At 43.7% G+C, this 72,089-nt stretch overlaps 6 protein-coding genes and 1 pseudogene across 7 annotated transcripts; 3 read left to right on the top strand and 4 right to left on the bottom strand.

Moving 5' to 3' along the window:
* Positions 1–14,740: 14,740 nt before the first annotated feature.
* On the bottom strand, positions 14,741–16,075 carry LOC308328328 (tubulin beta chain-like; the record flags this gene model as incomplete). The annotated part of the gene is made up of 1 exon (XM_080782099.1): positions 14,741–16,075. The coding sequence occupies one exon, from the start codon at positions 16,073–16,075 to the stop codon at positions 14,741–14,743; it is 1,335 nt and encodes a 444-aa protein (XP_080638225.1).
* A 494-nt stretch (positions 16,076–16,569) lies between these two features.
* Positions 16,570–17,904, top strand: LOC308328327 (tubulin beta chain-like; the record flags this gene model as incomplete). The annotated part of the gene is made up of 1 exon (XM_080782098.1): positions 16,570–17,904. The coding sequence occupies one exon, from the start codon at positions 16,570–16,572 to the stop codon at positions 17,902–17,904; it is 1,335 nt and encodes a 444-aa protein (XP_080638224.1).
* Positions 17,905–20,614: 2,710 nt separating this feature from the next.
* LOC308328326 (tubulin beta chain-like) lies at positions 20,615–21,949 on the top strand (the record flags this gene model as incomplete). Its single annotated transcript, XM_080782097.1, has 1 exon — positions 20,615–21,949. The coding sequence occupies one exon, from the start codon at positions 20,615–20,617 to the stop codon at positions 21,947–21,949; it is 1,335 nt and encodes a 444-aa protein (XP_080638223.1).
* Positions 21,950–26,372: 4,423 nt separating this feature from the next.
* LOC308328167 (putative lipid scramblase CLPTM1) lies at positions 26,373–28,203 on the bottom strand (annotated as a pseudogene). The gene has a single exon. The product of its transcript is annotated as a putative lipid scramblase CLPTM1 (transcript).
* Positions 28,204–31,580: 3,377 nt separating this feature from the next.
* On the bottom strand, positions 31,581–32,912 carry LOC308328559 (tubulin beta chain-like; the record flags this gene model as incomplete). Its single annotated transcript, XM_080782471.1, has 1 exon — positions 31,581–32,912. One exon carries the CDS (start codon positions 32,910–32,912, stop codon positions 31,581–31,583), a length of 1,332 nt encoding a protein of 443 aa, XP_080638597.1.
* Positions 32,913–35,728: 2,816 nt separating this feature from the next.
* aifm2 (AIF family member 2) lies at positions 35,729–52,506 on the top strand. The gene is made up of 8 exons (XM_080782775.1): positions 35,729–35,846; positions 39,544–39,786; positions 40,501–40,616; positions 43,176–43,295; positions 44,464–44,665; positions 46,108–46,260; positions 47,286–47,489; positions 49,934–52,506. The coding sequence occupies exons 2-8, from the start codon at positions 39,585–39,587 to the stop codon at positions 50,083–50,085; spliced, it is 1,149 nt and encodes a 382-aa protein (XP_080638901.1). The 5' UTR covers positions 35,729–35,846; positions 39,544–39,584; the 3' UTR covers positions 50,086–52,506.
* A 1,120-nt stretch (positions 52,507–53,626) lies between these two features.
* LOC308327924 (very long chain fatty acid elongase 6-like) lies at positions 53,627–64,031 on the bottom strand. Its single transcript, XM_080781566.1, has 4 exons — positions 63,763–64,031; positions 60,484–60,615; positions 57,506–57,657; positions 53,627–56,081 (listed from the first exon to the last, which is right to left on the bottom strand). The coding sequence occupies exons 1-4, from the start codon at positions 63,861–63,863 to the stop codon at positions 55,585–55,587; spliced, it is 882 nt and encodes a 293-aa protein (XP_080637692.1). The 5' UTR covers positions 63,864–64,031; the 3' UTR covers positions 53,627–55,584.
* Positions 64,032–72,089: the final 8,058 nt, after the last annotated feature.

Here is a 72,089-nt window from a genome sequence, read left to right as displayed (position 1 = left end):
ATGTAAGTCGCTCTGGATCAAGACTGTAAATTGTAAATTGTAGTAGCGTAGTGTTAGTAAACTAGCGTAGTGTAAGCTAACTAGCGTAGTGTGATTTAACTAGCGTAGCGTGTCCTACCCTGGCGTAGTGCCGCGGTCCCAGCAGCGTGTCCAGCAGGAGGGGCAGGTGAGCGTCCAGGTGCAGTTTCTGACAGAGCGCCGTCAGCTCCTCCTTGTCCAGGAAGCCCGTGGCCGTCGTGTCGCAGCTGTCGAACTCCGCCTTCAGCTGCGCCACGTAGCGGCTCTGCTCCTCCTCCGCTTCCTCCGCCTCCTCCATGGCGCCACCCAGGCTCCGCCCCCCAGTACCTGAAAGTATCACCAACAATAACTTGATTATTATAGGTTCCTGTTGTAGGTGACACACGTCTCTTTTTTTTGTGCCATCAACGTGAACCTGTCAGTGGATTCCTCGTGACTCGTGATGGCTAATTATTAGGGCCTAAGTGGGGCCGTGGCCCAGGGGCCCTTGGCTCTCTCAGGGGCCCCTTCAGGGACATTGGACCGCTCTTTGTACTGGGTTTGAAAAGGCCCTGAAAAGGTCTCCTGGGGACCTTAATTGGCCATTGATTTTGTTAAATTTAGGTAAAAGATTTGATAAAAAAAACACGACAATTCTGCACACACGCACGTTATGTGGGCCCGCAGAAAATGTACCGGCCCTGCAGGGGCCCTCGTGGGGATTAATCCGTCCCTGAATAAGTTTTTTCCCAGCAAACATAATTTTAGGGCCCAATATTGTAGAATTTCCAGAGTATCACAGCAAGCTACAGTAGCTAGAGAGAGAGAGAGGAGAGAGAGAGAGACAGAGAGAGAGAGAGTGAGTGAGTGAGTGAGAGAGAAAGTGAGAGTGAGAGTGAGAGAGAGAGAGGAGAGAGAGGAGAGAGAGAGAGAGAGAGAGAGAGAGAGAGAGAGAGAGAGAGAGAGAGAGAGAGAGAGAGAGAGAGAGAGAGAGAGAGAGAGAGAGAGAGTGGACAAAATCAACAAACGGTCATTCATGGTCGAGTGACCATCACTTTGTATTGAGAAGAGAGAGAGGCTGTCACACAACAGTGAGTTGGACTAGTTGTAAATTGTAAATCGTTCCACACGCTCACACGCTCACACGCACACGCACACGCAACACATAAACACACACACACACTCACACACACACACACACACACGCGCGCGCGCGCGCACACACGCACACGCAACACATAAACACACACACACACACGCTGACCTATACTCAGAGCTCGGGTGCCGTGCCCAGTGCCCATGAGGAAAGGCGAGATACATCATCTGGTGTTGTCTTTGTTAAGTAGTGCAGTGGCTGCAGGTAGACTTTGTATGTTTATCCGCCTCAGGGCCAGAAACCAGCTGACCAGAGAGAGGAGGAGGAGGAGGAGTTGAAATACAACGTGTGAAGGATCCAACAGTCCAGAAACCAGCTGACCAGAGAGAGGAGGAGGAGTTGAAATACAACGTGTGAAGGATCCAACACATTGACCCCCCCCCCCCCCCCAGAAGATTTGAGTTAAAAACGTTTGCTGTGAAAGAATATATATTCAAAGATTTGCGCCAAAGTTTCACGATAAAAAAGAGCAGATCTACAAGCTCGTATGAGCCCTATGAGCTTGTAGATCTGCTATTTTTCAATAGCTAAAGCATAAAATAACGCTTAAAACACAAAGGGGGTTCCCGTTTTGAATGGGTTAATGCTGACCCTGGGAGCTGTGCTCCGAAATGTACACAAGTTTGTGCAAATGGCAATAAAGTCTATTCTATTCTATTCTATTTAGCCTCTCAGACCCAAGACTTTAGAAGAATATTTTGTTGTCCTTGGATAAGATGTTGTCCACAATTCCATGCTGTATTGATGTTGGTACCATTTAGGAGAGATAACAGGCAAACATTCATCAAAATAACAATTCTTCTACATTCTCTAATTGTGTAGACTTCTTGTATATTAAAGGTATATTCAGTGATTTCACTTAAAAAACCTTAGGTTTCGTTTTTGGCTGTGGGACCTAAGCATTTCATCCAGGGGTTAACTGGGGACAAGGAGGAACTCCTTATATGGTCAGCACACACTCTATAGCAGAGAGGATTATCACAACAAAACAAAAAAATAAGTGATATTTGAATTAAGTGAAATCACTGAATATACCTTTAACTAATGCAGAAGTTTAACAAAAAGAACTCCCCGGACGACTGGTAGAGACCCCAGAGACAGAGACAGTATAGAGCTGTGAGGAGAATGGAACTGACACATTGAGTTGAGACTCACCCACCCATTAGCTTACTGGCCCACTTCACAGTACTGTACTGTCTCTAACCAGCTCAGTGGCCTTGTGGTTAGAGACAGTGTCCGCCCTGAGTGGCCTTGTGGTTAGAGTGTCCGCCCTGAAACTGGGGTTCGATCCCCTGTAAAAATGGGACCCAGTTCCTCCCTGCTTGACACTCAGCATCAAAGGGTTGGACTGGGGGGTCAAATCTACTAATCAAATGATTCCCGAGCGCGGCACGGCTGCAGCTCACCGCTCCTTGGCTGCGGCTCACCGCTCCAAGAGATGGGTCAAATGCGGAGAACAAAATTTCACTGCGGTGACAAATCGTAAGTCTCTGTGCATAACTGCATAAAAACAACCAACCAACCAAATAAAGAAATAAATAAAACCCATAAAATAAAATAAAAGGGTCAATTATTTCCAATGGGAGAAGTGAACGTGAACATGAGTTCTGAACAATCGTTCTTTATTTATTTTTAATACCCTATATCGCCACAAGCCAGAATAATCATATTTGACAAGCACTTGGAATTGTGGGATTTTTGAGGCATTATATTTAGTTTGACTCGGTTCCACAGATATGAATAATATTGTCAAAATGAATTGCCTCTTTCTTATATTATTCGACAATTTGGCCAATGTTTTGACGCAGTAATAGTATTTCTGTGGCGTCTTTTTGAGGAGGAATGTTATAGGAATGTTATACTTCAGCTATTGAAAAATAGCAGATCTACAAGCTCATACGACCTACGAGCTTGTAGGTCTGCTACAACATATTTTCAGATGGGGGTCGGTGGCCAATTACATATCATTTTCGGGGTCTTTGACATGAAATATTGAGCACCACTGATACAGAAACATGAGGTTTTTCAGTAAATTGTCACCATTTAGAACTTGACATTTTTTAAATTTCGACGTCAGGCCTAAATGGGTTAAATTGTTTGGACCCCCCCCCCACCAAAAAAAGAATCATGTGTTGGACAGAGGACCATAGGAACATAGAACCTGGGGAACATAGAACCTGGAGAACATAGAACCTGTGGAACATAGAACCTGGAGAACATAGAACCTGGGGAACATAGAACCTGGAGAACATAGAACCTGTGGAACATAGAACCTGGAGAACATAGAACCTGGAGAACATAGAACCTGTGGAACATAGAACCTGGAGAACATAGAACCTGGGGAACATAGAACCTGGAGAACATAGAACCTGGGGAACATAGAACCTGGAGAACATAGAACCTGTGGAACATAGAACCTGGAGAACATAGAACCTGGGGAACATAGAACCTGGGGAACATAGAACCTGTGGAACATAGAACCTGGAGAACATAGAACCTGGGGAACATAGAACCTGGGGAACATAGAACCTGGGGAACATAGAACCTGGAGAACATAGAACCTGTGGAACATAGAACCTGGAGAACATAGAACCTGGAGAACATAGAACCTGGAGAACATAGAACCTGGGGAACATAGAACCAGGGGAACATAGGTATACGCTCCCGTTGAAAACCACTGGCCTACAGCAGCAGATTGGAGTCGCTGTGTTTTTTTAATCACATTCCTTAGCCTCGCTCAGGCTGCATAAAAGCAGTGGATAGGAAATGAGATTGTTTTGGGCTGAACTGCACTGAAGAAACTATGCTATTAGTAGTATTCTTCTCCTGCCCGCTGACTGACGTGGTACAGTGTGGCTACTTTAATGTCGTTCAACCCATGTTGACCTGAGATCAGATTCTAAAAAATGTCTGTTTGAAAATGACAGTTTTCTGAAAAAGCTATGTTTCTATGTCAGTCGTTCTTTGATTTTTTTTAAATAGCAGACCTACAAGCTCGTAGCGCGCCACTTGGTGGCGCGCTATGAGCTTGTAGATCTGCTATTTTCCAATAGCTAAAGCATAAAATGCCCCAAAAAATGTGTTAATGTTGCTAATACAGCCCAAAAGGTGGAAAATAAACCCAACGGGTGTTGAACTGTTCGTTGCTGTTGTGGCACCTGAGAGAGAAAGTCTGGGCACAGCAATGTGGAACTGGTAATAAAATAAATGTAGGCGTATGTACAGTATGCTTTGTGAAAGCATTTCGCTGCAATGGGAAAGCATTGACTACAGTTGAATGAAGTGTACTCGGGGTACGGATCGCTGTAATGTGAAAGCATTGACTACAGTTGAATGAAGTGTACTCGGGGTACGGATCGCTGTAATGTGAAAGCATTGACTACAGTTGAATGAAGTGTACTCGGGATACGGATCGCTGTAATGTGAAAGCATTGAATACAGTTGAATGAAGTGTACTCGGGGTACGGATCGCTGTAATGTGAAAGCATTGAATAACAGTTGAATGAAGTGTACTCGGGGTACGGATCGCTGTAATGTGAAAGCATTGACTACAGTTGAATGAAGTGTAATCGGATACGGATCGCTGTAATGTGAAAGCACTGAATACAGTAGAATGAAGGTTGTGGAAGAATCTCGGCCAATGTGTGAATCACGGCCAGCGGGGAACCAGGCAATCGTATTCGGGAAGTTTGAATCAAGTTTGAATGAAACGGACTCAGTGGACTCAGTGTGAATCTGTGTTTTGTTCCATTAGTTACTTTAGTATAGCTCAGCACAACTTGCACAAGTGCTCATTTTCAACAACGTCCTGCACATAGAAACACACAGACAGACACAGTACAGTACAACTACAACCACTGTCTTACAGTATACCGTTGGCCACTAAGCAGCTCCACTGGAGCAGTTGGGGGTTCAGTGCCTTGCTCAAGGGCACTTCAGCGGTGTTGGGTGAGTGATGACCAATCACTTCCCGACCCAGATTTTTTCCTGCCCGCTTGGGGAGTCGAACCGGCAAACTTTCGGCAACAAGAGTGCTCCTCTAACCCTTAGACCACCGCTAGTTTGTTGTGACGTTTACAGAGACCCCCTATATTTAATTGGGGCCGATGTTGCACTAGGGCTAGGCCTACGAATGAATACAAACTGAACATGCGTTATTAACGATGTTGCACTAGGGCTAGGCCAGGGGTGCCCACACTTTTTTGATTTGAGAACTACCTTCAAAATGACCGGGTCAAAAAGATCTAACGACGAACATAAGTATTATCCCTTTGCTGGAAATGGTTACATAAGACATACTTGGAAGAGGAGATAGAGAGGAGAAATGGAATTGGTAGGTTTTCTTGTGTAACTTTGTGATGCTACTGACTGTTTGTTTGCAACACTCTTGAAAACAATGTATTGCATTGTGGGTTTGAGCTGACAGGCCCTTTTTATGTCAATCAATAGAATCACCTTAATTCAAGTGATAGATTATATATATTTTAGGGCCATATGTCATGTGTTCTACCTGCACAGCCTTTGTGATCTACTGGTAGATCACTATCTACCTTTTGGGCACCCCTGGGCTAGGCCTACGAATGAATACAAACTGAACAGGCGTTATTAACGTTTGACATTCAAGGCCAATTTCAACAATTGCTACAAATTACAACTTAGCCAGTCGAAAAGGCGCCTACACAAGAAGGAGAAGGCTACATTTTGGTCTGATATAAATGATGTAGCGTGCGTGTCCAAATCAGTCTCCTACACTCAAATTATGTCACACCATCTTCCAATAAATCATACTTTTATTCTTTACTTTTTCACATTTTGGGAAGAAAAAGTACATTTCACATCATGGAGGTACCCAGTCTGTCTGCCCACTCAGTAGTGGTTCTCAACCAGTGGTCCGGGGACCACCAGTGGTCCTTGAGGGGGGGTTCCAGGTGGTCCCCATGCTAAAGGATGGAGAGCTGGTAACCAAATGGACCCTTATATATAATACACATTGAACTCTTGAGAGCGTAAAATGAAACCTGGTCCGCAATTTGTTTCATTTTATACGTCCTCAAGAGTTACATTATTGCTAAACATCTGCATTACGTCTTAATTTACACAATTAGACAATGTAGAAGAATTGATCAAGCCTGTTTGCCTGTTATCTCTCCGAATGGTACCGCATCAATGAAAAATAGCCTACGGCTAGCTCTGGTCCATAGCCATATAATGCTTCTATGATTCTGCCCTAGAGACGCATTAGGGCTATGGACCAGAGCTAGCCCACCCTACACCTACACTCCTACAGCATGGAATTGTGTGCAAAATCTTATCCAACGACAACAATGAATTCCATTTTCACTACGCCAGCGTCTTCACTTCCCACATTCACACACCAACGGTGGTGAGCTCACACCGACCAACTCATTGGAGGTAATGTAGGCTTCAGTGTCTTGCCCAAGGACACTTTGACATGTGGACATGAGGAGGAGGAGGAGCTGGGATTCTAACCGCCGACCCATAGGGATCACTGGGCGACCTGCTCTACCTCCTGAGCCACAGCCGCCCTGGGGACAAAATATGCTAAATCTTGGATCAGAGTTAGACTAAATGTCATGGTGGTCCGTGGCTTAAATGCAGAATAAATAACCTTGATATGAAAATAATTGAAAACCAACTGGTGTATCTCTAACAGACAACAAAGTGTGCTTGTCGTGCACATATAAAGTAACTGTGCAGTGATCAAACAGTGAATGCACTCTAGTATACATAATACTACCTGAATTATAGCGTATAGGCCTATGCTGCAAGTAATTATTGTTGTCCACGATTTGGTAAATAATATTTTACTACTAGACAACATTTATAAGACAGTCACAGTAGCCAAACCAGACCAATCGTTGTAGGTGTCTAGTCTAACACAACACAATGCCATGGCATAAACATACTATCTGCCAACAAAAACACTCATCTTATATAGTTAAATGTTATTATAGCTGCTACCCTTCCATCCATCCATTTATTTAAAGCATGCTGCTACTGCTGAATAAGCAACACACACACACACACACACACACACACACACACACTTGCTGCTGGTATGTAAAGCAAGACACACACGCTCGCAGCCTCGCACGCACGCGCTCGCACACACACACACACACACACACACACACACACGGAATGACTTGCTGGTGTAGCTTCACCATGGGAACGGCGAGGCGCCACAGAGAGAGAGAGAGAGAGAGAGAGCAGCCGAAACAAAAGACTGTGAGACGGAGGTCGGAGGGTAAAAAACAACAGGGCTAAATAAAACAAACCGTAACAAAAGTCACTAAAGTCAGTAGGAAGTAAAACACAATGTATCTGTTCTGCACTGAAACGCCGTAGAGAGAGAGACAGACAGACAGACACACACAACTTATTATTATTATGTGCGTACGTGTGTGCGTGCGTCTCTCTCTCTCTCTCTCTCTAGCTCAATCAAATGAAAAGCAGACAGAATGAAATACGATATGATGTGTTTTAATGTCTCACCGGGTCGCCTCGCCGCGCCGCGTTGCGGGGAAGTGAAGCCTTCTTCTGGACGGAGGTCCCCTATCCTGTAACGGTTGACGGCAGAGTCACGGTTCCTCCATGGATGGTGTTAGAATGTGTTTCCACCTCCGTCCTTCTTTCCTCTCCTCTCTCTCTCGGAAAGAAACGCGGCCGGGGACGACTCAGTCGGCTCTCTGCTCCCCCTCTCGTCTCCTCTCACAGTCTCTGCTGCTCTTTCTGTCCGTCCGCAGAGCAGAGCCTGGCTGGAACCGAACCGGCTGCATGCATGGAGGAGGAGGAGGAGGTGGTAACATTAACAAACCCCCAAATGAAATGGACTCAATGTTACATGTCAACCACGAGGTGGCGCCGGCGGACAGCGTGTGGTGGATGAGCTGAGCTGAGATGACCAACCATTCGTTTCTTGGTCAACGGGGCACTGACTGGCTGCATTCCACACATTTTAGGCATTTAGCAGACACTCCTAATTAATCCACAGCGATTTACAGTAAGTGTAGCAGGGTGACTCAGAGCCTCTGCCTGCATGATGGACTCAATATCTCCCCTGGTGCGATAGGGATATCCCTTTGATCTATATTGGACTTTCAATTGCGAGGGAGACCGAATCCCAGAATAAGCAGGGTTCGAATCCCGGAATAAGCAGGAACAAAACATGGTAATAATACATGATGAAATACATAAAAAATAGTCATCATGAATCATACAGTGAGCCAAGAACCTAACAGTGGCCATATCTATATAATGATGAAAGAGTATTATGTCTACAGTCTACATAAATATCTAATTTACATAAGTTGAGCCTTTGTTTGCATACACCTGTAGGCTATGTAATACAAGGGCTAATGCAGCAGTGTCCATCCACTGTGCCCTGTTGGCCAGGTGTAGCTAATCAGTGCTGATGACTACACCTCAGATGAGAACAATTTACAATTCAGGCATTTAGCAGACACTCTTGATCCAGAGCGACTTACATTAAGCAAAAACAAAAAGCATGGCACATAAGAAGAACGTAACAGTGGAGTATCTATGTCAACTATACATACTATACTATATTATATATTATACAATATACATGTGAACAAAACAAAAGCATTTGCCACATGCATGCACTGCATTGCTATTATTTTTTGAGGGGTGTGCTAGCCCCGCCCCTGGCCTCCTATATATGCCCAGCTTTGTGTGTTTGTGTGTAGGCTACCCCATGATGATGATTTGATTGGCCATGAGCACCCCGTAGCGATGATTCGATTGGCTGAGCAAAGTAGGCCTACGTATAAAAAGTGAGGATAGAAAAGTGAAGATGGAAAAGTGAGGACGCAAATTGTGATTGGCCGGAAAGAGATGATGTATGATGATAAGAACAAAAGACGATTTATTGGAGTGTTTAAAAAATAATCATTTAAAAACACTTTTAAACACTAAATTGTCTTTTGTTCAAATGACTAAGTGTCTAAGTGTAACCTGCTGTGAAAAGGTCTCCCTGAAAAGAATAAAAACTAAAAAAATATATAAAATATGATCGATGTCATAGAGATGACATCAGGTTCTTTATTTTACACTGATTGGCTGAAGGGGTTGGTTGTCACCGAGTGGAATAGTAAGAGAGTGTTGACAGACTTTGATCTCCCTGCAAAGCCGGGTGCCTTTGGTCTATATAGTTCCAAACATTATTGAAACTATCCCATTGAGATAGAATGCACTTCCGCATTCCACTGTTACAATGGGAGTCAACGCTATAGTGTCGACGTGTCGTCACTCTCATACTATTCCACTCGGGTCTGTCAATGCTGAACTACTCCCACTACTAGCCAATCATGCATTAGCAGCTATAGGGCCAGACTCAGCACACATGAATGGAAATGCCATTTCAAGGGGGAGTGGAACGCCCTACCAACAGTCATTAAGACATGAATCCCTTGACTCCTTCAAAACCGCTCTCAAAGGGCACCTACGGATGGCTGCAATTCGAAACTGGCCCCCGTAAAATCTGAATCCCCCACCCCCCTTTTTCCCCTCACTGTATATTTTTCTTTTCCCTTTTTGCTTCCTTTATGATGAATTCCTATGTTCTGTTCTTTAACTATATAAAAGTGTCTATTTGTACATCTCTAAATGTTTTGATGAATTGAACATGGTGGACCCTGTTGTAAACAAGTGTAATGCTTAATTGGGTCGTCCACTCACAGTTAACAGTCTTTGTATTGAATTTGTGCTTGAAATGTACTGTAATTCTGCAAACTGTTAATCAACATTTCAATCAATCAATCAAAAGTGGTTAAGCCAGGCTACGAAATTCCTTGACGTCGCTTTTTAAACGTCGTCAAGATCGAGCAAACCATATAACCATATAATTGACTCATTGGGAGAACTTAAAGGTCAGAGGTCAATTGACGAATGAACGACTGTGAGCTTCAGTTCTCGAGCGTACCTTCGACAGGCAGCCTCTGTAGACATTTTTAAAGCACAGCTCAAGACCCACTTCTACACCCTTGCTTTTAATTGATCTTTTACATTTTTGTTATTCATGTCCTCACTGTATTGCATTACTGCTTGTTTTTTAATGTTCATGCCTTGCTTTTCTTCTTTTTTTTCTCCATTGCTCTGTAAAGCACTTTTTAGCTGCATTTCATGTGATGAAAATATTTATCTTTTTTATGGATTCCTGTAGTTTTTGGGACTTATTTATACTCAGAGTATCGTCTTGCACTGATATATTTATTATTGTATGAGCCTGTGTTGTCTTTTTAACTAGGAGGAACGTAATTTCGTTTTTTTCTGCTGCTACAGTTGGAAATAATGACAAAATAAAGCAATCTTGAATCAATCTTGAATGAAAGTTGCTATACAAATAAAGTTTTATTATTATTATTATTATTATTTGTCGCTGCCCCTCAGCTGGCATAAAGGGCAGTACAGTAAGTACAGTAGGTAGTATTTGTATAAATGGGGTTATGCCTTGTTGTTGCACACGTAATCCAGACGCTAAGCTGCTCCAGGTGCTACAGTATGATGCCATTAGCCTGATGGATGTCCCGTACGGGTCAAAAGTACCATTGTTCTGAACTCTGACCCTAACTTTAACCGGAACTGTTGGGAAATCGGGACTATTTCTTGCTGCTATAGTAATCCCTCACAGGGCTTTTATTATCTTTATTATTGTTATTTTGTTGTTTGTTTGATTGATTTATTGATTGAAATATTGATTAACAGTTTGCAGAATTACAGTACATTTTAAGCACAAACTCAATACAAAGACTGTTAACTGTGAGTGGACGACCCAATTAAGCATTACACTTGTTTACAAGAGGGTCCACCATGTTCAATTCATCAAAACATTTAGAGACGTACAAATAGACACTTCCATATAGTCAAAGAACAGAACAGGATTTCATCATAAAGGAGGTAAAAAGGGAAGGTTGCTATTACTGCTATGAGTTTTTTTTGTAGCATTATTAAAGGAGAACACCACACCAAAACACACTGGCCATGCATCTACCTTCATCCCTGTGCCATCATCCATAGTGCCCTTGATCTTTGTCATAGATGCCCCCTCCTCTACATTGTTGTTGGCCTTTCACGAATGAAACAAAGAAAAACTAGAATTAGGCATTCAAATAGAAATGCATATGTAGGCCTTATATTGACCATTTGCAGCCATCTTTCCATCAGTGTTTGGAAGCACTCGTTTTCAGTAAAGCAACGTCCTGCTGCCTCCTGCATTAATGTACAAATTCAAAACAGGTGTTACGCAGGACAGTTGAGTGATATCTAACGAGCACTTCCAAACTGCAACACTTAAGGCTCATACATAGTCTGGATTTACGGTGGTGGGGTGACCTCCGAACTACAACATGACGTCACGAGCCGCGGTGAAGAGAAAACCACCGCCACCGCTCCAGCCCTTCTCTCTGTTTTTACTCACCACCGCTCAACGTTATTTCAGCTCCGGTGGTCACCTCACCACCGGAGCGGTGGTCAGCTCACCACCGAAGCGGTGGTCACCTCACCACCGGAGCGGTGGTCACCTCACCACCGGAGCGGTGGTCACCTCACCACCGGAGCGGTGGTCACCTCACCACCGGAGCGGTGGTCACCTCACCACCGAAAATCCAGACTATGAATAGGCCTTTAGAAAAAAAATCACCTGCAAGGACACAAAGTATAGCTCATAACATGTCCACGGTGGACTTTCATGAAACAAACACTTTAGAGGATAGAAAGAGGATAATTCAAGCTTTTCCGTACAGCTGCAATGTCGGTGATGGATCGTTTGACGTTGTGTAATACAATCAGATAGGATAGGACCTTTCTGTTTGGATGAAATACATAGAATTCTTGAGCATATATCTCCCTAAATCAGTTAAATGTGTATAAGAGACAGGTGAAATGATGCTACAACAAAAAAAGTTTAAACAAAAGTTTAAACAAACATGTTATGATAGCTAAAATTGAAAAGTATCTATAATACTACATATAAAATACCTTGAAGTCATACAACTCTGACACTTACGAGTCGAGCCCTGTTTAATTAATACATAACAGGGACTGTTTGTGGCCGAGTGGACGGGCGAGCTCTGGAAGGGGTCTCAAAGCCTGCGACTCAAAGAGTGACGCCTTCCTTCATTGATCCCACCGGAGGAAGTCCAGTGACCGGAGCCAGCACAGCAGTTATACTACAGATACAGGGGGAAAGTAAAGTACTGTATGGGTTCAGCTATAGGCGTATAGCGACCCGACAAACTTCAAAGATCAACAATGAAGAACAATATCAGACAACAGAAACAGAATACTCCAAAAGCAGCGTCCTGGACTGTGAACAAAATGAGTACTATGCAGTCATAGTACAGTCAACATCGGCGTGTCATTACAGAGAAACCGCAAAGTCGATTGATCAGTTATGTACAGTTTTGTCACCAAGAGATCCTTTCTGGTCACCGTTTCAGCTGCAAACAAGGACACGGAAGATAGGAAAAGAGAGGAAATTAACTAAAATATAAATAAATAAAACTAAATAAAAACAGTACTGTAGTTTATTTACAGATCACTAATCCACCCCTCTCTCTCCTCGCTATAGTAATGAATCACTCATCGTGGCTGTATTATTGTTATTGTTGATATGTAAACGTTGTCCTCTCGTGAAAAATGTAATAATAAAAACTAAAATAAATATCCTAATGAAAATGAATAAAGGTGAAACCGTGATAAGTGAAGGTGAACTACAGATGCACCTTGTACTGAAACAGAATGCCCAGCAAGACGCTGCCCATTTAAGACATGGCATTGAGTGAAGTAAAAAACACACAAATAATGTAAAAGCTTGTTTTAAAAGCAACGGCTGTCGGGGATTTCATAGTCAACACTATTTCATCAAATCTAAACCAAATGCCTCCAAGTCTGTAACAATGTAAAAAATCTAGAATCTACTGACCATAATGTGTAAATTCCTAAAAAAAATCTTTAAATGTCTATATTATGATGCCCCCAAACAAAACGGTCTCCAAGGCTAGTTTAACAGCACAAGATAAATAAAAATAGGCTAGAGGGAAAAAGTACACCCTACAATAAAGATAAAAATACATAAAAAGGAGTACAGTACGTACTATAACCTACTTCACATTTTGTCAATAGAGACGATAGATTCAAAAGAAATATTATCGCAGAAATATTATTGTGAGTGTAGAGTACGTATACTGCGTATACGCTCCAAAGGCGTCCATTATCATTGTGTCTTGTAGCTATTTAGTGCATTTATTTACCCCATCGCATATCATTTACCGAGTTTTGTGTCCACCGATGATGAAGGTGGAAGACGTCTTTAGGCCCTCTTGGCGTTGTTGGGGGGATCCACTGTCGCTGACAAACAAAACACACAAGAGGAGAAATAAGCAGGTCTTAAGGCTCATACAGTACATAGTCTGGATGTTCGGTGGTGAGGTGACCACCGAACTACAACATGACGTCACGAGCCGCGGTGAAGCGCAAACCACCGCCACCGCTCCAGCCCTTCTCTCTGTTTTTACTCACCACCGCTCAGCGTTATTTCAGCTCCGGTGGTCAGCTCACCACTGGAGCGGTGGTCACCAAATCCAGACTATGAATAGGCCTTTAGTACGCAGTCACCTCTAGGTGATGTGTTGTGTCTGTGTTTCTGTATTCTCCTGTGTGGTCTGAGGCCTTCAGGTATTCTGGTCCAGAAGTTGCGGAGTCAGTAGCTTCATCTGTTTCAGGTTTAGTGGAGCATATCCTATCCGGTTAGATGTTGTGTCGGCCCTCCGTCTTCTCTCTGACCTTAATCATCTCCTCATCCTGCGGCGGCTGGTGCAACGGAAACTGCCCATAGATCCGAAGTCCCGTTATAGTCCGAACATGCATTAAGGTTGGCGAACAGGCACTGCTCCCGTGCTTGCGGTTATGTTTAGGTTAGAGATAGGGATAGAAATGTCGGAACAATGAACCTTCTGACTAATGACGCGGCACCGGTGCAACACCTCCTCTTGGTGTTGACCTGTTCTTGCTCCCAAGTGGCCTTTAATTGTCTTCGTCTCAAGTGTTGTTCAGTCAGTGTCTGTAAAGCCGGTGGTAAGATGTTCCACGGGGCGTTCATCGGGTCTTACTTTGGTGGCCATCTTCAACGAGACATGTTCCCCGTGCTGATCTTCTAAAAAAGATGTCACGTTCTGTGTAAGCCTGTAGTCGTCGTCTTTCTGTATGCGTCATTCTGGAGATCACTCCTTTATTCACCTTTACTTTCTTCGTGCTGATATTATTATTATTATTGTATTATATTATATTTTATTTATTATTTTTATTATTGTCATTATCATTATTATTCTATTCGTGTTATTCATAATTTCAATTGAATTTCACCCACGGAATCAATAACGACCGTACAACCCATATAATGTAATATATAATATTAGATTGTTTTATATTATGGTCAATGAATTCATAAAGCAAGGGTTTTCGAACCATTGCATCAATTGCACCAATCAACCGGAACATTGCAAGACATTTGCTTCGCTTTGTTGCTCAAACTAAACGCAGGGATTTTCAGTCAAACTCTTCTTCCTCTTCGCCACCCTCTCCTTCCTCCTCAGGGGAAGCGTCTTGGTATTGTTGGAACTCGGACACCAGGTCGTTCATGTTGCTCTCGGCCTCCGTGAACTCCATCTCGTCCATGCCCTCGCCCGTGTACCAGTGGAGGTAGGCCTTGCGGCGGAACATGGCCGTGAACTGGTCCGAGAGGCGTTTGAACACCTCCTGGATGGCCGTGCTGTTGCCGATGAAGGTGGAGGACATCTTGATTCCGCGGGGCGGGATGTCGCAGACGGCCGTCTTGACGTTGCTGGGGATCCACTCCACAAAGTAGCTGCTGTTCTTGTTCTGCACTTTGGTAATTTCGGACTCGACCTCCTTCATGGACATGCGTCCTCGGAACATGGTGGCGACGGTCAGGTATTTTCCGTGGCGCGGATCACAGGCGGCCATCATGTTCTTGGCATCAAACATCTGCTGGATCAGCTGTGGCACGGTGAGCTGCACGTACTGCTGGCTGCCTCGGCTGGTGAGCGGAGCGAATCCAAGTAGGAAGAAATGCAGCCTGGGGAAAGGAATCATGTTTACAGCCAGCTTCCTTAGGTCGGCGTTGAGCTGCCCGGGGAAGCGCAGACAGGTGGTCACTCCGCTCATGGTGGCAGAGACCAGGTGGTTGAGGTCTCCGTAGGTGGGCGTGGTGAGCTTCAGGGTGCGGAAGCAGATGTCGTACAGCGCCTCGTTGTCGATGCAGAACGTCTCGTCTGTGTTCTCGACCAGCTGGTGGACGGACAGCGTGGCGTTGTAAGGCTCCACCACCACGTCCGACACCTTAGGAGAAGGAACAGTGCTGAAAGTGTTCATGATCCTGTCCGGGTATTCCTCTCGGATCTTGCTGATCAGCAGAGTACCCATTCCTGACCCGGTTCCACCTCCCAGAGAGTGGGTCATCTGGAAACCCTGGAGGCAGTCACAGTTCTCTGCCTCCTTCCTCAAGATATCCAGGACAGAGTCCACCAGCTCTGCTCCCTCAGTGTAGTGGCCCTTAGCCCAGTTGTTACCAGCGCCGGTCTGGCCAAAGACAAAGTTATCTGGTCTGAAGATCTGACCAAAAGGACTAGACCTCACGGTGTCCATGGTCCCTGGTTCCAAGTCCAACAGGACGGACCGAGGAACATACTTTCCACTTGTCGCGTGGGTGTAGTAGACGTTGATTCTTTCCAGCTGTAGATCGCTGTCCCCGTTGTATGTCCCGGTGGGGTCGACCCCGTGCTCGTCACTTATGACCTCCCAAAACTTAGCGCCTATTTGATTGCCGCACTGGCCCGCCTGCATGCTCACGATTTCCCTCATTTTCCTTGAAGTCCAAAACCTCTAACTATATTGTATTTAACTATGTTAAAGTCTAAACTAAACAGTGCACAAGAATAATTATGAATGAATTCTCACACTACAACCACTTACATACCGTACCAGGTCTGACGTCACACACAAAATAAACACAAGATATAGAAGAAAAAAGCTGTACGCAATATGCACAAGAAGGCCCTGTTAAGCAGGAAGATGATGTTCACCTGCTACTGCAAACCCAGGCGGGTCTGAGTAGTCCCTAAGCCGTGGGTTCAGGTGAGCCAGAACCAATCGCTCAAAGAGCGAGAGCAACTGACGTCACACATTAATGTTTATTTTGTGAGTGTGACGTCAGACTCAGAAACGTGGTCAGTGATATAAGGTGTTGAAGCGCCAACATGGCATTATATTTCTTTAACCTTAGTTTTGAGTAGTCAAGTGATCTAGGTATCTAAACATAACAGTGAGAGACTGAGAGAGACATACCTATAGACAGAATGAGGGAAATCGTGAGCATGCAGGCGGGCCAATGCGGCAATCAAATTGGCGCTAAGTTTTGGGAGGTCATAAGTGACGAACATGGGGTCGACCCCACCGGGACATACAACGGGGACAGCGATCTGCAGCTGGAAAGAATCAACGTCTACTACAACCACGCGACAAGTGGAAAGTATGTTCCTCGGGCCGTCCTGTTGGACTTGGAACCAGGGACCATGGACACCGTGAGGTCTAGTCCTTTTGGTCAGATCTTCAGACCAGATAACTTTGTCTTTGGCCAGACCGGCGCTGGTAACAACTGGGCTAAGGGCCACTACACTGAGGGAGCAGAGCTGGTGGACTCTGTCCTGGATGTCTTGAGGAAGGAGGCAGAGAACTGTGACTGCCTCCAGGGTTTCCAGATGACCCACTCCCTGGGAGGTGGAACCGGGTCAGGAATGGGTACTCTGCTGATCAGCAAGATCCGAGAGGAATACCCGGACAGGATCATGAACACTTTCAGCGTTGTGCCTTCTCCTAAGGTGTCGGACGTGGTGGTGGAGCCTTACAACGCCACGCTGTCCGTCCACCAGCTGGTCGAGAACACAGACGAGACGTTCTGCATCGACAACGAGGCGCTGTACGACATCTGCTTCCGCACCCTGAAGCTCACCACGCCCACCTACGGAGACCTCAACCACCTGGTCTCTGCCACCATGAGCGGAGTGACCACCTGTCTGCGCTTCCCCGGGCAGCTCAACGCCGACCTGAGGAAGCTGGCTGTAAACATGATTCCTTTCCCCAGGCTGCATTTCTTCCTCCTTGGATTCGCTCCGCTCACCAGCCGAGGCAGCCAGCAGTACGTGCAGCTCACCGTGCCACAGCTGATCCAGCAGATGTTTGATGCCAAGAACATGATGGCCGCCTGTGATCCGCGCCACGGAAAATACCTGACCGTCGCCACCATGTTCCGAGGACGCATGTCCATGAAGGAGGTCGAGTCCGAAATTACCAAAGTGCAGAACAAGAACAGCAGCTACTTCGTGGAGTGGATCCCAAACAACGCCAAGACGGCCGTCTGCGACATCCCGCCCCGCGGCCTCAAGATGTCCTCCACCTTCATCGGCAACAGCACGGCCATCCAGGAGTTGTTCAAACGCCTCTCGGACCAGTTCACGGCCATGTTCCGCCGCAAGGCCTACCTCCACTGGTACACGGGCGAGGGCATGGACGAGATGGAGTTCACGGAGGCCGAGAGCAACATGAACGACCTGGTGTCCGAGTTCCAACAATACCAAGACGCCTCCCCTGAGGACGAGGGAGAGGGTGGCGAAGAGGAAGAAGACTTTGACTGAAAATCCCTGCGTTTAGTTTGAGCAACAAAGCGAAGCAAATGTCTTGCAATGTTCCGGTTGATTGGTGCAATTGATGCAATGTTTCCAAAATCCTGCACCCTTGTTGCTGCACCTTTTGGTTTTATAAATTAGTGCACCATAAAATTAAATACATAATAGGCTACACAATAAGGTATGCAACACATAATAGTAACGATGTTAATGATTAAATGTTAAATGTTAATGAAAGTCATGATAATATAACAATAAAAGTAGTGTTCATCATCATGAAGAAGGAAAAGGCGACACGTGAGATCTTCGGAAGATCTTCGGACATCTTCGGACTGAGACGATATCACCCACGACAGAAAGATGAAAGACAGCTACAGACAGACTTACATCTCATCCAGGCTTACCCAGGAACATCTTACCCAGGCTTTACGGACAATGAAGACGGAGGGCTGACACAACATCTAAACAGATGCTCCACTAACCTGAAAGCAACCCTCAAACCACACGAGAGACAACAGGAAACACACACACACACACACACACACCGACTCGATCAGTTGTTCAGAACGAAACGTTTTACGCGAAAACCAACGAACCTGAAGGAACCAGGCTCGTTCCTGGACTAACCAGGCAAGGTGCGCGTGGGTCGAATGGAGGAGGACGGTGAGTGAAGGACGTCTTCGTTACCTGGAGCATCTGGACCAGTTAGATGTTGGAGAGTTAGGTCCAAGATGGGGAGAAGCTATGTCCAACGTTATGGCCCAATAACGTGATTCATGGGCCATAAAAGGCGTGACCATGAGTAGAACCTAATATTTTGCACTATATGTATTTTCATTTCAATGTTTCAAGTATTGTTAACAACTATTGACTATTATTATTATGTATTTTCATTTCAATGTTTCAAGTATTGTTAACAACTATTTACTAATATTATCACTATATATATTACTATTATTATTTTATTATTATTATTATTACTACTAGTATTATTATATTTATTATTATATTTTTGCACGAGAGGACAACATGACAATAATATAGCCAAGATAATAATGAGAAGAAACCCCGCGATGAAGAACTACGACAATAATAATAAGATGAGAGGCATCGAGGGATTAGCACAGCAGCAATAGGGAGGGCTTATATTAGTGTCTGATTATAGAAGGCTGTGAGGCATAACCTTTTGTCATTATTGTATATATTTGTACAGGAATGACTATAGAACCAGACCTGCCGAAACACCTTTTAGTTTTTATTTAGTTTGTTTTTGTATTTTATTGTCCATGTCCTTGTGTATGGCGCGCAAAGCCGCTGGAAATAAGCTCTTGATGAAAAATACTGTACCGACACTGACTGACATTCTTAGATATCGTTTTTATTGTTATCGTCGTATTCTGTTCTCCATGGATACTGTATTGTTTTACTGTTATTATCATCATATTCCATGCTTCTGAGATACTGTATTGTTTTACTGCTAGGATTGTAGTCTTATTCTTTGCGGATAATTTTTATTGTTACCAGCGTAGTAGGCTAGCCATGTTGATGATTTTAATACATATAGGACCACAATGGAAACGAGTCTCCAGGACTATTTTTTTGCGTTATCTTTTTAGCCTTAATGTCCAACTGTACCATGTGCCGTTTACATTTCTGACTAATAATAGTTAAGAAGAAAAAAAAGCTATACGCAATATGCACAATAAGCCATAGAAACACAGATGACCAAACTTGAGAGGAAGTAGAGACTGGAGATGACGTCAGCTTTTTTGTTACTGACTGATTGACTGAAGGCGTTGTCTGTCAACGCTGTACTCCCGCAGCATTAGCATGTATTAGCATGCATTAGCAGGTCCAGAGTCTTCTGCACAAATGAATGGAAAAGCGATTTCAAGGGTGAGTCGTTAACCTATACGATAATCCCAGGTGTGAATAGTGGATCGAAGCTAGGCAGGCTTCTATAGTATAATCGCTCAGTGCATTCGCAATAATTGGGAGATCTAAAGGTCAGAGGTCCTTTGACCAATGACTGTGAGCTTCAGTCCTTGACCGTTTCCCATGACCCTCTAACGTATTGCCCAATTTTCGTGGAAGAAGAAAAAACGGTAAAAAAACAATATAGGAGCCAATCACCCCTTCAGGCTTGGCCCCTGAAATGTGTGAATGAATAAACAAATTAATAATATAATAATAATATTGAAATGAATGAATGAATGAATGAATGAATCCATCCATCCACCTTCAACTGCATGGCAGGGGCGTCCTCCTCCCTGAGCCAAGGCTAGGCTTGACCGCATACCTCATGTATATGGCCTACTGCGACGCAGTGAGCTTCTCAGCTAACCGTTGCGGCTGGATGGTGTTCAAGGAGCTGGAAACGTTGAACTACATGATTCTTCCGTTGTTGCCCTCGGTGTCAAGGTCAGTGAAGGCCCTGTTAAGCAGGAAGATGATGTTCACCTGCTACTGCAAACCCAGGCGGGTCTGAGTAGTCCCTAAGCCGTGGGTTCAGGTGAGCCAGAACCAATCGCTCAAAGAGCGAGAGCAACTGACGTAGTAATGTTTATTTTGTGTGTGTGACGTCAGACTGGTCAGTGATATAAGGTGTAGCAGCGCCAAAATGGCATTATATTTCTTTAACCTTAGTTTTCAATAGTCAAGTCATCTAGGTATCTAAACATAACAGTGAGAGACTGAGAGAGACATACCTATAGACAGAATGAGGGAAATCGTGAGCATGCAGGCTGGCCAATGCGGCAATCAAATTGGCGCTAAGTTTTGGGAGGTCATAAGTGACGAGCATGGGGTCGACCCCACCGGGACATACAACGGGGACAGCGATCTACAGCTGGAAAGAATCAACGTCTACTACAACCACGCGACAAGTGGAAAGTATGTTCCTCGGGCCGTCCTGTTGGACTTGGAACCAGGGACCATGGACACCGTGAGGTCTAGTCCTTTTGGTCAGATCTTCAGACCAGATAACTTTGTCTTTGGCCAGACCGGCGCTGGTAACAACTGGGCTAAGGGCCACTACACTGAGGGAGCAGAGCTGGTGGACTCTGTCCTGGATGTCTTGAGGAAGGAGGCAGAGAACTGTGACTGCCTCCAGGGTTTCCAGATGACCCACTCCCTGGGAGGTGGAACCGGGTCAGGAATGGGTACTCTGCTGATCAGCAAGATCCGAGAGGAATACCCGGACAGGATCATGAACACTTTCAGCGTTGTGCCTTCTCCTAAGGTGTCGGACGTGGTGGTGGAGCCTTACAACGCCACGCTGTCCGTCCACCAGCTGGTCGAGAACACAGACGAGACGTTCTGCATCGACAACGAGGCCCTGTACGACATCTGCTTCCGCACCCTCAAGCTCACCACGCCCACCTACGGAGACCTCAACCACCTGGTCTCTGCCACCATGAGCGGAGTGACCACCTGTCTGCGCTTCCCCGGGCAGCTCAACGCCGACCTGAGGAAGCTGGCTGTAAACATGATTCCTTTCCCCAGGCTGCATTTCTTCCTACTTGGATTCGCTCCGCTCACCAGCCGAGGCAGCCAGCAGTACGTGCAGCTCACCGTGCCACAGCTGATCCAGCAGATGTTTGATGCCAAGAACATGATGGCCGCCTGTGATCCGCGCCACGGAAAATACCTGACCGTCGCCACCATGTTCCGAGGACGCATGTCCATGAAGGAGGTCGAGTCCGAAATTACTAAAGTGCAGAACAAGAACAGCAGCTACTTCGTGGAGTGGATCCCAAACAACGCCAAGACGGCCGTCTGCGACATCCCGCCCCGCGGCCTCAAGATGGCCTCCACCTTCATCGGCAACAGCACGGCCATCCAGGAGGTGTTCAAACGCCTCTCGGACCAGTTCACGGCCATGTTCCGCCGCAAGGCCTACCTCCACTGGTACACCGGCGAGGGCATGGACGAGATGGAGTTCACGGAGGCGGAGAGCAACATGAACGACCTGGTGTCCGAGTTCCAACAATACCAAGACGCTTCCCCTGAGGACGAGGGAGAGGGTGGCGAAGAGGAAGAAGACTTTGACTGAAAATCCCTGCGTTTAGTTTGAGCAACAAAGCGAAGCAAATGTCTTGCAATGTTCCGGTTGATTGGTGCAATTGATGCAATGTTTCCAAAATCCTGCACCCATGTTTGCTGCACTTTTGGTTTTATAAATTAGTGCACCATAAAATTAAATACATAATAGGCTACACAATAAGGTATGCAACACATAATAGTAACGATGTTAATGATTAAATGTTAAATGTTAATGAAAGTCATGATAATATAACAATAAAAGTAGTGTTCATCATCATGAAGAAGGAAAAGGCGACACATGAGATCTTCGGAGATCTTCGGACATCTTCGGACGGAGACGACATCACCCACGACAGAAAGATGAAAGACGGTACACGGAATATGAATAATTACAAAATCATCTGGGAACATGGAACATCTTACCCAGGCTTTACGGACAATGAAGACGGAGGGCTAACCAGATGCTCCACTAACCTGAAAGCAACCCTCAAACCACACGAGAGGCAACAGGAAACACACACACACACACACATCGACTCGATCAGTTGTTCAGAATGAAACGTTTTACGCGAAAACCAACGAACCTGAAGGAACCAGGCTCGTTCCTGGACTAACCAGGCAAGGTGCGCGTGGGTCGAATGGAGGAGGACGGACCAGTTAGATGTTGGAGAGTTAGATCCAAGATGGGGAGAAGCTATGTCCAACGTTATGGCCCAATAACGTGATTCATGGGCCATAAAAGGCGCGACCATGAGTAGGACCTAATATTTTGCACTATATGTATTTTCATTTCAATGTTTCAAGTATTGTTAACAACTATTTACTATTATTATCACTATATATATTACTATTATTAATATTATAACCACGACGACAAAGCTAAGATAATAAGATGAGAGGCATGGAGGGATTACTACAGCAGCAATAGGGAGGCCTTATATTGGTGTCTGATTATAGAAGGCTATGAGGCGATTAATATTGTATATATTTGGTTTGAGCAATCTGTACAGCAATGACTACAGAACCAGACCTGCCGAAACACCATTAGTTTTATTTCGTTTGTTTATGTATTTTAGTCTTTTGCTTTCTTCTCCCGTTGTCCATGTGTATGGCGCGTAAAGCCGCTGGAAATAAGCTCTTGATGGAAAATACTGTACTGACACTGACTGACATTCTTAGATATCGTTTTTATTGTTATCGTCGTATTCTGTTCTCCATGGATACTGTATTGTTTTACTGTTATTATCATCATATTCCATGCTTCTGAGATACTGTATTGTTTTACTGCTAGGATTGTAGTCTTATTCTTTGCGGATAATTTTTATTGTTACCAGCGTAGTAGGCTAGCCATGTTGATGAATTTAATACATATAGGACCACAATGGAAACGAGTCCCCAGGACTATTTTTGCGTTATCTTTTTAGCCTTAATGTCCGACTGTACCACGTGCCGTTTACATTTCTGACTAATGATAGTTTTATTGTAATCGTTGTATTCTATTTTTCGTAGATACTGTATTGTTCTATTGTTATCATTGAATTCCATTCTTCATAGATGCTGTATTGTTTTATTGGCGTCAACTGTGACCGTTCTCCTTTGTGCATAGCGCAGTGCAGGATGCTCCCTCTGGTGTACGCTGTCGCATACCATGCTCCCTCTGGTGTACGCTGTCGTACGATCGAGCTCTTCGAGAGTCTCTTCATCGTCGATATACAGTCGTCTGCTCCTGATAGTGATTTGATCTGATAGTCTCTTCATCGTCGTCTGCTCCCGATAGTGATTTTCTGATATTGTTCTTCATTGTTGATCTTTAGTTATCGGGTCGCTACTCCTAGCTGTAGCCTACAGTACTTTACTCCCCCCCCCCCCCCCCCCCCACTTTATCTGTATCTGTACTAACAAACTGCCGTGCTGCCTCTGGTGACTGGATTTCCTCCCTGTGGGATCAATACAGGTCTATTGGTCTGTCTATCGTTGAGCTTTGAGTCGCAGGCTTCGAGACAGGAAATCTCCACCAGCCGTTGCTACTGAAACAAGCTTGTGAATTAATTGTGTTTTGACCCGATTCAGTGCTTGATCTTGTTACTTACTTACTGATCATTGTTTCAGTAAGCAACTGTAGTTCACCTTCTTTTTTATATTCTGTATAGGCATATGCATTTTTTTATTTCATTTTATTTTTATTTGAACGTTTGTGTTTGTATGTATTTTTTATTTGTTTATTTTTTTCATTTTTTTTATTGCTATCATTTTCATGAGAGAACATCACAATACTATAACTACTGATGAAGCCGAGTTAATAGGACAGAAAAAGCCCCATGAACGGTTGCAATTATAGCAACATCGATGTGACAATAATAATCATAACGCTAAGATAATAACAAGAAACATAATTATACCCTGTGAGTGATTTATACTATTGGCCTAGCCGCAATAGGGAGAGGGTCTACGTTATTGAATATTAAAAAAAAAGGCATAACCAAATACCTTGTGCAATATTGGTTTGAGGAATAAATATATTATATACAAATAACTCTGTAAATACTAGTGCCAATACACCTTTTTTTTGTTTGCTATTTAGTTTTATTATATTTATTACACATGGTCACAAACCACGTGACCATTAAGCCCAGACAATGGTGTTTCCCGGGGTGGTGCTTGGCTCTGGTCATGACATAGCACTATAATAGCATTTTATGTAAACAGCACTAAAGTATGTATGCATAGTTAGTTTCATTATATTCCACTGTTACGTTCTTAGCTTACGTATGATTCATGAGAACTACTTTTTTCGATGTATTGCCATGTTATTTTTTTGTTCTTGCTTAATGTAAATCGCTATGGATTAAGAGCATCTGCTAAATGCCTAAATTGTGTAAATTGTAAATATCCAGCAGGGAGTGGAGGGGCTCACTGTGATCCTCCATAGAAGTGACTTTGAAATATATTTCAGAGCTTCTTTTTTTTTTGGTTTTTACATTTATTTTAATTGTACTCTTGCTGTTGCCTGTATTTGTATGACGCCTTACATTAAGATCTATGCTGCGAAATGAATGCTTAACTTAACATTGAAGACAAAAAGTGAGGACGCAAATTGTGATTGGATGGAATGAGATGATGTGCGATGATAAGAGCGCCCCTCACTTCACAAGGGTGTGATTTTTTTTGTTCAAAGGAGTTTCATGCGGTAGATTTTATACCCTGTTAGTTGGTCAATTATATACCGTAATCAATTATGTTGTTGCAAAAACCAGCTTGTAAATTAATGTGTTTTTATGTGATCAATGTTGTATAATGGGCACTCACCTTCACTTATCACTGTATCTATGCATCTTCAATAGAATGTTACCGGTTATGTTATATGTTAGTTAATGTTAGAATAAAATCTCCATGAATAATTACTAGGCCTATAGCTGCAATAGCAACATCAGCATATGACAACAATAATAAAGCCAAAATAATGTGATTATTACAAAAAGAAAAAGCCCCATCGAGCAGTTAGCAGTTAGACTAATATCATTTGCACCGTCGGACCAATGCTAGGCGACCAATGGTGCATTAAGGCATATATCCTTACATTGTGCAATATCGGTTTGAATACGAAAATGTGTCGATAGGCCTACACCTTTTTATTTTTATTTATTTTCAAGCAAAGCTAGTAACACTACAGAGCTCCAGATCCTGATGTCCCCGAGTTTGTTTTGGCTAAATAGTCCGCACTCTCACATGGCTATCAGTATTGTCTGTTTGTTTGTTTGTTTGGAAGAAGAAGGTGAAGAAGGTGAAGAAGAACCTAGGGATGTCAAACTCAAATACACAGTGGGCCAAAATAAAGAAATTGGTACAAGTCGAGGGCCTGTGTGTTTCAACACACAGGCCAAACTTGACAAAACGTACTTCCATACAGAAAATAATGAACTGCAAAGATTAAGGTTACAATACATACCAACGATGCTACAACTGGGAGAACATTAGAGCAGATGTTTGCAGATACAATATACATGTGTCATGAATAGTTTGCAATGAAAATCTAATGCACTTCCTGAAAGGTCACATGATGTGTGTCACATGACAAAACTGAAAGCCTACTTCCTGTATTTCTTAAAGAGACACTACTTGCCATAGGAAACAATGAATTAGCTTATTTTCTAAATAAAACCCAAAACATGAAATAAACAACCGTAACAGAACAAGAAGTTAGTTTCGTCCAAATACATGGCAGAGGGCAGAGGCATTGTATGGACATTGCTAAGGAGCGGGGCATGAATATCCAGGAGATACTCATGATGTGCTCTCAGCATCTCCAATGCATCTCCAACCTATCCAAAGTCTACTGTAGCCACTCATGTTGTGGTAGACTTTAGAAAATTACTATTAGTCAGTTCAATGGGTAAAATACATTGATTAAACAAAAAAGATACAAGATACATGTGTTAATCATTCTTCTTCTCCTCCTCTGCTTTGTCTGTGATGGCGAGTGGAGGAGGAGGAGGAGTGGTGGTCTCTGCCTGCTCTGTGGTGTCCTTGGAAGGGTCTGCTCCGCTAGTGTCAAACTCGTTCATCCGGTTGGGATCCACCCGATAGATCCAGCGCTGGTACAGGTAGACCAAGAACACCACATCATCTCTGAGGCATCCTATCCTGCACATCTTGGGCATCTCGATGAGAAAGGGTCATCAATGAGAGTGCAGAGTGCCTTGTAGGTGAGCATCCTCCATGGGAGGTGAGCCACCGACTTCATCTCGTAGTTGATGAACAACTGTGGCGTCATTGTTATGAAACCAAATGTTAACGAGAAGCCATAGAGCATACCGAGTACCCATGAGTACCATCCTTTGTGCTCCACATAAAGTAAACTGTAGATGGCATAGCAGCCAAACAGAGGATACAGCAGCCATGACAGGTACCTGAAGGCCATGTCATCATGGATTTTAGTCGAGGACTGAACATATGTGGACTTGTCTTTGAATACCAGTCGTGGGATTAGCCCAAAGATTTTGTTCTCTCTGTCCAACGTGACATCCATAACCTTGGTAATGTTCCAGAAGAAGTCCATTAGGAGGCCGACGAAGACGCTGACCTGGACAACAACGTTGGTCACGTTGTCAAGTATGTAGAGCAACACTACCAGGGACTGGAAAACACTGAAGACGACGGAGCGCACCGACAGCTGGCCTTCCAGAGATTGACGGCTATTCCAGAACTGGATATCATTTTTGAAGGCCAGGAACTCAAAGATACCGTGTCCAATGGAGACAACAAGTGTCACTCCCCAGAGGTAAGGGGCCACCTTGAAGGTGTCTTCAGGTAAGAAATTCCACGGCGAGCAGCTGGCATTCTGGTCCGCATACAGCAACCAGCGCCACAGGGACAGCGGGCAGTAGGAGAGGCGCAGTGGCACTGTCTTCAGGGTGTCGTTGACAGGATAGTAGTCCTTCTGGAGGTTCCAGTAATCATTGAAGAACACAATGGGGTAGTAGTCCCCGCTCGCAGCCTCAAACTTAACATGTTGGTCAAGTGGTGGACCAAGCCCTTCACCCAGGCTGTGTGGTCATCCACCATGTTGATGGTGAGGTTGGGGTGCCAGTGAGAGATGATCTCTACAGGACCATGGCTCTCTGACCGCCTGATCACTTCGGGATCTGCTTCCGTCTCTCCTGTGAGTAGATTCTTGGTCTTCGTGAACTTTCTACGCTTGTATTTATTCAGCATTCTTGTCGAATGGACAGTCGCCGGTCTACGATACAGCGCCTTGCATTTCGGGTCTGGGTGGAATCCACTTTTAGTGAAGTAGACGTGTATGTAAAGGGAACCATTGTGCTGCACAGGCTCTGGGATCGCCATCTCCTTGTACTGCTCATAGCAGCCATCGCCATCCTCCCCTGTGGCCCAGTCTCCATAGACCAGGTCTCTGTGGAACCAGAACAGGGCTTCGGTGTTGTTGAAGTCAGAAAAGACCTCATCCTGGGAGATATAGACATACAGGTCCATGAGGGTATCTTTGGGGAAGAGGTTCCGGCTGGGTAATCTTGGGACCCCTGCCGGGGTGCTGGGGTCAGGAGTGGATGGCCCTCCACGGAACCAGATACTGATCGCCCAGATGATGAAGACGCCACCTCTGATGAACTGCCATGCATTAGGTGGATCCTGTGCGTTCTCAGCTGTCTGCACAGCGTGGCCATCTGCCGCTGCAGCAGTTCCATTTAAGCTCACCTCGCCGTTGCCCACGGGGGCTTCAGTTGCTTCGCTCTCCTGCGTCGCCATCTTCCCTCTCTCTTGGTCGATTGTTGTACAATGTTATACAACCCTAGACTAATTTAGAATACACTCTGTAATTGAAAGACAGCTGACTGAACATAATATTGGCCAATATGTCAAATATGTAAATATTACATAATGGTATGGCGTGTATTACAATTAAACCACTTTTCAAGTCCTTCTTTGGCGTTGCTTACAGACCAGAACGAACGTACATTGTGTCTCTAAACACGACGCAAACTAATGAACATAAGTATGAAGACATCCATGTGGATTCTTACTCACCAACATCAAAGAAAAAATGCCAATAATTCCCAGTAGGATGAAGGTAAACAATTGAAACTTCCTGGGCAAGTATAGAGTACGTTTCTGCACACATACGGATGCAATGACGTCATGATGGCGTTGACCAATCAAGAGATAACGTGCATGTTACAACCATGACACGTTACAACCATGGCGGCTCTCCCATACCCGTTACAATTTGCTGGACCCCTGGGAGATGGAGTCTGTCCCTGTTAAAATGCACTAGAGACCCCTGGGAGATGGAGTCTGTCCCCGTTACAATGCACTAGAGACCCCTGGGAGATGTAGTCTGTCCCTGTTACAATGCACTAGAGACCCCTGGGAGATGGAGTCTGTCCCCGTTACAATGCACTAGAGACCCCTGGGAGATGTAGTCTGTCCCCGTTACAATGCACTAGAGACCCCTGGGAGATGGAGTCTGTCCCTGTTACAATGCACTAGAGACCCCTGGGAGATGGAGTCTGTCCCTGTTACAATGCACTAGAGACCCCTGGGAGATGGAGTCTGTCCCTGTTACAATGCCCTAGAGACCCCTGGGAGATACTGCTTACTATAGTATATAATGTTGCTACTTATTATCGTTATTTTTGGTATGTAGTCCTGTGGAAAAGATAATATAAAGAAAATACAAAGATTCAATTCAAATAGAATATTCAAATAGGTCATATTTAAGCAGCAGTATGGGGGCCATTGCTGAAATGACATTAATTTATAAATAAAAATAAATACGTACGTAATGAGTAAATAAAAACTACGAGTAAATGAACCTAAATTAAATTGTGTAAAGGGGAAGCCGTGGAAAGTGAACGTGAACTACAGATGCACATTCAAACAGAGTACCCCGCTGGAGAGGCTGCCCATTCCAACAAGAAATAGAAGTTCAAGCATTGAGTTCAAGTAAAAACAGTTGATTTTACATGTTGGTTTCAAAAGCAGCGACTGGCGGAGATCTGTGCTCCGTGGAGCACACCTTCGTAGTTAGCGGTAATAATGAAAGGCCTCGACCTGGGTCTTATCAAAATAAAATAACAAGATCTACTGACCTTGTGACTGAAATTTCTAAAATAAGGCGATACAATCTACGACCCTCCGAGTGAACATTGGTAAAGTAAAACAATAACAAAATCTACGGCCCCTTGAATGGAAATGTCTAAAGTAAAGCAATAACATCTACGGCCCCTTGAATGGAAACGAATAAAGTAAAGCAATAAAATCTATACGGTCCCTTGAATGGAAACGTCTAAAGTAAAGCAATAAAATCTATACGGTCCCTTGAGTGGAAATGTCTAAAATAAAGCAATAACATCTATACTGTCCCTTGAGTGAAAATTCTAAAATAAAGCAATAAAATCTACGACCCCCAAGTGAACATTGTAAAGTAAAAGCAATAAAATCTACGAAGTGAACATTGTAAAGTAAAGTAAAGCAATAAAATCTATACAGTTCTAAAATAAAGCAACAACAATCTACGCTCCCCATGAGGGGATTATTCATTATTATTATAAGGTCTTGTGTTCCTAAATTTGTAAAAGATGAATCGGCCAAACTCTAACACCTGGTTATAAAAACACAATAACGTTGACATCTACTATTAGCATCGTACGTACGGTTGATGCTCCATCGTCTACCAGCGTGTATCATCCCTGATCATGTCCCCACGTCTCTCACATGCATGGCTTCCGTGTTTATTTTAAGGGGTCCGGCTACATTACCAATAGCCGGAAACCTAAAATACTAATACTCGGCTGCAATCCAAGACCTAAATATCCTTCATATAGTCATAGTTATGGTCAAACCTAAATGATCCATGGATTTGAACAAGCCCGTTTCAGTCTGGGCATATACTTCCTTTCAGCCGTGGCTAGCTAACCTTCCTCGATGCAGGTCGTTCCTCTCCATTTCCCGTAACGTGAGAGATCAGGGCAGCAGTCGTCGTGCCATTTCGGCGGCAGGGGAGTGTTCTATAATGCGTTATCGTCACAGCGGGGTGCCGGCTGTTTAGAACAGGACATGTTCAGGAGTTTTGGAAAGACGGGAAAAAGGGGTTCCTGACGTGATCTGAGGGATCGGTGTCGTGAGTGGTGGGGTTAACTCTAGCTGACTCGAAGGCAGACGGGATGCCGTAGACTCTACGGCATAGAGGATGGTGGCAAAAAACTGGCAATGAATGGGAGTAGATTGGGGGGCAACGTCCTGGAAGATCTGGGAAGGGGATGGGGCAATGGCCTGGAACATCTATAGGAAAGGGATGGAGCAACGGCCGGGAACATCTAGGAAAGGGATGGGGCTTAGAGGACAGGCGGGTAGAAGCTCGTCTGGAGAGGAGAGAAGGAAGATGGAGTATAGTCTTCGGGTGAGTTAGACAAAATGTATTAATTATATTATTAGTATTTAATTGGAAGATGGGAGAAGTTGGGAGAACTTTGTTCATCAACTCTCTCATCAAGATCTCTTAATGTGTCCATTCTTGACAATCCAAACATCCACGGTTTCCTCAATATCTGTGAGGACTTTGTTGGCCGAGTCCATGGTCTCTCTCTCTGGTGTTCATCGCCTCATCCGGTAGCTCTTCTGGCTTTGCCTCGGTGTTTTCACACATATCTGTAAAGCCCGTGGCAAGATATTCCATAGGGTCATACTTTGGCCACTTTGTTAGTCCTTCAACGAGACATGTCCCCAGATGGTTGTCTGTCTGTCTCTCTCTCTCCGAAGGTCTCTGAAGCAATTTTGCTTTCCTTTTCATATGATGATTCATATTATTAGGATTATTATTTATTATATTATACAGTATTATATTATTAGTTTTAGTATTATTTTATATTTTACATTATTATTTTATTTTAATATTTGAAGGTTTGAAGGTTTAATTTTAACTTTGACTCAATTTCAACTTTATTGTCACATCACAGGTTTACGGGTTTACACCCGTTAAAATGTTGTTTACATAAAAGCTCCTGTCATTTATGTATATATTATATGTATGGTGAACCTTATAAATTAAAGTTAACCTAAAACATTGCAAGACCGAACGTCACGAGACATTTTGTTTCGCGGTTCAACTGAATGCAGGATTTGGTTTAGTCATATTCCTCCTCTTCCTCACCTTCTCCTTCCTCCTCAGGGGAAGCGTCTTGGTATTGTTGGAACTCGGACACCAGGTCGTTCATGTTGCTCTCGGCCTCCGTGAACTCCATCTCGTCCATGCCCTCGCCCGTGTACCAGTGGAGGTAGGCCTTGCGGCGGAACATGGCCGTGAACTGCTCCGAGATGCGTTTAAAGAGCTCCTGGATGGCCGTGCTGTTGCCGATGAAGGTGCCGGCCATCTTGAGGCCGCGAGGCGGGATGTCGCAGACGGCCGTCTTGGCGTTGTTGGGGATCCACTCCACGAAGTAGCTGCTGTTCTTGTTCTGCACTTTGGTCATCTCGGACTCGACCTCCTTCATGGACATGCGTCCTCGGAACATGGTGGCGACGGTCAGATAGCGCCCGTGGCGCGGATCACAGGCGGCCATCATGTTCTTGGCATCAAACATCTGCTGGATCAGCTGTGGCACGGTGAGCTGCACGTACTGCTGGCTGCCTCGGCTGGTGAGCGGAGCGAATCCAAGTAGGAAGAAATGCAGCCTGGGGAAAGGAATCATGTTTACAGCCAGCTTCCTTAGATCGGAGTTGAGCTGCCCGGGGAAGCGCAGACAGGTGGTCACTCCGCTCATGGTGGCAGAGACCAGGTGGTTGAGGTCTCCGTAGGTGGGCGTGGTGAGCTTCAGGGTGCGGAAGCAGATGTCGTACAGGGCCTCGTTGTCGATGCAGAACGTCTCGTCTGTGTTCTCGACCAGCTGGTGGACGGACAGCGTGGCGTTGTAAGGCTCAATCACTACGTCCGACACCTTAGGAGAAGGCACAACGCTGAAAGTGTTCATGATCCTGTCCGGGTATTCCTCTCGGATCTTGCTGATTACCAGGGTACCCATCCCTGACCCGGTTCCACCTCCCAGGGAGTGGGTGAGCTGGAAACCCTGGAGGCAGTCACAGTTCTCTGCCTCCTTCCTCAAGACATCCAGGACAGAGTCCACCAGCTCTGCTCCCTCAGTGTAGTGGCCCTTAGCCCAGTTGTTACCAGCGCCGGTCTGGCCAAAGACAAAGTTATCTGGTCTGAAGATCTGACCAAAAGGACTAGACCTCACGGTGTCCATGGTCCCTGGTTCCAAGTCCAACAGGACGGCCCGAGGAACATACTTTCCACTTGTCGCGTGGGTGTAGTAGACGTTGATTCTTTCCAGCTGTAGATCGCTGTCCCCGTTGTATGTCCCGGTGGGGTCGACCCCATGCTCGTCACTTATGACCTCCCAGAACTTGGCTCCGATTTGATTGCCACATTGGCCAGCTTGCATACTTACAATTTCCCGCATTGTCTCGAAGTCCAAAACAGACCGATCAAATATCGCAAGTACTAACTACTTTTATGTGTATGAGACTCCCAATGTTTGTCCCTCGCTCCTAAATCTAAAAGGTTCTAGTGAATGTTTTGAAGGCAAGCACATTATATAGCTGACCAAGCACTGGTCTGACGTCACACACAGGACAAACCTAAAGCTGGGATCGCTTGACTAAGGGCCGATTCATACTCCTATTTTACCGCTGTTTCGGCGCTGTAGTGCCCAAATGATTTCGGCTCGTCAGAGATTTTCAGTATCACCGAAGAGACGACTTTAGGACTTCAAGGTACTGTAGGTATAGGTCTAAAGGATTTATTACAGCAGTTGTAATAGACATTAGTTAGTAGCAGTACTTGCGCGCTCTGCTTGCGCACAAGTATGGCCTATACCTGTGTGCAAGGCGCAAGTTTGCACCTCGACAGAGTGCAGTTCTAGTTAAATCTAGGTTGAGGACTGTAGGCCGATTAGATAGGATGTTCACCGCCACAGAACGGAAAGCACTGCAGAGAGTGGTGCGAACAGCACGGCGCATCGTGGGAGGGGAGCTTCCCCCGCTCCAGGAAATACACGAGATACGTCAGGGAAATCCATCACCCCAGACAGCCGTAGCCTGTTCAAGCCACAGCCGCGCCCACGGCCGGGCAAACGTTACATGAGCATCAAGAGCAGCACCACCAGACTCTTGAAAAGTTTTCAGACAATTAGACTGCTGAACAAGATCTACTGTAGGTCTGGTGACACTGCACAGACTGAACTGAACTTGTCTTTCGTTCTAATAGAGACTCCTTTATATTATACACGTAGTAGTTGCAACCACTATATTAATGCAAAGTACTTCATACAGCTTAAGTTAAGACACATGTGTGGCCGGTTAAGACTCACCCGTGGTTACGGTTTGCGGTAGTGTGTCGGACTAATGCCTGTCAGTTAGTTAGTACGCTGGTGCCTTTCCCTTTATCCATAAACTTTTTACTATTTTGAAAAACATTTTTAAATTGTTCAAATAGCCGATCTACAAGCCCACAACGTGTCGGTGAGGAACACACAGCATGGGAGAGGCTTGTTTCAGAAGGCTATGTTAAAACACATTGAAGCAAAGAGTTAGTGAACATGGAATATTGATCAAATAACCCTGTCATACATAATACAATAACTATCCTTGTCTGCGGAACAATGGTGCCGCCTTGTGGTTGAAAGCTACCACTGAGTCACTGCACACCATCCCAGTTCCATTATAACTGTAGTAGGCTACTACCATTAGACCTATATGCTACAGTCCATAGGTCCATAAATATAATAATTAATACCAAAAGTTTAATATTGCAATGAAATAAATAAATAATGCAATTAAATAAATAATATAATTAAATAAATAAATATTACTTTATTATTATTATTTTTGGACTTGGGACTTCCATAGCAGACAATGGAGTTTGGGGCCATTCAGATTAACGTGAAAACATACTGTAACGTCATAATAGTACTACACTTACACCTCAGAAACAGTTGAACAGTGACGTCCAATTGTAAAATAAGTTATGCTAACATGAACACACCTAAACAGAGTGTAATGTTGATGCATGTGGGCAGTGGGCTGTGAGGATGCATTTTGATCAATTCAAATGAGCTTTATTGGCATGAGAAAACATGCTTTGCCAAAGCAAGTGTCAAATAAAAACAGAAAATGAGTACAGAAAAAAATAGAACAAAGCCATTTCACATTGCCTCGTTATATACATGTTATATAGGTTATAAAGCTTTTTTGAAACAAATAGCATTATAGCAATATTTGTAGACTGTTTCCGAGGCTACTTTGGGACAAATAGCAGGACTTTCTCCTCAAGACTAAAGAAACACAATAAAAAGCATCAGATTTAAGATATAAATTACTATATTACTAGATATAAATTTATTTATTAGGAACAATCCCTTGAGTTGAGATGAACCATCTCGTTTTCAAGGGGGCAATTCACTTCACAACATTTCACATAACATGGATGTGTTATGTGTCCGCCCATGCGGCGGCGCCCAGTGTCTACAAAATGAATGACCCGTCCCACAATTTTTCATTTAACAGTAAGCTAGAAAACCACTCTGACAACGTTCCCTTCCTCAATGCTCCACGAGGGAAGCAAAGAACGGTCATCAATGACGGCGGACGTATGAACTGAATCATTATCCACCGCCCGCTTCGCGCTCAAAAGGGAACGTCACGACTCATCATCGTGGCTAGCGAGACCAAACATTTTAGAAACTCATTTCTCAAGTTGAAAACTATAGAAATGATCCCTGAAAGTATAGTCTTGCCGTTAGAACGGGCGCGGGGGAGAGGTGATTCGTGTGAACGTCACTCTCAGCAACGGTTGGTGTTACAAATACCGGTACACCAAAATGTCACTTGGACGGTCTATGGTTTAAAAACGGCCATTATTTTACACAACACACATTGAATGTGAGCACATCGACAGAGAAAGCCGTTTAAAGTCAATACTTTGATGTTAAAATGTAAAATATGTAACAATTACCCATAATTCACTGCGGGCGAGCGACGAATGACGCATGAATCACATGAATCATACTTATCTAAGACCCCGCCCTCTTTTGGGACCACGGAGAGCTCTTATTGGTGGACACAACTGCGCGTTTACGTAAATGCGAGGGGGCGGAGGCTAGTGCTGCGAAAACATTGCAGATCTACAAGCTCACCACGCGACGCGCCACGACGCGTTGTGAGCTTGAAGATCAGCTATTTTGTTGTTTTGTTTTTGCAATCGAGTACATGTTGAACTTAAAGCTCCAGTGAGAGGCAGAGGAGCAACACACTGCAATCTGTATTAACCAGATTTCAAAGTAACGGACTGGTTGATTTATTCTAGTGGACCCATTCTATCTGGAATCTACTCAGCGGTGAGTTTTATTATCTTACTGATTCATGTATTTTGTCTCATTTGTCATAATGGGAGCTTGATTATGTTTAAGAAATCGTTTTCCCAATATCATGTTATGGTTTCGCAAGATATTGACTTTACTATAGTTTAGGCTAGTTTATTGACTTTCTATGAAAGCATATAGTGACTTATTTCAAATCTTTAAATATCTGCACATGTTGTTGACTTGTGTTATATGTTTAACTTATACAAACAATGATTATGATTACAATGTACTAATGTAGGCATTTATCAGAAGTTACTACAGTAAGCACTGAAGCAGGGTAGAATGCAGAGACTCTGAGAGTAAACTAGGATCACAGGTAAACCAAGGACCTACCGGTATGTATAGAATCAGTCTATTAAATTCCCGTTCTGCTCTTTGGCTTTATAGAAGTGTATATTTGTATGTCTCTAAATGTTTTGATGAATTGAACATGGTGGACGCTCTTGTAAACAACTGTAATGAGAGATGAGATATACTTTATTAATCCCAGAGGGGGGGATTACTCACAGTTAACAGTCTTTGTATTGGGTTTTGCTTGAATTGTACTGTAATTCTGCAAACTGTTAATAAATATTTCAATCAATCAATCTACTCTAAACCAGACAACCAGTGACTTTTCAACAACTTTCATATCAACATCCATTTGATGATGACGTTTAGCCCATCAGACTCAGACCCAAAACTAAGAATATTCTGTTATCGTTGGATAAGAGTGTGTCCAGTACAATTCCATGATGTTAATGTGCCATAATAGGAGAGATAACAGGCAGACGTAGATCAAAATATCAGTTATTCTACATTCTCCAATTGTTTTAGACGTAAATTAAGTAGCTAAATGCAGATGTTTAACAATAGTTTAGCTATAGAGAGCGTAAATGATGGCTTTCCAGGGGGTCCCCAGTTAAATGATGGAGAGTTGGTAACCAAATGGACAGATCTCAATGATCTCTAACGCTGGAGTGCGTAAAATGAAACTAAATTAATGGTTTTATTGTATGCTCCCAGGAGTTAAATTATTGTTAAACATCTGCATTACTCAACTTACAAGAAGTCTACACAATTCGACATTGTAGAATAATTGTTATTTTTGATCAACCTTTGCCCGTTATCTCTTGTATGGTACCAACATCAATACAGCATGGAATTGTGGACAAAAAGTGTATTCAACAACAACAGAATATTCTTAGCTTTGGGTCTGAGAGGCTAGAATCTCAACTGAATCAAATGGTGGTCCCGTGGCTCAAATGTAGAATAAATAATGGACCTTGATATCTGAAAACTAAAAGGGTTGAACTTGATAAGTAGTAGTAAGTAGCCTTGCCAAGCCATGGGGCCGGAGCCTATCTCCTGTTTCTGTAGCCATGAGGCCCATAGGGGCAGGAGCCTATCTCCTGTTTCTGTAGCCATGAGGCCCATAGGGGCAGGAGCCTATCTCCTGTTTCTGTAGCCATGAGGCCCATAGGGGCAGGAGCCTATCTCCTGTTTCTGTAGCCATGAGGCCCATAGGGGCAGGAGCCTATCTCCTGTTTCTGTAGCCATGAGGCCCATAGGGGCAGGAGCCTATCTCCTGTTTCTGTAGCCATGAGGCCCATAGGGGCAGGAGCCTATCTCCTGTTTCTGTAGCCATGAGGCCCATAGGGGCAGGAGCCTATCTCCTGTTTCTGTAGCCATGAGGCCCATAGGGGCAGGAGCCTATCTCCTGTTTCTGTAGCCATGAGGCCCATAGGGGCAGGAGCCTATCTCCTGTTTCTGTAGCCATGAGGCCCATAGGGGCAGGAGCCTATCTCCTGTTTCTGTAGCCATGTGGCCCATAGGGGCAGGAGCCTATCTCCTGTTTCTGTAGCCATGAGGCCCATAGGGGCAGGAGCCTATCTCCTGTTTCTGTAGCCATGAGGCCCATAGGGGCAGGAGCCTATGTCCTGTTTCTGTAGCCATGAGGCCCATAGGGGCAGGAGCCTATCTCCTGTTTCTGTAGCCATGAGGCCCATAGGGGCAGGAGCCTATCTCCTGTTTCTGTAGCCATGAGGCCCATAGGGGCAGGAGCCTATCTCCTGTTTCTGTAGCCATGAGGCCCATAGGGGCAGGAGCCTATCTCCTGTTTCTGTAGCCATGAGGCCCATAGGGGCAGGAGCCTATCTCCTGTTTCTGTAGCCATGAGGCCCATAGGGCAGGAGCCTATCTCCTGTTTCTGTAGCGTGAGGCAGCTTGATGTACAAGTACACCCCCTGGACATGACACTAGTATGTCGCAGGGACTTAAGGCTCATACCTCATACATAGTCTGGATTTTCGGTGGTTAGGTGACCACCGAACTACAACATGACGTCACGAGCCGCGGTGAAGAGCAAACCTCCAGCCACTGAGCTGAACTTGATAACCACTAGAATAAAGAACAGTAACAAGTAACAAAACATAATGACCAGAGTCGATCAGTCCGCACACAGTGCTCAGTCAACAATGATAACAACAAGGTGCTGTAGGGTTATCGGGGTGAAAATAATTGACCGTTGTCCCCTTGGTAACCTTTTTCTTGTAAAAAATACCTGTGATCTGTCCTGTTATCTGGTCTAGTGCATCAAAGCAAGAACTTAGTAAACTCCAGCTTGCTCAGAACAGGACGGCAAGACTAGCACTTCATTGCTCCGTCGGGACTATAGTGTGGAATGGATGCTCTGCATGCCAGGCTGTCATGGATGAGGGGGAATGAAAGACTGGCATACAGCCTTATTCTGGTTTCTAAAGAATGTGCATTCCTCACAGAAACCCTTCAGTTTGTTTCTACAGTTATTACCCGCAGGCTGCAAATGAAAGACATGATTGCAATACTATAGCCAACACTCACAATAGCAGCACCCTGACTCCGTCTGACCAGAATGGAACAGAGCCTTCATTAGTGTCATCAGCAACACCTGAAGGAAGTAGGGAAGGGGCCCGGAAGCAGGAAGAGTTACTCTGTGTGCACAGAGAGCTATTTGAGCTATTTCTGATTGCAACCCAATGCCAAGACAAATGCCTCAAAATGTATCATGTATGTAGCATCTGACACTGATGTTGTTGGACTAGTATTATTTATTACACAACTGTCAACTACAGTAGAAGTATAGGCTAATAAGGAGTGCGTTCTTCGGAAACTCACACTGAGCGCACCGGTGTGCCCTCTTTGTCGTTCGTATATTCGTTGCACTTGGTGCGTTGTGTGCAGGGCGCACTGGGGCAGTGCGCTGCGGGGCAGTGGCACTCAGCACACCCGGGGCGGGTGGGTATGCTGAGTGTATTTTCGGTGGTGAGGTGACCACCGCTCCGGTGGTGGGGTGACCACCGCTCCGGTGGTGGGGTGACCACCGCTCCGGTGGTGAGCTGACCACCGCTCCGGTGGTGAGGTGACCACCGGAGCTGAAATAACGTTGAGCGGTGGCGAGTAAAAAACAGAGAGAAGGGCTGGAGCGGTGGCGGTGGTTTGCTCTTCACCGTCATGTTGTAGTTCGGTGGTCACCTAACCACTGCAAAATCCAGACTATGTATGAGCCTTAAGAAGAAGAAAATGTAATTTTGACAAAAAGGTCCACCCCGAGCCAGCATGGAGATGACCCCTGACCCTGACAGACGCTATATTCCATATATCTCACGCGTGTGTCATTAAAGTGTAACTCCTTCTGTCGTTCTCGGAGCAGGTGTGTGGACAGACGCGAGGAGAGACAGACGGACGGACGGGATGGGTGCCCAGGCCTCCGCGGTGGACCGGGGGGACGGCGTCGGGGGGGGCCAGCGGGTCCACGTGGTGGTGGTGGGCGGCGGCTTCGGAGGGATCGCCGCCGCCCAGCAGCTGAAGTCCCGCCGCGTCCCGTTCACGCTGGTGGACCAGCGCGACGCCTTCCACCACAACGTGGCGGCGCTGCGCGCCTCCGTGCAGCCCGGTGCGTACGGACGGACGCCTCCATGACATTCTGTTAGGTTTCATGACCTCAATTCAGTGGATTGTCTGTGTGTTCTGAAGCCTTTTGAGCTTGCAATGAAAACAGTGCTGGCAAATTGTTATGTGATATAATGGTATTTGTGGACCGTTACATCACAGTCCACAGGAAAATCATGAGCAATTGTTTGAGCCAGAAAACCCCAGATCACAGAATATCTACTGAATGTTAAAAGGTCATGTTCAATTGAGCTCAGAAAACCTAAAAAAAATAAAAAATTACTAAAACAATGAGCAGACTGAATAGGGGTTGGAACACTGATAAATGAAATCTGTTTAACGGTATGACAAGGGAGTGTACAAAGAACCACTAGGACACATGGACCTGTATATTTAGAGAGAACCACTAGGACACATGGACCTGTATATTTAGAGAGAACCACTAGGACACATGGACCTGTATATTTAGAGAGAACCACTAGGACCTGTGTAGATTTAGCTCTAACTCTAGCTCTAAGCCTATAGTAATGACCTGACCTGTAACCTTTAAAAAAAAAACAGTAGCTGCTACTGTTTGCCTTTGCACTGTACAGTATGTTTGTCATGCTCTCACGGTGTGTGGAATTCACTGTCATCACTGCTCCCCCCCCCACACACACCACACACTCACACACACACACACACACACACACACACACACACACACACACACACGCAGGGTTCGCCCAGAAGACCTTCATTCCGTATGCAGAGACCTTCGGGGACAGTTTTGTTCAGGGCAAAGTGGAGCGAGTGGACACCGAGAGGCAGATCGTCGTGCTGGGAGGAGGGCAGGTAAGCTCTGGGACAGAGGCAGTGTTGTTTAACTAAGACGAAAAATGTTCGTCGACTACCTTTTTTCACTGACGATTGGAAACTAAATGAAAACTAAGCTATGGTCACTAAAACTAAGACTAAATATGCTGACAATTTCTTCAACAAATAAAAACTAGACTAAAATGTTAGGAAGTGGACAAGAGATCCAGTATAAGTCATTTTACACTTGGTTGCAAGTGTAAAATCAGTCATTACGACGGCATCAAGGCCTGCCAAAATACATTTTAGTCGACTAAATCAAGTCAACTGTAGATTTAGTCGACTAAAATCTTATGATATTTAGTCGACTAAAACTAGACTTAACACTAAAACATTCCATGTGATTAAAATGTGACTGAAACTAAATGAAAACTATTGAAGAGACTAATGACTAAAACTAAAACTCTGCTGCCAAAAACACTGGACAGAGGGCAGTGCTCGGGTGGCGCAGTCAGTGGTAAAGTAGGGGAGAACAGGGTAACACCCAGGGAGGGACGTGAACACATAGACATCAAATGGGGGGCCGGGCTTCAGCCCCTGCCCGTTTACCCGTCTGTAAAACAACTGCCCTCTCCAGACCACGAGACCACGAGCCCTTTCCATGCCATGCCGGAAGTCTCCTGAACTTCACAGTATTTTGCGTTGAACAAATTTGTTTAGAAGAAATCCGTGTCGTTACACACCTGCATCTCCACTAGCTAAAGAGAGCTGGGTTGCGCCCCGAGAATATCTGATCTACAATATCTGATCTACAAGCTCTCAACGCGTCACGCTGCGACGCGTTGTGAGCTTGTAGATCTGCTATTTTTGTCCAAATTGCCCTCTTGGATTTCAGCCAGTGCTTCAACACTCTCTGCACGTCCCTGGTGGTAACACAACAAGTGGTCATGTGGCTCAAATTGCCCCAGTTGACCCACATGCTATTTTACTGTTTCAAGTTTAATTAACCCATTCTGACCTGAGATCAGATTCATACGAGGTTTCCACTGGACACACACTGGTCTGATTAACCCATTCTGACCTGAGATCAGATTCATACGAGGTTTCCACTGGACACACACTGGTCTGATTAACCCATTCTGACCTGAGATCAGATTCTGAAAATGTCAGTCGTTCTTCGATTTTTCTAAAATAGCAGACCTACAAGCAAGTAGCACGCCACTCGTCACCAGGTCATTCAGCAAAGCTAGGACAAAATAAATTAATTAATAGTGGTGGTCTTAAAAAAACAGATTATGAAAGACACTTGTCCCCGGTCACTGTTTGAACTGTATCAGGCAGACGGTACAGAGTGATCAAGTCAGGGACCAGCAGATTCAATAACAATAACAGCTTCTATCCCACAGCGGTAGTTGTTGCACACAATGCTGCTAAGAAATGATCTGTTGTTGCGATACATGTTTTGTTCTTTTCTTCTGCTGTCTTAAGTGCAATAAGGGTTTTTGTGCAATAACAGCTGCAATTACATGTTTTTGTGCAATATAATATGCCTAGTAGTGCTACAGGGGTTGTGCAATAACAGGAAGTGTTTTGTTGTGTCATAGTTTTAGCTTTATGTTGTGATTGTGATATGATTGGTTGGCACTTTTAATTTCGTTGTACATGTTACAATGACCATAAAGATCTATCTATGTATTCTAGTTTTCATTCTACAAAAACAAAAAACAAAACCAGCATAGACTAAAATCTCACTGAGGGATACGATTTGATTAATATGTTTCATATACAGTAGCTAAAACAGCATCTATGTGTACTTAATACTGAGTTCAAAGCATTACAAACAAATCTATAACTATAAATGACGTGTAGTTACTTCAGCGAATGAGACAGTGAGGGGCGAACGGGTTAAGTTTAGCGAGACAGGTATAAAATGAAACGATGTCCACGTCTCGCATCCTTGGTGATTTAATGTTTGTTTTATGCACACCTTTCCGGTTCATGTTCTCCACACAGATTTAAAACAACACATCGCTCGACAAATAAGACACTGAAACACACACACACTGCGGAACACAGTGTGGCTTCATTTCCCCTTTGGCACAGCGACACACCAGGCTCTACTACACAACACACAACACACCAGGCTCTACTACACAACACACAACACACCAGGCTCTACTACACGGCAGCCAGACTGGGTGAAATTCGTTTTTTTATGCACGATGGGAACTATGCACAAAAACGAATTTGACCCACTTTACTTTACTAAAACTGTGCTGCTACAATAAAGATGATTCTGGAAAGAAAGTATAGGCCTCTTCCTAACTTCCCTCACATGTCTGTAGTTTCACTAGTAAAGGCTCATACATAGTCTGGATTTACGGTGAACCTACTTGAACACAACTACATGCATGGGATTGCAGAGCATTTGCCTGTCTCCACCAGGAGAGGGAGACAACACACACAAAACATTTGGACAGAGTATTTCTATATTGCAGTATTGATACTTTTACTTATAATAAAAGAATGTGAGTACTTATATCCACCACTGGAATTTAACTGAATTCTGTGTTTTGTTTTGCCTTTCCTTCCCAACAGGAGATCCAGTTCTCTCATCTGGTTCTGTGTACTGGGACCGACGGGCCTTTCCCTGGGAAGTACAACAGCCTGGCCTCCTACCACACTGCCATCAACAAGTACCAGGAGTTTGTCAACGAGGTACAGTACAGTACAGTACAGTACAGTACAGTACAGTACAGTACAGTACAGTACAGTACAGTACAGTACAGTACAGTACAGTACAGTACAGTACAGTACAGTAACAAAAACCACATGAGCACTTCATATATTATCGGCTATTTGAAAATAGACAATCTACAAGCCCACAACGTGGCGTGATGTGACACTTTGTGAGCTTGTAGATCGGCTATTTTAAAACGATAATCGAAAAATTCAATTGGGAAGCGAGCCCAAATAAGCAACTAAACTTTAGAAACGAGCCAAAATGAAGAATAAGACAAAAAAAGAAAAAAAACAGCAACACGCAACTATACCATCATTTTAGCAACTTTTACAGAAAAACAAGCCACACGTCCACATACACTGTATAAAAACAACACAGCAGTATGGCTCCGTACTCCTTCTGGGGTTCTGTCTACCCTCAACAACAATGCCTCGTCCTCCACTGAAGAAGAAAATGGTAAATTTATATAGTGCTTTTATCCAAAGCGCTTTACATAGATTGTGTATGGCATTCACACACACCGATGGCGGCGGAAACCATGCAAGGCACCAACCTGCCCATTGGGAGCAATCAGGGGGTTCACACCTGGAAAATAGAACAGTGGCGTATCGGAGGGTCAGGCGAGGCGTGAACACGCATCGGACGCCGCCGGTGTGGGATAGGTTAATTGGAAATAACGGAGGCGGCTGTTTTGACGCGCGGCGTTCGCAGACGGTGTGTGTCGGGCCTAAGCTACCTCCCCCTGCCGAAAAAATTCATCATTCAAAGCAAACAGTGGATGCCCAGCTAGCTATGCAAGCTGCCACTCCCTGCACCGCACACTGCCTGAAGTATAGTACTATTATATATTAATATTAATCACACATTAAGTTCATTTTAAGAAGATATTTTCTAAAGCTGCATGGTTCTCGTCATGAGTTTGACTCACTGTCAGCTGTTTGTTCTGTGCACATGCGAGACAATTGAATTTATAGTTTAACGATAAATACATACATGTCGTGTTGTGGTGGGTGGGTCCAGATCCAGATCTGATATACTGTATACATACATGATGTGTTGTGTTGGGTGGGTCCAGATCATAGATATAGATATTCATATACTGTATACATACATGATGTGTTGTGGTGGGTTCGGTGGGTCCAGATCCAGGCAGCAGACACGGTGCTGGTGGTCGGAGGAGGCTCCACCGGCGTGGAGATGGCTGCAGAGGTCAAGACGGAACACCCAGGAAAGAAGGTGATTCTGGTCCATTCCCGCGTGGGTCTGGCCGACCCGGAGCTTCTCCCCAGCGTGAGACGACAGGCCAAAGAAATCCTGCTGGAGAAAGGAGTCAAACTCATTCTGGGTAAATACACAACACGGCCATGTCCTATAGGACGAGCCAATAGGGAGTGGGGATCAACGTCATGTGATTATTTGTTTGGCCCTCAGATCTTGTGTCTCAAAGAACAACATTTTTGGCAAAATGAATCACAGAAGGTTCTGGTGGTTGTTGCAATCACCTGCACTTCAATACTGTAGGCTACTTCACCACTATGTTGCACTATGACAAAATAAACCCATGAAATGTAACAACATTTCCAGTTCCAATGGTGAACTGTGTTGCATGTTTTCACCCCATGTAGTTAGATAAAGTTACCTTAAGTTGTGGCAAATGCTTACCACTAGTTTTCTTCACAGATGTGTTAATAAAGGTGTCTACTATCACAGAAAAATGTGTCTGTGAAGAAAGCTAGTGGTAAGCATTTTTCCCCAGATTTGCCACAACTTAATGTATAACTTTACCTATAACTAATGAAGCAATGGAGGATTCAAACAAGCCTCGAAAGACCCGTAAATAACCTGCATGCATGTCTCAAAGAATACACTAACGTGTAGATCAAAGAATAAAAATAACACAACTGTAGATCAGGGTCAGCAGCCTTTTTGACACAACGTGCCCAAGTTCTTATTTTCTTGATAGTCAGTGAGTCATATCAACATTACGTTTAATTACCAATGATTAATTGACTACTAGTGCTTTGTTTTACCTGGGTCAGTAAAGCTGTTACAATTTACAATTTAGGCATTTAGCAGACGCTCTTGATCCAGAGGGACTTACATTTAAGCAAAAACAAAAGCATGGAATACATCTATATAAAAAAAAGTTATCATGAATCATGTATAAACTAAGAACGTATCTATGTCAACTATACATACTATACTATATTATATATTATACAAGTAACAATATACGTATGTGTACTATAAAGTGCTATGACTACATAAAATGCAATTCTAGTGCTCTCTATGTAAAAAGCTATAAGTCTGTATAAAATACTATTCAAGTCTGGGCCAGTAGTAATGTTATTGTCATGGTCTCGTCATGTCAGGTCAGAAGGTGTGGGCCAGTAGTAATGTTTTTTTAATGTAAAATTTTATCCCACGATTTTGTAACCCATTTTCACCCCTGTGTCAATGATCTAATGTGATCCTGGCCTCTACACACCCTCCACCAACCTGGTCCCCATATATGGGGGACAAGGGGAGAGCAACGGACTTGAACTCATGCTTCCTTCATGCCTGAGTGTCCAAGTTGCTTCTTTTACACCTGACAGGGGGGAGTTTCCCTGGTTGGACGTATAGCGCGTGGCAGGAACACGTTATTCCAACCAGTTCCTTTCCCCTCCATCAGGCGCCCCGGCTGGCCAGGGGGAGGCAGTTTATAGAGACCAGGATTACTGCATGTTTTTTGTGAGGGTACCTACCCTAGGTAATAATGTTATTGTCATGGTCTCGTCATGTCAGGTCAGAAGGTGACCAACCTGGGCGACCTGGAGCTCAACGTCACCCAGAAGGACCGGTCGGTGACCACGGACACGGGGTCAGAGCTGAAGGCTGACCTGGTGATCTGCTGCACGGGTCAGAGGATCAACGCCACCGCCTACGCCTCCAGCCTGCGTAAGAAAACACTCAAATTATACATGTATATTATATACATTGCATATATTAGAGTAGCTCTGGTCCATATAGCCTTCTACTGCTTCAGCATAAGGCTATGGGACTTTCGGTTTTAAATCTCAAATCGAAATCAGACCAGTCCTCTCCTCTTTAGCGTAAAGAGAAAAAAAAAACCTTTTTGCTACTCGCCAAAACAAAGGCGGGTTGTGTCATTAGAAAGCCTACTTTCCTTAATGGACGCACTCTGAAATGCAGCTAAATGATGAAGAGTTGGTAACCAAATGGACCAATAATATAGATTTTTAACACTTGTAACACGTGTAAAATGAAACCATATACCGGTAGACCCTTACGGGTCCTTTTGGTTTCATTTTACGCTCAATTAAACACACAATTAGAGAATGTAGAAGAATTGTTATTTTGACCATTGTTTTCCCTGTTATCTCTCCTAATGGTACCAACATCAATACAGCATGGAATGTGTGGACAGAATCTTATCCAACGAAGACGATATGTTTGGGTGTGAGAGGCTAAATCTAATCAAATGGTGGTTCTGTGGCTCAAATGCCGAATAAATAACGGACCTTGACATGAAAAAGGTTGAAAACCACTGTGCAAAAATAATGAAAACATAATCTCAAACAGTTAACCAGTTGATCCAAGTTAACATGACACCAAGCCTATTAGGGTTAACTCACCGAAGAGTAACCAAGGATTGTCACAGTATAGTGAACAGGAACCTGCTGCTGCTGCCATGCCAAACATTTCGGCCATCTTGCATGAGGTGGAAGTGGGGGAGGGGGGGGGGGGGGGGGGGGGGGAGGGAGTGTAGGAACTGATGTCACCTTACTGCCTTGATTGACAGTTGACATGGGTTGCCATTTTCGGGTTGCCATGTTGGCTGGGTTACATCATCATTACGATGAAACGTTCTTAGAGGTGGTTGTTTTGATGACTGTGTGTGTGTGTGTGTGTGTGTGTGTGTGTGTGTGTGTGTGTGTGTGTGTGTGTGTGTGTGGTGGCAGCGCCCCGGTGCCTGGCGGAGAGCGGAGCGCTGAAGGTGAACCAGCACCTCCTGGTGGACGGCTTCAGCAACGTGTACGCCGTGGGCGACTGCGCCCAGCTCCACGAGCCCAAGCTGGCCTACCACGCCGGGCTGCACGCTGCCGTGGCCGTCGCCAACATCGCCAACAGCCTGGCGGGCAAGGCCCTGACCACATACCGCACAGGTAGAATAACCCATAGTCTGGAGGGCAAGGCCCTGACCACATACCGCACAGGTAGAATAACCCATAGTCTGGAGGGCAAGGCCCTGACCACATACCGCACAGGTAGAATAACCCATAGTCTGGAGGGCAAGGCCCTGACCACATACCGCACAGGTATAATAACCCATAGTCTGGAGGGCAAGGCCCTGACGACATACCGCACAGGTATAATAACCCATAGTCTGGAGGGCAAGGCCCTGACGACATACCGCACAGGTATAATAACCCATAGTCTGGAGGGCAAGGCCCTGACCACATACCGCACAGGTAGAATAACCCATAGTCTGGAGGGCAAGGCCCTGACGACATACCGCACAGGTAGAATAACCCATAGTCTGGAGGGCAAGGCCCTGACGACATACCGCACAGGTAGAATAACCCATAGTCTGGAGGGCAAGGCCCTGACCACATACCGCACAGGTATAATAACCCATAGTCTGGAGGGCAAGGCCCTGACCACATACCGCACAGGTAGAATAACCCATAGTCTGGAGGGCAAGGCCCTGACCACATACCGCACAGGTAGAATAACCCATAGTCTGGAGGGCAAGGCCCTGACGACATACCGCACAGGTAGAATAACCCATAGTCTGGAGGGCAAGGCCCTGACCACATACCGCACAGGTAGAATAACCCATAGTCTGGAGGGCAAGGCCCTGACCACATACCGCACAGGTAGAATAACCCATAGTCTGGAGGGCAAGGCCCTGACCACATACGGCACAGGTAGAATAACCCATAGTCTGGAGGGCAAGGCCCTGACCACATACCGCACAGGTAGAATAACCCATAGTCTGGAGGGCAAGGCCCTGACGACATACCGCACAGGTATAATAACACATAGTCTGGAGGGCAAGGCCCTGACCACATACCGCACAGGTAGAATAACCCATAGTCTGGAGGGCAAGGCCCTGACCACATACCGCACAGGTATAATAACACATAGTCTGGAGGGCAAGGCCCTGACCACATACCGCACAGGTATAATAACCCATAGTCTGGAGGGCAAGGCCCTGACGACATACCGCACAGGTATAATAATAATAATAATGAATTGCATTTTTACAGCGCTCAAAGCGCTTTATTTAATTATTTATTTACCCAGGGAAGTAGCTGAGCACAGGTGCTCATTTTCAGCAACGCCCTGCACATAGACACACACAAGACACATTCATCAAATAAAAAATGTGATCTGCTATTTTTGAGAACCACTTTTTTTTCCTGACTAACCTCTGCTGCAATATACGGTATATGTAGCGAAAATCTAAAATGTCCAGGTTTTAATGGTTTAATGGTTTTAATTTAACATGCCTGTTAGTTTGACTGACAGGCAGACAGACAGACAGACAGACAGACAGACAGACAGACAGGATGCAGTCCATGTGGACATGACAGAATGTACATAAATATGTAGGTCAGATGTACATGTGAGGCATCGTCTGTCATACTAGTTCTTAGAAGTGTTGCAAGGGGTGTGTGTGTGTGTGTGTGTGTGTGTGTGTGTGTGTGTGTGTGTGTGTGTGTGTGTGTGTGTGTGTGTGTGTGTGCGTGCATGTGTTCTCAGTTCTCACGCTGCAAAGTTGTGACAGACACAAAGAATCATAACTCATTAGTCACACTGCCATAACGCCTGTGGACAGAAACTGGTTGGATTGAGGTGTGTGTGTGTGTGTGTGTGTGTGTGTGTGTGTGTGTGAGAGAGAGAGAGAGTGTGTGTGTGTGTCCTCCACACATACCAAGAAAATAGACATCCCGTGATGCGTCCGTCCGCAACGAACCAGAGGCTCCCCGCGTTCACACGTACAGTACATACATGACATTCTTGAAGATTTCTTCCAGCTCTGTAACGACAATAGAAAAACACTTACTGTGCACACAGTAAGCGTTAGTTTAGATAGACACTTGTACACATGCAGTGCAGTGTGCAGCCGTGCACATATACTGTATATACACACACACACACACACACATGGATAGTCGCACGAACAAGACACTCCACGGGCTGCAATCACAGTGCGTCACTTCGAGCTTCTGCACATCTGCTATTTGAGAGAAAGTCTTTGAGAAAACCAGCTCAGTGGCCTTGTGGTTAGAGTGACCGCCCTGAGACTGGGAGGTCGGGGTTCAATCCCCGGCCGGGTCATACCAAAGACTGTAAAAATGGGACCCAGTGCCTCCCTGCTTGACACTCAGCATCAAAGGGTTGGATTGGGGGTATAAGTCCCTGTGACATACTAGCGTCATGTCCAGGGGGTGTACTTGTACATCAAGCTGCCTCACGCTACACAAACAGGAGATAGGCTCCTGGCCTATGGGCCTATGGGCCTCAAGGCTTACTTACTTTGAGAAAATATTAAAACTGTTTGATAACCACGGGTCTCTCTCTGATGATGTCATCCTTCCAGGCAGCGTGACCATGCTGCTGGCCATGGGACGGGACGACGGCGTGGGACAGTTCGCTGGCGTCCGCCTGCCGCGCTGTGCCGTGACGCGGGGAAAGAGCAGAGACCTGATGGTCTGGAAGAGCTGGAGGGACATGGGGCAGAAGTCACCCTGAATGAAGTAGAGCTGTCCCCGACTAAGGATTTGTATAGTCGAAATTATTATGAATAAATTAGCTGTTAGTCGAGTCGACTGAACATGGACTGAGAGGCTTGTCATTAGCCAGATTGAGCACAGCAGGTGAGATTGAGATTCTGGAGTCTATCAGGCCAGCGATTCACAGGCAGTGGCAGATTGCCACACAGGCAGACACACTCCACATGCACATTGGAGATTGATTCAAAACAGTCAGAAAGCATGTTCAAATGTGTTTATGTCCCCCACAGACCTAGTGGAATAATACAAAAGATTTGTGAAAAAAAAGAACATCGACTGAGAGGTGGTCAGTCGACTGAGACCCGTTCCGACCGATTAGTCGACTATTCGACTAACCGAGGTCAGCCCTAGAATGAAGACAGACTGGGGGGACATGGGGCTTGTAAATTAAGTAACTTTTGAGTGTGTAAATGGACCCGGAAGGGTTTCATTTTACTCTCTCAAGAGTTAAAGACCTATAATATAAGGGGTCCATTTGGTTTCCAACTCTCCATCATTTAGCTGGGGAACATCCCCTCAAGGACCACTGGTTGAAAACTACTGGTGTAGATAGATTTGTTCATTTGTTTTACCTGGAATCCTATAGTTTATAATATAGTTTATCCTTTTTATATGTTGCTTAGACTGATGCTAGATTCTTGGTTTCCCTGTTTATCCTAGTTTACTGAGGCACTACACTGTCTCTCTGCATTCCAAGTATGCGTTTACCTTGCGTTCTGTAAGTCTCTCTGGATAAAGAGCATTGATTAATCTACATGGCAGTAAACCGAGTGCACTCGGCTCTCTCTCTAGCAAGATAAATCCATGGCAGTGGTACGATGACATTTTATGGTACAATCTTTTCTTCGCATATATAAAGGCATCTTGGATCACGTCATTCTGTGTTCTCTGAAGATAAACTAATCTGACCTGTGATTCTGTCAGGTTCTGACTCTGTCTGTTACATCTGATCTCTGTCTGGAGGGAAAAATAATTCGTAACCTTTGGATAAATCAGTACTTTTTCCACCACCGGTCGATGCTTCATGAGTTAAAATCGCAGGGCTGATCGGTGTATTTTTGTAACACAGTTCTTATATGACGTGATCTAAGATTTCCCTAATGTGATTTCCAATAGAACTGTGACTCAAAGTGGGTGCCACCGTGCCACCCTAAGGTCCCTTGACGCAGGTCCAGGGGGTGCCTCAGAATACTGTGGTAATATTTGGAATTTATCAATGTCACTTATTGCACTTTACTTGATATGTTCTTTTTGATTCTACAGTACACCTGGGGACATATCTTGCCGTAAACATCTTAAGTAAACAGTCTTTTTTTTTTACAATTTATTTTTAAATATTTCAAATAGCTGATCTACAAGCTCACAACGTGTCAAAGTAGATCAGCTAGTTGAACCATTACTAGTTTTTGAATATTTAGCTAGTTGAACTACCGGTATTTAATATTTTTCACAATAGTAAAAAATGGCAAATACGTTTAGGGATAAGGGCCACATTTTCATCCATGCTAAACCCCTTATCCCTAAACCTTTCCTTTTACTATTTTGAAAATCATCAAATAGCCAATCTACAAGCTCGATGTAGATCGGTTAGCTGAACTATTCAAAAGTGTTAGAGTAAAAAAAAGGCACTTTAGCACTCACGAAAATAGGGCCCCAAGTCTCTTCACCAAATCTAGCAAATCTACAAGCTCACAACGCAACACGTTGCGAGCTTGTAATAGATAGTCTATTTTTGGTGAATGTTTGGTTTAATATAAGTGGTAAAACGGCAAGTATTTACAATCCATCCTAGAAATGGACACTGATGATCACCTCTCCAGTTCCTCTTAGGGGGAATGAGTTACATATGTGCGTACAGTACCGTTCATGACAATGTGCTATTTAACCCATTGACGCCTGGTGTAACGTATACGTTGTTCTACCCTTGATGCCGGCCGTGCTCTCTGTGTCTCATCAGCTATTGCTATACATGTAGCAACATAACTATTTAAAAAAAAAATCATCAGAATTTGAAGGTTTTCAGAAACCTTAGGTCAGGCCCTAGAAGGCGTTCCCAGATTTGGCCTCAGGCATCAATGGGTTAAGTAATAAATAATAATGTACGTCAGGGTTGATGAAAAGATTAGTTACAGGAGGTGACCTGAGCCGAAAATATTTTAGAACCTCTGCTCCATTAACCCGACTCCACCAGCTGGGGGCGGTATTGAGTTCCATTAGTACAACACTCCATCTTTTAACATTTTAAATGGTTTCCTCAAAGTGCCTTATATTTGAATGAGTTATTATTTTTGCCAGCTCACCATATTATTCCTCTGTAATGATAAACATTAAAGCACCGTTTACCAAAACAGTGGCTTGGGACCCATTTGTGGGTCGTGGACACGTTTGTATGAGTCCTTATTTTTGGTTTCCTATACATATTGTTTTTAATTTCAAAACAGTTTTTCATGAATACAAATAATAATTTATGAAATAAAACTTTGTCCAAACATCTACTTTTACTCCTCTACATTAATTAGAAAACTTTAGTTTGTAGATCCATTACAAAACACAGTACATTAACCACATCAGTACTATATATATATATATATATATATTCCAGCCATTTGAAAATAGTCAATGTGAGCTTGTACAGTAGATGGGCTATTTTCTAAATATTGTTTATACATTTTGAACTCATGGAATGACATTCTGCACAATTAAAATGTTGTACATTTACTCAGTAAACTTTTTAATTCCAGACTTTTACTTGATACTTTAAGTAAAATGTTAAAGTAAAAAGAGAAATAGTGCTTTTTCCACTATAACTCATAATATACTATATAATATTATGGTCCCATTTCTACCCGTCTGAGATAATCGATGGGGAATCCAAGCTAATCCTAGGAAGACACGAGACCAGATTCTAAGTTTTCTGATTAAAAACAGTTTCTATATCAGAGCTTCTCAAACTATTTCATAACAAGGGACCTCAAATTATGTATGTAAATGGCTACCGACCCCCCATCTCAAAACATCTTGTACCAGGGACCCCCAGAAGCAATTCACTATGAAATTATATTTAAAAACAATGTGCACGGTCACGTTTCTTTCAAAATGAGCAGATCTACAAGCTCATAGCTTGTCGACAGCACAGCTTGTTTCTCAACAGCTAAAGTTTTAAATAATGGTTAAAAGCTCTAAGGTGAAACAGAGGGATCCTCAGGTCAAAGTGGTCTAAAAGAAACCGCAGGCTTTCTATTAATAATGGAAGCCATTGTTCTAACGTTAATACAAGACAAAAACTAAACATATTTAAATCTTGTTATGGAAGAAAATAAATAAATAAACTACCCAATTATGATGTCACTGGTAGGCGTTTTCTTAAGTGTCCACAGCCCTCCTATGAGAGACAGACCAGTAAAGAAAAAAAGAAAACCATTTGAGCATTAGTGAAGTCAACCTTTGAGAGATCGGAGTACAAGATTTTCTTGGGGGTGAAAAAAAAAGTTCAAGCTAAATCATTTTTAAAAGATACAACTTTAATAATATACAATATATTACACATTTAAAAAAAACATTTCATACAGTTTGTGTTGTCATTCATAACAATTAAGTTACACTCAAGCACAGCGACCACACAGAGGGCCCACTGCAGTTTCCTGCAGGGTCTCATCTGCAGCGCGAAGTGTGAAATCAAGCAAGTCTTCATCATCTTGCAAATACAAAAACGCAGCTTTTACATTCTATACTGCACATTCGATTCGACAAAATTCTGACAAGCGTGACTTGACACAAATTAATGCCCTTTAGTTTCTGATCATCGTGGCTCGTAAAGGAAGCCTGGGGTTTTGAAACGGTGCTTTAAAAAGCCTTCAATGTAACAAACAGCAGCACCATGGAGGTGGAAGCCATTCTTACTGAGAAACGTCAACATTAAAGCAAGCAAAGAGTTACATTCAGGTCATTTTGTCAACATACAGTAAGTAAGATGTAAAAGAAAAAAAGACTTAACACCTGCTTCAGAAAGATTTAAAAACATCCTTTACAATGAGGTAGAGAGAAACGGACAACCGGAATATTGTCATCAAGAGACTGAAGCAAACACTTTTAAATAGGCCGTAAAGTAAAAAGCCAAACAGAAGAGGGCGCCAGATCCTCAAGACTCAATAGTGGAACACTAAAGCCACACAAAGAGTTACTTATTACAAATCAATAAATAATGTAAAAAAAAAAACAAAAAAAAACACTAATGTAAAAATGAGAAACTAAATAATTTTTCCGGCTACTTTCCCAGTTGCCATCATCACATCATTGACAGAATAAATATGGACTGCAGGCGACACTAAGAGCTTACAGTACAGTACACAAGCTGCATTAACACCAGAGTGACTTTAAGACATAAAAGATGTCACTTCTTCTCACAGAATGTTTTAAAGACTAATCTAGTCGAAAGTCTCTAAAGGGGTTCCCGCCCAAGAATGGGCTATAAACTGGAAGAACCAGTTCTTCCGTCATGCCCTTGTAAAAAAAATAAAGCTTGACAGAACCCAGCGCTTGTGTCACTCAAAACTCTGACTGTTCAGATTTGAGCGACAGGCAGAGCAATAAGCTACTGTATTTAATTATGTACAACGATGGAGGGGGGGGGTGGGTGGGGGTGGGGTGGGGAGGTGTAGAAGCTTCACTGAACTAACTGGTGAAGCCGGTTGGGTTGGCGAGGTGAGGCGAGGTTGGCATTATGTTACACATGACTGTCGGAATGTTGTTCTTAAGTTTGTCATCGAGGTGGGGAGTGTGTGTGTGTGTGTGTGTGTGTGTGTGTGTGTGTGTGTGTCACCTCCAGGGAATGTTGGGAATGTTGGCAGGGTGTACGTACATCATCGACTAGTCGCCGCCGGGCAAAATAAGAACCTTATGAACCTTGAAGCTACGATTGTTGTAGATCGGCTATTTGACAAAATTTGGAAAAGCGGTCAAGACAAGTTTGTGGGATAAAATCTTTAACGGATGTAAAAGTATTAAGAGCTTGGAACGCCGTAGGGTCTGGACCGTTGACCTGATTAAGTAACCCATCTTGGACATGCAAGGTTTTCGCCGGGCGACAGAAAGTGTGTGTGTCACAATTTAAAGGACTGAGGAATGAAATGATGCGAGGTCTTGACCAGTGGGGCAAACGACCGGCCAGCATCGACTACAAGGTCATCTAGTTGAGAAGGGAACAGGGTGAAAGGTTAAAACCTCCAGCCATTGTGTATAAAGTGATAACTTCTAACTTGGATTAAGTGATTAAAGTGAATAAGTGTCCGAAAACGTTTTAAATTATAATAATACGAGAAGGGTTAAAAAAAAAAAAACGGTGTCCGCTCGCAGTTTCCTGGTGGACACCCTAAAGGAGAGGGTTTGTTTGGCGAGCTCGTTTAAAGTCTATCATATTTTTCCATCACGCGACACGGGTACGAACCGGAAAGAGGGCGTTTTACTCAACCTTCACGGCCTTGCGCTCGGCCCCGTTCCCGTTCCCGACGCCGTTCCCGACACCGCAGCGGGCGCCCTTGCGCTCCCCGCCCCCCCTGACGTAGGCCTGGTAGAAGAAGTGCAGGAACAGCAGCAGGTAGCTGAGGTACATGAGCGTGCCCCACACCACGTTGCCCCGGTGCGAGTAGCAGTCGCCGCCACTCGTGCCGTCCATCCACTGCCACACCAGCGCCGCCACCGTCAGCCCCATGGCCATCTGGGAGATCTGCGCGGCCGTGATGAGCGCGGCCAGCGGCTTGGGCACGCGGTAGCCCGCGGCGCGCACCGCGTAGTAGCTGTACATGAGCGCGTGCACGCAGTAGTTCATGGTCATGAACCAGCCGCCGCCCGCCACGCGGTCCTTGTAGGAGTACCAGGAGTAGACCAGCACCGTCACGTGGTGGTACCAGTGGAGGAAGATCAGACGCTGCTTACGGAGCACGATGAACGCTGTGTCGCCTGGTAGGGGGGGAGGGGAGGGAGGAGGGGACAGTTAGGACCATCAAATGGGCTCTATACACACACACGCCATTTTGAAGAAGAACTAGGGGCCCCTTTCCCATTTTTCAAGGTTTGATTGATTGAAATATTTATTAACAGTTTGTAGAATTACAGTACATTTCAAGCACAAACTCAATACAAAGACTGTTAACTGTGAGTGGACGACCCAATTAAGCATTACACTCGTTTACACAGGGTCCACATTGTTCAATTCATCAATGATATTAATGAAGGCTCCGTCTGTTCCATTCCTGGTCAAACAAGAATCAGGGTGCTCACTGCTGCTATCACTGGAAACACTACAGCAGTGGGTCTCAAAGTGTCCTCGAGTGGGTTCCAAATGGCCCTGTATGGGTCCATTTGTACACTCGCTGCAGCCTCACAATGCACACAGCTCCATCTCAATTAGAATACAAAATAAAGTTCATTTTTCCCCCTAATGTAATTCAAAAAGGGAAACTTTCATATATTCTCAATTCATTGTGCATAAATTCCCCTAATGTAATTCAAAAAGGGAAACTTTCATATATATTATTCTCAATTCATTGTGCATAAAGTGAAGTATTTAGTTTAAACCCTTTCGTTTTAATCTCGACGATTACGGTGTACAGCTCATGAAAATCAAAAAAGAATCTCAACAAAATGTGCTAAACTGACCGGCCAACTGGCCTGACCTGAACCTCAGAGAATCTAGGTTGTATTGTCAAGAGGAAGGTGTGAGACATAAGAGTCTTATGTCTCACACCTTGATAACAACTGTAAAAAAAAATATATATTGTTGTCTTATCATAAGACTGAACGATACAAATTAATTTACAGTCGTTATCAAAGCAAACCTGGGCTTCCATAACACCTTGACAGTGCCACTGGCTGATCACCTCCATCATGCCACGCCCATTGATGAAATATCTTTCTCAAAAGTAGCCCAGACCAAATATTAACTGCATACATTAATATACTTTTCAGATGGTCGATATTTCTCGTTTGAAAGCAATCGAATACACCCGCACACTGCATTTGCTCGGTCGATTTCTCGTTTAAAATGTATTTTTTAGTGGTCTTATATTATATATATATATACACATTATAATATTCTAATTTGTTGATAGGATTTATTTTTAATCAAGATATACAAAAACAAAAAGGTTTTAAATACTTTACTTTATGCACAATGAATTGAGAATATATGAAAGTTTGACTTTTTGAATTATATTACGGAAGAAAATTAACTCTTTACACAATATTCTAAATCATTGAGATGGAGCTGTAGATCTGCAGTTTAACATTTAAGAAACTAATATTTTAAAAGAAGGGTTTTGGACATAAGTTTATCTCCACCCATCAGAGACAATGTGGGGGAAATGTGGAGAGCGTGAACTCACCCAGCTCAGGAGCTTTGCTCAGGACGAAGGCGTAGGCCCAGAACTTGCTGACCGGTCCGCTGTAGAAGCTCTGGTTGCAGATGGACGCCCGGAAGCCACTGGTGGACAACATGTGGGACATGTATCGACCCGTCCGCACCGCCCCCACGATACTGGACAGAAAACACAATGCAACAAGTAAGTAAGTGGCCTTGCTGAGCCATGAGGTCACCTCACAACCCGATAAAGACTATGAATAACGCTTCACTGAACCACACCGATTATACTGTACATAAACACAAATGCAACACTAAAGTAGCAGATCTACAAGCTTGCAACTTTGTGAAGATCGAGAGGAGTAGGGTGAAAAATATATACAAACTAAATATACAAGTATGTGGGCTATACTGACAACTAAACCAATCTTGAACAACAGCAGGGTGTACCAATCTTGAACAAAATGTCCTCATTTTCAGGTTCAACTCAAGTCGCCTGCCCTGTCATCACATTGCAATTATATCCACCTCTACCTTTCATTCAGCGTGTTAACTGAGGTTAACCAAGGCATCCAACTAGAGGTTTGTTCATTGCACTTTGTGCACGGTTCATTAGAGTTGTGTCTGCAGCACGTTGACAGCAGGCAGAACACAAGCAAAACAATGTCAGGGTGTGACTGAAGAGAGCTGCTCTTATCACGAGTTGTTGTGTGTGATACTCAAAAGGTTGTATTATTATATGACTGCAATAACTGTAACAATAAACATGAGGAAGTCTAATCATTCTGGATTATTATTTTTCCCACTTCAATGCGTTTCAGCCCAAGGACCGACCCCCTAGCTGAGAGACGGATGAAGCAGGGACCCCCTAGCTGAGAGACAGATGAAGCAGGGACCCCTTAGCTGGGTGAGATGAAGCAGGGACCCCCTAGCTGAGAGACTGATGAAGCAGGGACCCCCTAGCTGAGAGACTGATGAAGCAGGGACCCCCTAGCTGAGAGACGGATGAAGCAGGGACCCCCTAGCTGAGAGACGGATGAAGCAGGGACCCCCTAGCTGAGAGACGGATGAAGCAGGGACCCCCTAGCTGAGAGACGGATGAAGCAGGGACCCCCTAGCTGAGAGACAGATGAAGCAGGGACCCCTTATCTGAGAGAGAGATGCAGCAGGGACCCCCTAGCTGAGAGACGGATGAAGCAGGGACCCCCTAGCTGAGAGACAGATGAAGCAGGGACCCCTTATCTGAGAGAGAGATGCAGCAGGGACCCCCTAGCTGAGAGACTGATGAAGCAGGGACCCCCTAGCTGAGAGACGGATGAAGCAGGGACCCCCTAGCTGAGAGACAGATGAAGCAGGGACCCCCTAGCTGAGAGACTGATGAAGCAGGGACCCCCTAGCTGAGAGACAGATTTGTACAAGCAAACATTACGTGCACACGTTCTATAAAAGCTCAACATATCCATAGTGTGAGATGATTCACGTGTAGTGGAATGAACAGAAAAGACAATTTAGTAAGTGCTTCAATATGATTCAATTGAGAGGGGGTGTGTGTGTAGGCTACTGTACATGCGTACACGAGTGCACACATACACGCACATTAATCCTAATCCATAGCTAGAACCAGCTGAAGTTATGTCGGCCGGAACGGCTGCTCAGTCCCGCCCGGGGTGAATGTTGTCTGAACTATTTCATACGAGTTTTCCTCCTCAGTGCAGCATCTACTAATGCAGGAGTTGGGGTTAAATGTGCTTCAGCCCACCAGGTATTTTCTTACATTTAACCACTTAAAACCCTCAATACTTTGACTACACTGGTGTAGAGAAAAGGGTAGACAGACATGTATAGACATGAATAATGTCAAACTATGGATAAGATTATGTACAGATCTACGAAACACGTGCATCAATCTAAATGTTTTTCTTGTACAAAAAAAAGGTAGTGCTGACATAATCACAGGCAGACTCCATCACGGCAAGTTGGCAACCTAACAATACATTATGCAATTGCAGTCTGGGACACCTGTTCTTTTTGGAGCCAGGCGACAACATAAATCAAATTACATATTGTCACAGAGCGAGGCTGAGAGGAACAGTTTACACAATGACTGACTTCATTGTTTTTTGGCAAAGCAAATGAATAAACCGTCACACCATGATGAAATCCAAGTGTGTCCATTCTACTCCAGTATCAAACTTTTAACCCATTCTGACCGGGCACCCATTTTGGTATTAGCATCATGTTATGCTTTAGCTATTGAAAAACAGCAGATCTACAAGCTCATATCGCGCCACCGAGTGGCGCGATACGAGCTTGTAGGTCTGCTATTTTTGAAAAATTCGAAGAACGACTGACATTTTTAGAATCTGATCTCAGGTCAGAATGGGTTAATCAGACCAGTGTGTGTCCAGTGGAAACCTCGTATGAATCTGATCTCAGGTCAGAATGGGTTAACAAGCTAAAACAGCCGATCGACAAGATCAAAACTCATCATCACATTGTGAGCGTTTAGAATAGATCTGCAGTTTCCTATTTTTTTTAATAAATTCAACATGGAATATATTATGGCGATTATGCAAAAACGATTGAGATTATCTCAAATACTTGCCATTAGACAATTGCGTATTATTATAATAATTGACCCTAACCCCAACAAGTGAAATGCTTCCACATAAGGAAACCAGAAAAACATAATATATACACAGTCACTTCATGCCGCTCTGCAAGCTTTGTAAATCTGCCAGTTTTGAACATTTAAAAAAGGATCCTTTGTGTCTTTGTGGGTGCCTTGTAGTTCACCGAGTACTACAACTCCCATGAGCCATCATTCTCAATTGTAATGTTTGACACAGGTGTGAACATTCTTTCAGTCAAGTGATGAACATGTATCCTACGTGTCCTATGATTGATTATGCCTGAAGGTCAGTAGACTGCAATAAATCTATTGATTGTGCACAGATTTAGAACACATGTCGAGCACAAAAATAATAGTTAATAAACACTCACCTGAAGACGGCGAGACTGAAAGACCAGAGAATCAGGGGCTTCCGGAGGTTTAATTTGGGTCTCTCTCTCATGAAGTGTCGTCCCCCGAAAACCAGCATCACATACAGCCCGCAGAACACGAACGACTGTCTCCTGGAAAACAGAACCAAACCAGCATCACATACAGCCCGCAGAACACGAACGACTGTCTCCTGGAAAACGAATAAAACACAAGCTTTAAGACTAATGGTCACAGCCTAGAAGGCTTCGGTAAACATTAAATTCATAATGTTTTTGTATCTAGCCCTAGTGGTTCTCAAATTGTAAGCATTTTATTTTATTTCAAGGGCCCCCATAACTCCATGTACAAATGGAACCAAATGGACCTGTAAGGGTACACAGTAAAGGCCATTTTTTTAAACTAGCTCCTCACCACTCGGCACTCGCCCTACACACTTCCACTCGGTTTGAGCATACAGTAGATATAAATGATAGAGACGCAATGCAATGCAAGTGGATGGGAGGGGAATTCCAGTGCCGTCTCCATTATTATAGATCTATGCTCAAACCAAGTGGAAGTGTGTAGGGCGAGTGGCAAGAAGCTAGTTTCAAAAAGGGGGTCAGGGTCCATTTGGTTCCATTTGTACATTCCCAGAGTCACAGAACTGTAAGGGTCCATTTGTACCCTCCCAGAGTCAGACCTGTAAGTGTCCATTTGGAACCCCCTCAAGGAAGCCGAGGGCCCCAGGTAGAGAACCAGTGGATCGGTACCGACCCATACACAAGTTGTGGGTATCGGAATGGATATATTAGGAAACGGAAACACGGCTATGGTACATCTGTACTTTAAGTAAAAGGCTCAGGCCCTCCATAGGGCCAACATGATTTATGCGATTAAATTGTGTTCTTTGTTACTGTGAATTGGGCTTCCTAATCACAAATAGCACAGGGCATACATGGCACAATAACTGCTGTAAATAATTGACACCTTTCTTTTTCCTAAAAGTACAAAATGGCAGAAATAGTTTTTCGATAAGCAAAGCAAAGGTACTACGTTTACCCAGGGTAACTGGACTAAGCTCAAGAACTTGTTTACAGCCAGGCCCTGCTCATAAAACATTTCATGGTAGGGGTTCAATGCCTTGCTCAAGTGCCGGTCCGCCAAAAGCGTGTAGATTTTTATTTTTGAAAATGTTTGGACATTTTCCAACATGGAAATGATTTGACGATTGTGTGATTATGTAACAATTGTGACAGTCCTAGTCCTCCATATAGACAACAGCAGGTTAAGAATAGCAGCATCTTCTCCTCCAGTGTTGTACGGAGCGCAAAATAAATGCTATGGATTAAACATGGTGAGCTCATGCGTTCCACTGACTCATCATATACAGGGTAGGTAGAATGCACTCAGTGGTTCTCAAGGTGGAGTCCTAGGGGTGGATTACTTAACCCATAAAAAGGAGAATTCCATGCTATAAGGCTTTCTCACCTTTATTTCGTTACGACTCCCCACCAAAGAGGTCCAGGTGGGGTTTTTTTTTGCAAAAGCGCATTATTGGCCATTTCCCCTAATATAAGCCCTCAATGAATTGCATTGAATGGGGCATTGGGGTGCTAATTGGCTCATTTCCATCGCTCAAAAATAATTTGTGTGTGTGTGTGTATATATAAATATATATATATATCCTCATAATGTAAATAGTATCCCAAGTGGCACACTTTACTACTTATTTTGATGGAAATAACAAATAAGTGAATTAGCACAAAAACCCAACCCCCATTGAGGGCTTGTGGTAGGGGAAATGGCCAATAATGCACTTTTGCACAAAATAACACCTGGACCTCTTTGATGGGGACGTAACAGCTACAAATAAAAGGTAAGAAAGCCTTCTAGTATGGAATTATCCTTTAAGTCAAAACCCGAGGACCTGATTCTGCAAAATGTATTCTGAAAAACATACGTTTCTCAAGCTCAAACAAAAAAAAAGATCTCCCAAATGATTGTAAATAAATGTGTCCGGAGCAACGCAGCTGTTTGGGAAGCCGATAGTGTGCTATGAGGATGCAACATGTGAGGATGAAAGCAGCATTGTTGCCTATAGAATATACAGAAACGGATCCCATCATAGAGGCTCTTGTAATTATTTTAGACCATTTTCCAAATGTAGGCCTAATATTTTAACATTTTGGACAGTTTCCCCCATCACGGTGCCTCCTCTTCCTCAGCCCAGACTCATCGAATCAATTGAAGGGCAGAGAAAAAAATTAAAATTAAAGAAATAATGAATTAGTCTTAGTCTGAGAGTGTAACAAATGGAACCAAATGGACCCGTGAATAATCAAGATATAGGCCTATAATAGTTTCACTGCGTATGACTCACCCATGGCTTGTATACACGCTACAATAACATTAGTTTCACTGAGTGACTCACTCACCATGCCGTTTATTTTCACATTCCAGAGCAGAAATGGAACGGATCGGTCATTCTGAGTGTGTAACAATTAAACAAAACGGAACCAAATGGACCCGTAAATAAATAATGGTTATTATAGTTTCACTGAGTGAACTCACCAGCATGGCTAGCCCTGAATCATGACTGTCATGAATGATCATGACAGTCATGACGCAACTGCAGCCTGTTTGACGCAATCGCTACATTTACAGTCCAAACATGTATATAAACATTCCAATTTTAAATATAAAGTACTCGACACATGTGCCACGGGTGTTAGAAATGTGCTGGTACAGCAATTAGCATAGCTGCATCTCGTGTTGTTTAATAAAAAGCATTTTTATCCGAGTGCCTCGGCTACTTTTCTCAAACGGGGTTCGTTTGGGAAATACGCAGTTGCACACCGGGAGCGCACTCGCCTATTAGTCTGCATTGGCAAATTTGGCAGTGCGGTCAGCGTGCCTATATCGAACACACCGAGTGCCCGTAGTTGAAAGCCAATGGCAAAAAAAACAGCTCGGATAAAAATGCTTTTTTATTAAACAACGCGGGATGCAGCAATGCTAATCGCTGTACCAGCAACTTTCTAACACCCGTGACACATGTGGCGAGTACTTTATATTTGAAATCAAAATGTTTATATAAACGTTTGGACTGTAAATGTAGCGATCGCGTAAAAACGGAGGCAGTTGCCTGAAGTACGAGCGTCATGTGAACCATGGCTACAGCATGGCCTGCCCTGCAGTGCATCGGCATCCACTCCACAGCTCCTCTCTCTAACCAAATGGATTATGGATTAATATCGATATATATATTATAGTTTAAGTTTATAGTTAGACAGACTCACCAGTTCGCCTGCATCCACTCCACCGCTCCTCTCTCGTCGAAGCGTCGCTCGAAGCTGAACTCGGACAGAGACAGCGGGAGGTCTAAAGTCTCATTCATCATTTAAAACAATAAGAATAACTAATAATTAAATAAAATAAACTCCACTAACACACACACAGTCAGCGGTTCTGTAAAAGAAAATCTATTAAGAAACGACGCATGCAGCGGACAGAAGGTAGGTGTGTGTGTGTGTGTGTGTGTGTGTTTGTCTGTCTGTCTGTCTCTCTCTGTGTGTGTGTGTGGTTTTCTGCACACCTGTTATCTCACACACATCAAATCCTATTAGCCCAGGGGGGGGCGTGGCCACTCCTTCCTCCACACTGATTGGAGGACCTCACCTCTAGCCCCACCTCAGCAGTGACGCAGAACTGACTGAGATGATGATAATGATGATGATGATGATGATGAAGATGATGATATATTTCATGGTCTTAATAACAGCAGAGACATTACATTATAAACCATATCTTTAGCAGCCGTGTCAAAAGGAACATTGCATAAGGCATTAGTTCAATTTTCATGTATATGGACCCCCAAATTAACATGTGCACTTATGTAATATAATAACACTGTAAGCTGTTTACTTATAATGTGTTGTTTTCATTGTTGCTATACACTTACAAATATAAAATAAGTGTGAACCCATAGTCATATTCATATAGCTATATGTACCGGTAGGTATTTGGCTTTTTTTTTTTCATGTAGGCCTATAATTTTATTTTTATTCTTTTTTTTATCGCACAGCCCCAGAGAGTTAAAAAAGAAAGAAAAAGTGTCAAATCAAATCAAAACAAACTTTATTACTTTACAACAGCCAAAGCTGACCAAAGTGCTGAACAGCGTAAAAACAAGACAGTAGAGCATACGTAGCAATATAAAATAACAATAAAATATAAAACAGATCATAAATAGCACAGAGCAGGACATCAATATACAGGTAAATCAGGGCAGTCAGGCTGCTGAACAGCTGACCTTGAACTGTATTGCACTGTTTTGTCACTTCACTTGCACTTTTTCTCTTTGTCTTGCACTATAGATGTTTGTTTATGTCCTGCAGTGTTGAGGAGGGATTTAAAAGCCCCAATTGACTCCGTAATGGTATCGGCTAATTCCTTTAGACCTTTTAGAATGGACAGGTTACTTTCGGGGCCAGTGGTCGTGACCTTTGGGGCAAGTAGAACATGACCTTTGGGCCTCTGAGACCTGCTATAGTGTCAACAACAACCGTAGAGCAAGTTGAACAACATAATACGTTTGTCAGAAAACTCTTCATATTTCATCATTGGTTTAGATTTAGAACAGTGGTTCTCAAAAACAAGCGTGTGCAAAGCTTAATTTTCAACAATGAAATGAGCTTGTTGTACATCTGTTATTTTATAATGAGCTTATAGTTGTACATCTGTTATTTTTATAATGAGCTTAAGTACATCTGTTATTTTCGTATATAGAGAACTACTGATTCAGAAACATTTAGGGATGTCAAACTCAAATACACGGTGGGCCAAAATAAAGAAATTGGTAGAAGTCAAAGGCCGCGGTCAGGAGGACGTCCCAGGCAAATAGCAAAAAAGTAAATGCATTTAAAACTGAAAATGCATTATCATTATTAAGCTCAGTTTCCTACAAAGCAGGACTTGTAGTATTATGGTGGTCCGTGCAATTATATACCAGAGGGCCAGTTTTTTTAATATTTTTTTATCCCACGATTTTGTAACCCATTTTTCGCCCCTGTGTCAATCATCTACTGTGATCCTGGGCTCTACACACCCTTCGCCAACCTGGGGAGAGCAACGGACTTAACTCATGCTTCCTTCATGCTTGAGTGTCCAAGTTGCTCCTTCACACCTGACAGGGGGGAGTTTCCCTGGTTGGACGTAGCGTGTGAAAGGAACACGTTATTCCAACCAGTTCCTTTCCCCTCCATCAGGCGCCCCGGCTGGCCAGGGGGAGGCAGTTTAGAGACCAGGATTACTGCATGTTTTTGTGAGGGTATACCTACCCTAGGGGACACGGGGAGAACATGCAAACTCCACACAGAAGGGCCAGTTGTTCTAATACTAATTAAATATCATCCCGCGGGCCAAAGATAATTCATTCACAGGCCTGATTTGGCCCCCGGGCCTTGAGTTTGACATATTATATGATTTAGAGCATTTGTAGAATTGGCCTCAGGTCCCTCGGTCTTTATGGGGTAAGTTGACATGCAGGTGGCTGCAGTTATACTCTCTCTCTCTCTCTCCCTGTAGCGCTCTCTCTCTCTCTCTCTCTCTCTCTCTCTCTCTCTCTCTCTCTCTCTCCTATAAGTTTGTATAACGAACCGACAAACAAGTCGGCTGTGTAGTTCTGGTTGGTAGTTAATAATAATAATAATAATAAAACTTTATTTGTATAGCACCTTTCATGACATGAAATGCAGCTCAAAGTGCTTTACAGAAAAATGTAGAATAAAAGAAAAGCAAGGCAACAACATTAAGAAACAAGCAGTAATGCAATACAGTGAGGACATGAATAACAAAAATAAAAAAATAAAATATCAATTAAAAGCAATGTTGTAGAAGTGGGTCTTGAGCTGAGCTTTAAAAATGTCTACAGAGGCTGCCTGACGAAGGTACAGTGGGAGCTTGTTCCATGCCGACGGCCCGCAGAAGCAAAAAGCTGCTATATTAAATATTAAATGACCGTGGCGTGGTGGGTCATGAAGACCAACTCTAGGCCGTCTTCACGGCCTTCCCCCATCCTCCTCCGCCACAACCCCACCCCCTGCACCCCCACCCCCGAGAGACTCCAGTCTCCAGATCGCTCCCAATCCAGCCAGTCCGACCGCACCCCAAAACCAGCAGAGTGGGGTGTGTATGTATGTACCCAATATATACCCCCGAAACCACTGATGCACTGAACACACAGTCATCATGGTTCCACCCTAGAACTCACCTCTCCAGACCAGTGGGGACCTCATGTTTTGTTTTAGTTTTTGTATTGTCTTGGTGTTATGTGCTCTGTGTTGTTTTTGATGTGGGTGTTGAACAGATTGTGAAGACAAATATCCTTCGGGACAATAAAGATTATTATTATTATTATTATTATTATTATACCTCCTCCGATCATGTCATGTCCCTTCACCCTCCTGGAGGTCCCCAAGACCATGTGGTTCCCAAACCTTTTAGCTCAAGACCCCAAAAGATTAATTAGACGTTTGTTTGCCCAAACCCAAACTAGTGAAAATAGCTCACAACACATTTGATTCCAAGTGCTTGTCAACTTGGTCTAAAAAACTGTTGGTATAGCATGGAGAAGGGTCTTTTTAATTTAATGCTCTATTTATTTATCTATCTATTTGTCTGTTGTACACTGATTTTATGACCGTCTCTGTTGATGAATGATATTATTATACAGTGATGTTTAGACAGTTTAGTTAACACATGTTTTATCAGTGAGTGAGATATAACACACCTAACTGTATTATTTATTTGGATCGCAATGGAATTAAGTCCCCAGACTTTTTGTGCAATCAGATTTCAGATTTTTCAGATTTATTGCTGATCCTGATAATTCAACTGTACTGCACTTTAGGTGAATTGTATATTAATTATAATTATATCAAATAAATCAAATCAAACTTCCATAACAGGAGAGTTTATGTGCATCAGTGCACATGTGAGTGAAGTGAAATGAAATTCATGTGAGTGAAATGCAACACATTTTGATGGCATAGGATGGCTCCGGGAGAGTCAAGCAGTTGAAAATGGGGCTGACTTTCAAAATGGTAAATTCAGCCCTGCCCTCCCTCTGTGCCCTCAGTCCCCATTTACTTAACCGATTACCTCACAAAGGTGAGCAACTCTCACAGCCACAACACTAGAGGGAGTAATAAATAATGATCTGGTGCCACCCGCATATAGAACACATAATGGGTAAATCCACTTTCCACAGCACTGCCACTCAGGTGTGGAATGCCCCGCCCCCTTCCCTCAAAACAAACAAATCACTTCCTTTAAAACCGGTCTGAAAAGACAATGTCAGTGGCTCAAAAGGAGAGAAGATGACTGCCCAACCTCCCCATACCCCCCCTCCGAGTGATTTATTTGTATTTAGATTTTTTTGGTACTTATACCTGTAAATATTTTTCATGTTATTTAGGTATCTCGATTACTGTCATCATTGTGTTGTGAATGAATGCATTATTGGGACCCGAATGGAAACAAGACGGCAAGGTCTTTTTTTCCGGTGCTATCCTTTTGGATAAATGTGCTTTTGACTGTACCATGTACTGTTTTGCATTTGTTATTGTCTAATAAAATAATCAATCAATCAAACTCTTCCACTCCTTTCTTGTACCTGTGCTAAATGTACCGTACCGCTGCCAACCATGTGTCAACTATTTGTCAACCATTTGTCACTGTCCCGGTGAACTAAATGTCACCTGGCTGCAACTCTGTGTCTCTTTTCTTTCTTAGAATCCATTCACATGCTCGTCATACTGCATTGCATCATGACATAGTAAGTAGCCTTGCCGAGCCATGGGGCCCATAGCCACAGGGGCAAGGAGCCTATATCTCCTGTTTCTGTAGCGTGAGGCAGCTTGATGTACAAGTACACCCCCTGGACATGACGCTAGTATGTCGCAGGGACTAAACAATCCACTGTTGTTGTTGGAAGCGACGTCCCATGGCATGCACTCACAGGGTTTCAACTGATCCTTGTTATGAGGCAGAGGCAAGGAAGCAACCAGGTGCTCGATCAGGAGGTGTGCAGGTATAAAAAATGTAAAAATAGTAAAAAGGTGCTCCTGGGATCAATCGGGATAACACATCTATAGAACAAAGCGGCTGATGAAGACCGTATATGTCGAAATATGTCGGTTGAATAAAAATGTCCTCCTTTTTAACCGTAAAGGGCCGATTCATACACCTATTTTAGAACCGAATAAAAGTCAGTTCGGCGCTGTAGCGCCTTCAATGTGACGTCATTTGATGGTCGGCTCTTCGGTGCTACTGAACATTTCTGACGACCCAATCCAACCCTTGATGCTGAGTGTCAAGCAGGGAGGCACTGGGTCCCATTTTTAGAGTCTTTGGTATGACCCGGCTGGGGGATTGAACCCTGACCTCCCAGTATCAGGGCGGACACTCTAACCACAAGGCCACTGAGCTGGTCACATCATGAAATGGTCACACTTAAAACATAGAGCATAAAAAAATATTGATCATGAAATGGTCACACTAGAACTTCAAAATGCATTGCGTCATCATGGTCACTGCAGCTGTCGCTCAAACGTAATTACAACCTAGAAGGTCAACATGCATTGTGTCATCATGGTCACCGATGTCGCTCAATCATAATTAAAAGCTAGAATGTCAACGTGCAAACAAACAAACAGGAAATAGAGGGTATGTGTGTGACATTATCATGACCATCATACCCGGAAGTTATGTGGAAAGTAACACCTACTAAGTGGCAAAAAAACTCACTTTTTGTTTCTGGCCTTGACTGACAGCCCCATCAATCCAAACAGAAAGGCTGACGTCACGGTAGGCTGTCTTTTTTTCCTACAAGCCATCACAATCACAATTGTGCCTAACAGGAACAAACTTTTCAGTATCACCCGTATTGCTTCCAAAATCATCGGACTTCCTACACCCACACTTTCTGATATGAACAATAACGCCATCACACGACTAGCACTCTCGATATCAAATGACACTGACCATCCTCTGTATCGTTTCTTTAACCTCATGCCATCTGGACAAAGATACAGAACCTTGCCATGGAAAAAGGTCCGTTTTAGTAGGAGCTTTGTCCCCTCAGCCATCGCGGCATTAAACAAACTGCCCCACCGATAGGATGGTTCTGTACACAGTGGGGACCTCATGTTTTGTTTTTGTTGTACTGTCTTGGTGTTATGTGCTCTGTGTTGTTTTTGATGTGGGTGTTGAACTGTTGAACAGATTGTGAAGACAAATATCCTTCGGGACAATAAAGATTATTATTATTAAGCCCATTAAACAAGCCCATTAAACAACGCTAAACTCCCTTTGCCACTCGACTTGCCATGCATTCACTTCATGCATGTGCATTGTGCATACCCTCTCTATACAAAACCATGGACTAGAAACCAGTGACATGGCAACCATGGCACCAGTGTGGAATTTTAAGAAAACTATATACATTTGAATAAATTGTGTTTTTTGTTTACGCCGCGGACAAAGCAAACTCGGATCGTGACAAATCATGACAACAAACATATAGGAACTGGCAAACAAATATTTTGTGTTGCCCATAATGTTTCTATGGTGGATTTTCATGAAACTTTGCAGATAGAAAGAGGATAATTCAAGCTTTTCGTACAGCTGCAATGTTGGTGAGTTTAACATTGTTTAATGCAATCAGACAGGACCTTTCTGTTTGGATGAATGGGATGTCAAGGCCAGAAAGTAGTTTTTTGCCACTCAGTGGGCGTTCCCACATAACTTTCCAGGTACGATGATGTCATGCGCATACGCTCTATTGGTTTGACCCACGTGATGTCACTGCCCAGAGGGCAAATGGCCCGGGAATAATAATTGTCATAACAATAGCGGACTCGCTATAACTCGAGCCCACGGTAATCATAAAAAGTAGGAAGTTGGAGAGCATATTCCAATATGATTATGATTCATGAGGAATTATAATAACAACACACAGCAGCTCAGGGAAACAGGAAACAGCCCTAGAACTTCCTCAGTGATTTTGACACATGTAAAGGATGTTAATTCCTTGCAATACCTGCACAACACCCCACAAAAAAACCCCAATAAATAGCAGTTTTGTACAAGCTGTTGAGCTTGTAGATCTGCATTTGGTTTTATTAGCCTACGTATAAAATATGATAACAATGATATCCCATATTAACAGGCCTTCATTGTGGCTGTTGATTTTGTAAAATGTATAGGTCAAAAAGATTATAAAAACACGAAGAATAAAAAACACAGACTTTATTTATGAATTGCAGCCGTCCATAGTTAGGTGCCCTTTGAGAGCGGTTTGGAAGTAGTCAAGGGATTCACATGTCTTAAAGGCTGTTGGTAGGGCGTTCCACATTTTGGTGGTACTTGATTTAGAGTTGCAGTTCACCAGGGGAGGGGAGGAGGGGGAACTTTCTACTTCCTTGAACCCTCTCATGGCCACCAGTCCTCTAGCACCACCATGTGGCCAAATGCTTTATTTTTCCATTTTATACATGTTCTGTGTTTTGTTTGTGGCTGGTACCATAATGTCTGGTACTGCCATTCTGTGGTAGGCTGGTACCATAATGTCTGGTACTGCCATTCTGTGGTAGCTGGTACCATATTTCTAGTACTAATTATCACAATCTACAAAGTAACTAGTAACAAAAGTTAAATACATGTAGTGGAGTAAAAGTTCAATATTTGGATCCGAGATGTATAGTGGAGCAGAATTCAAAGTAGCGGCCTATTGAAAATACTCAAGTAAAAATACAAAAATGTAATACAGCACGTAAGTAAATGTAACCCCTCTTGCGCCGGTAATTGTGTTTTTTTTTCTCGTGTTTTTATCATCTTTTTTTATCTCAATTTAACAAAATCAACAGCCAATGAGGGCCCCCGGCCTGAGAGCCCTTTTCAGGGCCTCAAAACCAGCACCACCACTCAGACTGATGATTTTATTACATTGTATGTAATAGAGCAACGGACTGACACCATGCTTCCTTCAATGCAGTGTGGTTTTTGGCAGCAAATTTCTATTTTAGTTTAGTCATTTTGGACTGAAACTTCATTTAGTTTTAGTCACATTTTAGTCACCTGGAATGTCTTAATGTCATAAGATTTTAGTCGACTAAATCTACAGTTGATTTAGTCGACTAAAATGTATTTTGGCGGGTCTTGATACCGTCGTAATGAGTGTTTTTACACTTGCTGAAAATAGCTGATCTACAAAAGCTTGTAGATCAGCTATTTTCAGCATGCAACCTAGTGTAAAATGACTTATACTGGATCTCTTGTCCACTAGTCCCTTCCTAACATTTTAGTCTAGTTTTTATTTGTGGACGAAATTGTCAGTATATTTAGTCTTAGTTTTAGTCATCGCAGCTTATAGTTTTAATTTAGTTTCATTTTTAGTCAACGAAAGCAACACTGATGCACTTCCACCCACTGATGCTGAGCCCTGCATGATGCGGACAAGGTTCGCACCCGGCCGAGACAGACAGTGACGAAGGACATTATACGACGTCTGTCTGATGCAAAGTTCAACTCTTTAACGATGCATTGTCTGTCATCATCATCATTG

Source organism: Protomyctophum bolini (assembly GCF_963924005.1).
Source record: "Protomyctophum bolini genome assembly, chromosome: 14".
NCBI lineage: Eukaryota > Metazoa > Chordata > Actinopteri > Myctophiformes > Myctophidae > Protomyctophum > Protomyctophum bolini.
The sequence above is the reverse complement of the archived record's forward strand: the minus strand, read 5'-3'. Positions and strand labels throughout refer to the sequence as shown.

Excerpts from the sequence above, each read along its gene's own strand:
- aifm2 (XM_080782775.1), top strand. The coding sequence starts at position 39,585 with ATGGGTGCCCAGGCCTCCGCGGTGGACCGGGGGGACGGCGTCGGGGGG. Across the intron at positions 43,296-44,463 it reads ACCAGGAGTTTGTCAACGAG|ATCCAGGCAGCAGACACGGT; the intron begins GTACAGTACAGT and ends CGGTGGGTCCAG. Across the intron at positions 44,666-46,107 it reads AGGAGTCAAACTCATTCTGG|GTCAGAAGGTGACCAACCTG; the intron begins GTAAATACACAA and ends TCGTCATGTCAG.
- LOC308327924 (XM_080781566.1), bottom strand. The coding sequence starts at position 63,863 with ATGATGAATGAGACTTTAGACCTCCCGCTGTCTCTGTCCGAGTTCAGC. Across the intron at positions 57,658-60,483 it reads TTCAGTCTCGCCGTCTTCAG|TATCGTGGGGGCGGTGCGGA; the intron begins GTGAGTGTTTAT and ends TTTTCTGTCCAG. Across the intron at positions 56,082-57,505 it reads GAGCAAAGCTCCTGAGCTGG|GCGACACAGCGTTCATCGTG; the intron begins GTGAGTTCACGC and ends CCCCCCTACCAG.